This window comes from Rattus norvegicus, chromosome 4 (genome assembly GCF_036323735.1).
Source record: "Rattus norvegicus strain BN/NHsdMcwi chromosome 4, GRCr8, whole genome shotgun sequence".
In the NCBI taxonomy this organism is placed as follows: Eukaryota; Metazoa; Chordata; class Mammalia; order Rodentia; family Muridae; genus Rattus; species Rattus norvegicus.
Genome location: NC_086022.1, coordinates 120,381,099 through 120,449,069, shown reverse-complemented (window position 1 = coordinate 120,449,069; position 67,971 = coordinate 120,381,099). Strand labels below are relative to the sequence as shown.

General features: G+C 42.7%; 3 protein-coding genes and 1 non-coding gene across 31 annotated transcripts in view; 1 reads left to right on the top strand and 3 right to left on the bottom strand.

The window, feature by feature from the left end:
• Positions 1 to 4,038, bottom strand: part of C4h2orf42 (similar to human chromosome 2 open reading frame 42) — a 29,196-nt gene extending 25,158 nt beyond the window's left edge. For 2 of the 10 annotated variants that reach the window (XR_005503222.2, XM_039107616.2), the window contains exon 1: positions 3,450 to 3,545. The gene's annotated coding sequence lies outside the window, so the exon portion shown is untranslated. Of the gene's footprint in view, positions 1 to 207; positions 3,333 to 3,449; positions 3,561 to 3,937 lie in introns of those variants that run through there. The other 8 variants (XM_063286073.1, XM_008763074.4, NM_001107872.3 and 5 more) reach the window with 8 other exon arrangements.
• Positions 4,039 to 8,393: 4,355 nt separating this feature from the next.
• Positions 8,394 to 38,890, bottom strand: Tia1 (TIA1 cytotoxic granule-associated RNA binding protein). Of its 19 annotated transcripts, XR_005503216.2 has the most exons (14): positions 38,591 to 38,890; positions 28,822 to 28,918; positions 25,783 to 25,884; positions 22,900 to 22,954; positions 22,701 to 22,733; positions 21,420 to 21,507; positions 17,558 to 17,633; positions 16,931 to 17,039; positions 16,461 to 16,556; positions 16,262 to 16,346; positions 15,392 to 15,515; positions 14,455 to 14,600; positions 9,935 to 11,649; positions 8,394 to 8,571 (listed from the first exon to the last, which is right to left on the bottom strand). XR_005503216.2 is itself a non-coding variant. In XM_006236828.4 (13 exons), the coding sequence occupies exons 1-13, from the start codon at positions 38,614 to 38,616 to the stop codon at positions 11,523 to 11,525; spliced, it is 1,164 nt and encodes a 387-aa protein (XP_006236890.1). In that variant the 5' UTR covers positions 38,617 to 38,890; the 3' UTR covers positions 8,394 to 11,522. The 19 variants fall into 19 exon arrangements, 13 of the variants coding, with proteins under 13 accessions (XP_006236890.1, XP_006236891.1, XP_006236892.1 ...); XM_006236828.4 differs by having other exon boundaries at positions 8,394 to 11,649; XM_006236829.5 differs by having other exon boundaries at positions 8,394 to 11,649; positions 25,783 to 25,881; positions 38,591 to 38,875.
• Positions 38,891 to 39,150: 260 nt separating this feature from the next.
• Trnag-ccc4 (transfer RNA glycine (anticodon CCC) 4) lies at positions 39,151 to 39,221 on the bottom strand. Its single transcript has one exon. It is a non-coding gene; the product is annotated as a tRNA-Gly (tRNA).
• Positions 39,222 to 48,687: 9,466 nt separating this feature from the next.
• On the top strand, positions 48,688 to 59,525 carry Pcyox1 (prenylcysteine oxidase 1). Its single transcript, NM_145085.2, has 6 exons — positions 48,688 to 48,839; positions 49,688 to 49,894; positions 51,204 to 51,378; positions 54,892 to 55,103; positions 55,370 to 55,519; positions 58,189 to 59,525. The coding sequence occupies exons 1-6, from the start codon at positions 48,728 to 48,730 to the stop codon at positions 58,845 to 58,847; spliced, it is 1,515 nt and encodes a 504-aa protein (NP_659553.1). The 5' UTR covers positions 48,688 to 48,727; the 3' UTR covers positions 58,848 to 59,525.
• Positions 59,526 to 67,971: the final 8,446 nt, after the last annotated feature.

Below are 67,971 nucleotides of genomic sequence, written 5' to 3'. Positions count from 1 at the left end.
TCTCTCAATTTTTTTTTCTTTCTTTTTTGTGGAGCTGAGGACCAAACCCAGGGCCTTGTGCTTGCTAGGCAAGCGCTCTACCACTGAGCCAAATCCCCAACCCCATTTTTTTGAGATAGAATCTTGCTACCCAGCCCTGGCTGGCACATACGTCTACACTTGGCTCTTTTGTAGGGATCCTTAAGCACTTGGATCACAGGTTCTCACCTCTCTACCTGAGGACCAGACCTCATGCTCGTAAGGCAGGAACTTCACCTCAAGAACCATCTTCTCAGGCTGGATGGCTCAGTGATTAAGAGCACTGACTGCTCTTCCAGAAGCCCAGAGTCCAAATCTCAGCAACCACATGGTGGCTCATGACCATCTGTAATGAGATCTGATGCCCTCTTCTGGTGTGTCTGAAGACAGCTATAGTGTACTTATATATAATAAATAAATCTTAAAAAAAACAAAAACAAAAACAAAAACCATCTTCTCTGTCTCTCAATGCTTTTTCACTAAAATGGGATAAGGCAATCTGCTTGTAATTCTTGAAAAAATATTTTAGGTGCAAATTAGACTATATAATACACTGCTGATTATGCACAAAAATAATGGAGAAACATATTTCTAAATACACATATACATGAATATATGTACTAGCTTGTACATAGTAATTTGGTTTTGTTTCTGGGACAAGGTCTCACCAAGAATCCCTGACTAGCCTGAAATTCACTCTGGAAACCAGACTGGCCTGGACCTAATGAATGCCTCCTGAGTGCTGGGATCAACTTCATTATTAAAGGAATAAGCCTCTATACCCAGTTATGTAAAATGTGATCAAAGATTTACTTTTAGTTGTGTATCTGTCTGATATGCAGATGCCTATGGAGGTCAGAGGGTATATGATCCTCTGGAGTTGAAGTCATGGGTACTTGAAAAGCTGCCTGATAATGACATCCCAGAGTGCTGGGAATGGGACTCTGAAGAGAAGCAGGCACTTTTAACTGCTGGGTCATTTCCCTAATCCCTGTAAAATCTTTTTTTAAATGCAGTATTTCAATGTATAGGTAAGTTGTATTTTGTTTGTCCAGGTATTAGTCACAGATGCTTGGCTTAGTCCCAAGTTTTTGGCTATGATGCATAGTGCTGAGATCACTGGGACCAGTATTTGTATAGACAAATGTCTTCCCATAAACTTACATGGGGGGCAGTGGCTGGAGAGATGGCTCAGTGGTTAAGAGCACTGACTGCTCTTCCAGAGGTCCTGAGTTCAATTCCCAGCAACCACATGGTGGTTCACAACCATCTATAATAAAATCTGGTGCCCTCTTCTGGTGTGTGTGAAGATCGCTACAGTGTACTCATATATAATAAATGAGTCTTTTTAAAAAATTAAAAAAATAAACTTACATGGGGTTGAAGGTAGTACAGCTGAGTTGTAGAACACTGGCTCAGCATGTATAAGACCCTTGATTTGATCCCCAGTAAGCCCCCCACCATGTATATATTTATTGAATACCATATACTATTTGTTTTATTTTTAAGATAAGGTTTTACTTTGTGACTTGGAACTTATTATGTATGAGGCAGGCCTTGAACTCTTGATAACCCTTTTGTCCTCCTAAGTGACAGGGCTACATGTATGGTCCACAGTGCTGGACCATATATTTCAATAAATGTAAACATCATAGTAAACATGGCTATTTCCTCTGTACATTTAACATTTTCAGAGCCTGGAAACTGTTCCCAAAGGGGCTGAAACCTATCCTATGTCGGGCTATGTACATATGAGTGTGGGCAGTCATAGTAGGCAGACGTACCGCATCCGTCTGGATCTGTAGTTCCAGGTGCTTGTGAGCTACTAGGCATGGGTGCTAGGAACTCAACTCAGATCCTCTGCAAGAGCAGTTTCTCTTAACCCCTGGGCCATCTTTCCAGCTCCCACCTCTTCTCTGAAAATAGGGTCTTACTATGTACATCTGGCTGCACTCAATACGTGGACTGGGCTGGCATCCAAATCACAGAGATGCCCCTGTGATATTTCTTAGTTGCAGATTAGGAAAAGGACTTCCACTAAAGAACTAAGTACAGTGTATTGAATAACATGCCATTGTAAAGCCACTAAAAACAATTGAAGTCTGTGTACCAGTAAGAAGTAAGTCTCAACATACACTGTGGAGTGAACAAAGCTTAGTGCTTTGTGTATGCTAAACTTAGTTTTGAAAAGAAAGTGAGGAGGCAAATAGGGCTGGAGAGATGGTTCAGTGGCTAAGACTGTGTATTGCTCTTCTAGAGGACACAAGTTTGGTTCCAAGAATCAACATCAGGGCTCATCTGCCTATAACTCTTAGTTCTGGGAAATCCAACTTCTTTGACACACTGGGAACACACAACACACTTACACACAAATCTTTAAAAAAAAAAAACTTTAAGGACTAAGTATAGATGTCTATTCCCTCAGCAGTGATTTGAGACCTGAAATTTCATTTCATTTTTTTACTATCTGAATTTGAAAACATGTACTACTACAAATTATTAGAGTTTTCTTCTTATTTTCCTTTTTTTGGGGGGGGGTGCAGCAGGAGGTGGAGAGCAGGATTTCTTTGTATAGACCTGGCTGTCCTGGGATGGAGCTGCTAACCTCGAACTAAGAGACTCGCCAGTCTCTGTCCCCAGAGTTCTGAAATTAAAGGAGCTCCCCATCATTCCCGGTTTGTTCTTTTCTTTTTGATAGAGGGTCTGTTATATAACCTAGCTGTCCTGGAATTTGAAATCTTGCCTTCGCCTCCCAAGTGCTGGGATGACAGGCTGCGCCACCACGCCCGGCTTGCAGACTCTGTCTTAAAAAAGGATACACAAGGTACAGGACTTGTGAAGGAGCTCTGTTGGAAACCTGAAGGGTCTCCCGATGGTAGTCTCTTCTCAGCAAGAGAATGACCAGCGCCTGGAGCTGGCAGAGGGACCCCGGGACGCGATGGGTTGCCCCCTGGTTCCATCCGGCTGAGCTGGTCGGTGTGGGGATGCTGCCTTAGGCATGTGAACATCGCCCCAAGTGAGAAAGAACCACTCGAGTACACACATTCACTCAAGGGATCCTGTGGAGGCGCCATTTACCCATTTTAGGAATAAAACTGTCGGGTTGGATCGAAACGTCACAGCCCGCAGACCTTTATTGATTGCAGAATCAGCCAGGTTGCTGTCAAATAACAGAGTCCGGGCCACAACCCCTGTGTTGTTTAGGGTAACGCGCCTAAGCGCAGCTTCCGGGAACGGCCGGTTGCTAAACGCACTTCCCATGCGACCTGCTTCCCGGCATCCTTCGCTAGACGCTCACTTCCGGTGCCAAGTGAGGGCCCAGCAGAAATGTCATCAATCCGACACACAGTTCCCCGAACGTTTTCCGCCTCTATTTTTCGCCCTAAGCCGTGCCCGGCTTGTGCTTGGCCTCTCACACCTAGCCCCCTTACCTGCCTCGCAACTCTAGGGACCTCTGGTTGGTGACCACCCTCGCCGCGTCTCTCTTTGCTTGCCGCGGCCTTTTACAAACACGTCCAAACTGTCCGCTGTAACGACAGTCGTTATTGGTCAGATACGCCCACGTGGCCAAGGGCCCGCCTACCTCCGCTGAAGTGGCATGATGGGATTTGTAGTATTTTTTTAGGGTGCTCTCTTTTTGGCCCATATAACGGTGAAAACTAAGGAGAAGGCTCGGGGCGCTGTCTCTTCGTAGCTTTAGCTAAAGGTACAGAAAACACCTGTAGGGCTTCCCGGTGGTCCCGAGTACTTCGAGACGGAACAACTTTGTGCTGAAAACAGTTCTACTGGGAAACGGAAGCAAAGCTCTCCTGAAGCTTGTATGGTTATTTTTCTCCCTTGGCACTTGCACATTATTTAAATGCCCCCCCCCCTTGGAAAAAGCCGAAATAGACTTTATATTTGTTCTTTAGAATCATACCTCCCATCACCCCACTCTGGGTTTCTTGGAACTCTTTCTCTAGACCAGGCTGGTCTCAAACACAGATCCGCTGGCCTCTTCCCTCCCACGTGCTGGGACTAAAATCATGTGACACCTACGCCCTGCGGATTTTCAGAATTACTCAGTTATCTCCAGAAAGCAATGGTGCTTTAGGTGAGGCCTGCGTGTTGGAAACTTCTCTAGCTCGGACACCTACTGGTGGTGGTGCTGTACGCACAATTGCTTTACTGTGGCCAAATTTTACTTTTCTCAGTTGAAGTGGCCTTTTTCTGGGGTCAGATTTTCTAATATTGTTTTAGAAACTGAAGGAATTAAAGAAGAGCTGTTCCCCCTCTCCACAATTCTCATTTGCTGTTAAGTTAAAAAACATTTATATTTATACTTGAATCATCTGGATGATCACCTTCCAACAAAAACATGGCTTTTCCATGGCTAGTTCCTAGCAATTGGCTCAAGCGGTGACCAGAGAGCCCCACCCTCATTTGGGAAGTGTTTCTCCTTTGTTCTATAGTCCATTGTCAGGTCTCCAATAGAGAGACATGGAGATGACTTCTTTCAGGGTGCTGTTTCTTTCGAATTCAGTGCACAGTGGTTCATGAAAGACCTTGTGATGCTCACCTCCCTGTCCTCAGAACCAGCCAGCTGCATCCTCACACCAAGCTTTCCTGTGTGATTATTACTTAGAATCACTGGCTCTGCCAGTCTGCAACTTTCAACTGACATAAAATACAGGACATTGAGTTAAGTCATTCATTGCATTGTCTGCCCCAGTGGTATCAGGCAATGCCTGCTGCCTCCTTACTTCGTGGACTGCTTCTCCCCCTCAGGTGTTTCCTCACAGGCCTGCATACTCCTGTTCTTCCAGGACCTGGTCTCCTAAGTATCAGGCGTTCAGCTGTGATTGCAAGTTTGTTTTCTTTCCCCTTTTTCCTTTTCTCCCTGCTCTGTCTACACATAAGTAGTTGCTTTCTGTGCACTGGATTTCTTTTACTGACGACCTACTAGTCATTGGCCAATGTTTACTTTGTTCTAACTCTTATTAGTTAACACATCTTTTGTCATTTCCCTTAAAATTAAACAATTTTCCAAAATGTTTATAGGTATTATGCCTGCATGTGCATACCTGGTGCTCGTGGAGGGCAGAGTGCATCAGATCCTCTGGAACTGGAATTACAGATGGAGTGAGCTACTACTTGGGTGCTTGGAAGCAAGTTCTTTAACAGCTGAGCTATCTCTCCAGCCCCAGTATTTCCCTTTGATCTCTGTCTCCACCCTGATAATAAACTGTTCATTCAGAAGCAAGTCAGTGAGGCATGGAAGGGTTTGCAGAAGACTGGAGATGGGATTCTAAGATACTGGATAGAACCTGCACTGTGACAGACACTGTTTGGCTTGTTGTCGTTTCAGTTATCTCCTATGTGCCATTGGAAAAAGTGAAATGTAGCCCAAACCTATACGTGAGGGCCAGAAGAGCAGAGGAGGTGGTGTGATGTCAGTCCCAGGGGTCCAGACACACATTTTGAGGAAGCAAATTGGAAGGCAGGAGTTGGATCCCTTTGTGAGGCAGATGTGGGAACAAAGGGAGCGCAGGACTTGAACAGAACTTTCCAAGCAGGTGTAGTCCTGTGAGGACCCAGGGTTAATCCCCTACACTATACTGCTAGGGAGTCAACTCAGTCCCTTTTGTTTCATATGAGTGTTGGTCTGCATGTACTAGTACACGTGCTTGCAGGGCCTGTATAGGCCACCAGAGCCCCTAGAACAGGAGAGAACAGGTTTGCTGTATACTGCTATGTGGGTGTTGGGAACCAAATTCAAGTCCTCTCCAAAACTAGCCAATGCTCTTAATTGCTGAGCCACCTCTCCATCTCTCTCATCCTCACCCAGCTTCTTTAAGACTTCATTCATGAAAGCCTGGGGTGGTGGTACACTCCTTTAATTCTAACACTTGGCAAAGTAGAGACTGATCCTTGAGTTTGAGGCCAGCCTGCAGAGTAAGTCTACAGAGTAAGTTCCAGGATAGCTAGGACCACAGAGAGACCCTGCCTCAAAAACTCAAAACAGAAGAAAGCAAGAATTCATTATTATACCCTAAAAGAAAGGAACCATGAAATCTAGAGAAGGCCCCTTCTTTGAAGGGAGTGGAGGAAGCCCTGAATGGGTGAGCTGCTGACATGATAAAGTCAAGGGCCCCAGGCAGAGACCCATGGAAAAATGACAAAGCTGTCTTCCTAATCCAGGTGAGGCTCAAGGATGGCGAAGCTTTCTTCAGGGATTCGAGTGCAAATGGTGCATAGAAAATCTACCCCACAGCTATTCCCCCTGACATTGAACTGTTCCCCTATAGAAATTACTCCTACTAATCTGAGCTAAACCTGTCTCCTTGACACCCTGTAGCCCATAAACCATGCCTTTCTGGTCACCTGCATATTACAAACACCCTGAGCTTCTGGAGAGCTGAGGTTAATTCATAAGTCTGGTCCATGGGACAACCAGCATTTCTGTGCACGTGTGTTTATCTTTTCTTCATTCCCTTGCAACCCCAGTAAGCTTTAATCCCCAGAGCTATGGCAGCACCTCCCCTTCATACTCCTGTTAGTACTTGGTCAAGTGAAGTCAGATTCCAAGAGGAGTAACAGATGGCAATGAAGGGCACTTGTACAGTTCCACTAGTAGCTGTGGCATCACAGCGAACCCGCCTTAGAGGGTCCCTGGAGAAAAGGCCAACGAATGTATCCATCAGGGCTGGGATGCAGCTCAGTTAGTGCAGTTCTTGTTTAGCATGCACAGGGTGCTTTTGCTCCTCAGGACTCCATAGGTCAGGACATGGAGATTTATGTGAGGGCTGAAGGACACTTCCCTGCCTTTTGAGAAGCCTACGGAAAGATGCTTTTCTACTAACAGTATAGCGGGAAGGAAGTATACTGCAAATATAACAACGTTGTTATACCTTCTGAGACACAATCATTTTTAAAAAAATCTGCAGAGACTCAATCAAATGTTCTGATTGTCCTGCCTCAGCTTCTTCAGTGCTGGCATTACAAGTGAATACCACCTTGCCTAGCTTCGAATACCCATTTCTTCTTCCCTCACCCACAAATTTTAGGTGTATGGGTTTTTTCCCCCTGCATGTATGTCTACATACCACATGCATGCTCTGCAGAGTTCAAAAAGGTGTTGATTCCCTGAAACAGGAGTTATAAATGGTAGTGAGTTACCATATGGATGCTAGGAATTGAACCAAGGTCCCTTGGAAGAACAGCCAGTACTCTTGACCACCGAGCCATCTCTTCAGCCCCTAAATGAAATTTATCAACCCCACAAGCACATAATGAAAACCTAACAACAAAGAAAGAAACAAAAGTCTAATTATGTATATGTCTATGAGGTTATGTATAAGTATGCAAAGGTGCCCATGGAGGCCAGAACTAGAGCTCATGGCCATCCTCCTGCCTCAAGTTCCTGACTACTATGATTACATGAAGTTACTATTATGCCTGGCTAAAAAGCAGACATCCTTTACCATAGTGAATAAGGGCCTAAGTAAGAGGAAAAAACCCTACTCAGCTGCAACACCTACATTTAATTAAGAGTGAATACTCAGGGTTTTGGAAAATGCTTATGAAACCTTAAAAATTCTAGTCAGACTACAGTGAACGGCTCTTTGCACCAGTCTGAAGGAGACTGGCCCCCACAGGTGCACACCCAACAGGTGCACACCCCACAGGTGCACACGTCTGGCTGTTTGGTTTTGTTGTTGGACTGTTTAAGAAGATATAGGTGGGGGTTGGGGATTTGACTCAGTGGTAGAGCGCTTGCCTAGCAAGCGCAAGGCCCTGGGTTCAGTCCCCAGCTCCGGGGGGGTGGGGGGGGAAGAAAAGGAAAAAAAAAGAAGATACAGGTGTGACTCTGGGGGGTGGGCTTTGATGTTCAAAAGCCCACGCTAGGCCCTCTCCCTCTCTGGTACTGCTCCAGCAACACGTCCAATTGCCACCACACTGTTTGCCATGATAATGAACTTAATTAACCCTCTGTAAGCAAGCTCCAATAAAATGTTTTCTGTGGTAAGTTGCCTTGGCCATGGTGTCTCCTCACAGCGGTAGAACAGTGACTAAGACAAGCCTTTGATCCCAGCACTCAGAAGCCGAGGCAGGGAGCCCTCTGAGTTCCAAGCAAGCCAGAACTATATAGTGAGACCCTGTCTCAAAACAAAAGAAACGAAAAACAAAAGGGAAGTCAGAAAGAAGGCTCAGTGGTTAAGAGCATATACTGATTTTGGATAGCTCAGTTCTTATCCCCAGTATCAAGTAGCTTCCAACCACCTGTAGCCCCAGCTCCAGGAATCCACCGCCCTCTCCTCTCTCTGGCATCCACAGGAACCTGCACCCACAAGCACACACACATATATAATGCATATCTTTAAAAAAAAAAGAACTTTAAGAAACAACAGTTTTAAAGATTTATTTATATATGTGGCCGTGGTAGGGTGCACACATGTGGAGGGAAGAGGATAGTTTGTTGAGAGAGTTAATTCTCTACTTCCACCGAGTGTGTTCAACTCAGGTCATCAGGCTTGGTTGATGGCAGTCACCTTTACCTGATAAACCAGGTCACTACACCAATAAAAAATAATTTTTAGAAATCACCGCTCATTTAAAAGTCTTGCTTTTTCAATTTTCCTATGAATATATTTTGTTGATCTAAGTAGACTATAATCTCAGTAGCATGGATAGCCCTTAGGAGTCTGTCTACTCCTTCTGTGGAGTATTCGAGTCCTCTGAAAATGAAATGGAACTCTAGCACGAATCTAAAAGGAAGATGAGCACAGGGGTAAAACAAGAGAAGGATAAGCTAGACAGTGAGTCTCGTTTTCACCAGGAAGACCAAACTCTGGCTTCACAGTTAGCTAAGGCTGCAGAGTGCAGAGCCTCTGGAACCTATGCAGACCATGGCTTCTGGGATAAGGTGAACCTGAGAGTTAGTAATATGAACACTTGGGTGGGGGATCTCACACACAATAATCACTGCAAGAAGACCCCACTGGTCATATAAAACATAGAGGAATTTTAACATCCAAACAGTCAGGATAAAGAATACTGGCTCCATGACCCACCAAGAGCCACTCAGGTTCTTCACAGTACCAGAGAGTAAAACCTGAATGCATATTGCAGGGAAGTTGACTTTAAAAACCTTCATTTCCTTGCCTGATTCTTATACCAGGATGAAGTTTTTCAGGTTGAGAAATGATTTAAATGATTCATTTAAACTAACAACAGCCATGTTCCTGAAATGTCAGTCCTTCATCAGGAACACAGCACCACTACCCTCCCAACAGCAAATCAACGTGACTGTAGGATATGCAATAAGAATATGCTACTAAGGGGCTGGGGATTTAGCTCAGTGGTAGAGTGCTTACCTAGGAAGCGCAAGGCCCTGGGTTCAGTCCCCAGCTCCGAAAAAAAAGAACCAAAAAAAAAAAAAAAAAAAAGAATATGCTACTAATAAACGTCCTTAGTCCTCGACAGAGTCAAAAGAAGAAACTACACTTTTGCACAAAATAAACTACTTATGCCCAAAAGATCCTGCAGCCTAAACTTACAAAAGAAGAAAAAGTCTTAAACAGAGATACTGAGGATGCTAAAATAAGAGACAAATCCAGAAAAAACTAAAAATAGCTTCCTCATGCGTGAGTTTTTAATCTTTTTGCTTTTAGTATTTTATTTAAGCTGCTTTTATTGCCTGTCCTAATCTGAAGAAGTTTACAAAGAAATAAAATTTCCAAGTATTTAAAAAATTTATTCATCTTCCATAAAGCAAATTTCAATGTTTTAGTACTTAAAAATACACAGTGACTTAATGAAACATTAGCACAACTGCATAGAACTGAGCTCCAGAGAAGCACACATTGGGACTGTCTTCCTGGGCTGTTGGACAAGGGGACTGGCTTAGACACAGGTTAGAGTTGTGTGCTCCTACCTGAAAGATACAGGCCAGGAAATGCTTCCAGTTCCACAGGCCTGAGTAAAATGCTGGGAGCTCTCCGCAGGTCTCAAAACCCACAATGCACAGGGGCTCCTTCCTCTCTCCTGTCAAGGAGAAGGTTGTGGTCATCACTGAAACCACACCAAACCAAGAGACTCTGAAATATATTAGAAACCCTAAGGCTAGATCAATGCCAACAGAGAGCAAACCTCAAAAATAGTAATGTGAGAGCTCCAGGGGACCTGGTACTGAAGGACCAAAGCCACACAGTGCTCAGGAGCATTTCCTTGAAGGCTGTTTAAGGAGGTAGGACTTAAGGGTTTATTTGTTTGTTCTATTTTGGCCTGTGAATATTTAAAACTGTCTTGCCTGGCTGGCCCTTCAGGCTAGTTTAGAGGTCTTAATGAACCCCAAGCCTGATAGAGGGACAGCCACAGTTTCACAGCTACCATCTGTACATATCAAAGTGGATTCACTTCTTAAGTAAATCTAACTAAAATATCTAATTAATATATTCTGATACATACAACTTTGTGTCTCAAAATTCTTGAAAAACAAGAGCAGATGAGTTTGTATCAAAGACTATCAAAGTATGTATGTGATATTCACATGCAAGTGTAAAATCTGTCGTACATCACCGCTTCATGACACCTGTAGGAAGGAAATGACAGACAAAGTCTGCTAACTGCAAACTGTGGCTTGCTGAAGTATCTTAGAAACATACATGTAAACACAGACGTTGACACACGAAGCTCATGTGGGTGAGGACTTATCACTGCAGATTCTCTTTAGTAACAAGTTCCTTGTTTTCCTAGTTCCTGGTATATGGCAAAGGTTATCACAGAAGATAAAAAGTCCTTTTAAACAAGTCCAACAGGGAATCCTTGAGGCACCTTCTCATATAAAAACAAGATGAATGTAATTATCAGTCCATCTGAGAAAAGTTTTCAATCTAAGTGAACATCATTTTTTTCATTTAAGAGTATTTTACAGATTTTTTCATAAGGCCGGACAATTTGTGAAAAAACTGTGGATACAAAATGATATAAACTAATAATTTACATTTAAAAATTCCAAAGGGATAATAGTGGAGATGGTATAGCTCACATAATGCCTACCCTTTAACCTAAGACAACTGTGCACGCGCTGAAAGTCACAAAGAACTTCTAGACCTTGCACAAGTTTGACTTTTTTTTTACATCTATATTACATGTTTTATATCATATCAGGAATGCAAACTTAAACTGCACACTATTTCAGTGGAAAAAATTCACCATTGTGCAATTCTCTGCCTCTTATTTTAACAAAGTGGCAGCAAGCCCTGCATTTGTCTGAGAAACAAGGATCTGAGAGACTTTATCAAAAAGATAATGAAGCAAAAATTGGCAGACATCCACCATCTTGTTCCTTTTTAAAACAATGTGGATGAAAAGTAATGTCATGATTTTAAAAATGAATCTTTTAAATAAATACATTGTATCTGGCATTTGTACTGACTGATTTGATAAATCTTGAAGTAAACATCGGCTTTCCTACCCTCCCTGTGGCTTCAAGCCACTGGCTTCCATTCTGTCGTCTGTTTTTACTGGGTTTCATACCCTGCCACTCGATACCCAGCAGGCTGATTAGGCAGCATGCCGCCGTTCTGCCCTTGAGGTGGCGGCACACTGTAATTGGGTCCCATCCATGGTGCAGAAGACTGGGTCTGACTGTTAGAGAAAGTAAGAGAAGCAGGGGGGAGGAGAATCCATTGTTAAGATAATGCAAGGCCAGGAGTGGGCAACACATACATAAGGACATACCTTACTTAACCCAAATATGAGGAAAACTGTTAGGCTAGAGAAAACAAACACAAAAGTATTTTCCCTTAAAAATAAGGATCCTCAGTCAGGAGTGTTGGCATATGTCTTTAACAACAGCACTTGGGAGGCACAGGTAGGCAGGTTTCTGAGTTCAGGCTGGGAGGCCAGCCTGGTATACAGAGCTGGAGTCAGGAATACATGAGTGTGAAAAAAAATCACTATACATTGTTGGGTAGTTCTTCTAGAATTTTTTTTCTATAAATTACAGCTAAGAAAATACTTTTAATCTATAAACATTCATCCCTTTGAACTCAGAAAAACCATTCCTCTACTGAGACTGGATGCACACTGAACAAGCCACTCCCCTTGTTTGTAGCACTGGGAAAGCAGAGGCAAGCTGATCTCTGTGAATTTGAGGGCAATGAATTCCAGGCACTCAGAGCTATTTCATTGAGACGCTGTCTCAAAACAAAAGACATACACACAAAAACTTAGATCATCAGGTATACTGAGAGCTAACATCTCTAATACCCAAGGAAAATTAGAAAGTAGTTTAAAAAAGAGTATTTCTTTCTTTTGTTTAGGTTTCTTTATTTTATGTATGTGAGTACACTGTAGCTGTCTTCAGACTCACCAGAAGAGGGCATCGGATCCCATTACAGAAGGTGGTGGGCCACCATGTGGTTGCTGGGAATTGAACTCAGGACCTCTGGAAGAGCAGTCAGTGCTCTTAATCACTCCAGCCCAAAAGAATATTTCTTAAGGGTTTATTTTTACTGTTTTTATTTATGATTTATTTTTATGTGTTTTGAGTTTGCCTGCATGTATGTAAGTATGTGCACTGCATGCCTGGTGCCTGGTGAGGGCAGAAAAGGTTGTTGGATCTCCTGGAGTTTCAGATGGCTGTGAGACATCATGTGGGTGCTGAGAACCAAAGCCTGGTGCCCTGCAGAAACAGCAAGGGATTTTAACTACTTAGCCATCCTCTCAGCTCCTTTACAAAATACCTTTAATCCAACACGTACACAATGTTTTTCTTTCTTTTCTACTCATCTTTTTTTTTTTTTTAAAGAAAAGGTCTATGGGGGGCTGGGGATTTAGCTCAGTGGTAGAGCGCTTACCTAGGAAGCACAAGGCCCTGGGTTCGGTCCCCAGCTCCGAAAAAAAGAACCAAAAAAAAAAAAAAAAAAAAGAACCAAAAAAAAAAAAAAAAAAAAAAAAAAAGAAAAGGTCTATGTACTCTGAGCTAGCTTGAAATGTAGATCAGGTTGGTCTCCAAATTATAGAGATGCACTGGTCTCTGCCTTCCAAGTACTGGATTAGAGGTATGTGGCACCTTGATTGTCCTACAGAGTGTGTGTGTGTGTGTGTGTGTGTATGACACAATGAATGCATCCAAATACTTGTACTGCTCCTTCATTTCATCTGCTCACAAGGAAGACCAGGGCAAGAAGAATGGGCGGGGCTGCACTGGCAAACCCCAGAAACACAGGAGGGAGAAGCTGGAGTTCTACATTATCACACGATCAATTTTGACAAATGTCACTGGTGATCTTGGGAATGAGGACCCAAACTTGCTGCCCAAATGCCCTTCATAAACTGGAACCTGGTCAGTGGGCACACAAGTAACACTGCACATAGATGAAGGCTATGCAACAATGACATGGCACAAGTGAGGGACCACAGGTTTGGAGGAGGAAAGCTCCTTGGGCAGCCTTCATCTCAGAGGTCAAATTCTTCGGCAGAGGAGGACACAGAGAGAAAGGGGCATCTTTAGACAGCTACAACCCACATGGAGGGAGAGTCTTTCTCCATGGGTGAACAATGTATATTCAGGGGCTACAAGAACTGGTTCAGGGGTTAAGGGTACTTGTTGCTCTAGAAGACCACATTCAATTCTCAGTAACCACATGGTGGCTCACAACCATCTCTAACTCCAGATCCAAGGGATTTGATGTCCCCTCCTGACCACTGCAAGGCACCAGGGTGATAAACATATATGTAGGCAAGAAACTCACAGACAAAAAAACACATCTTTTAAACACTTGTGTATTCAAGATAAGCAGCTGTGGTCATGTGAAAAGAAACTATAAGTACCCTTCACTAGAAAGTTGATTTAAGTTTGATGTGGTATTGAATCCCTATAATTGGGACGTAGAAACAGGAGGATTAAGGGTTCAAGGTAAAAAAAAAAAAAGAGTTCGAGGTCATCTTCAGTTTTATATCAAGTTCAAGGCCAGCATGGGCTTCATCTGGCTCAGAAAACAAAAATAGGGACTGGGTAAGAAGGTTCACTGGGTCAAGGTTGCCACTAAGCCCAACAACCTAAGCTTGATCCTCAGAACTCACAAGACGAAGGAAAGAACCCCCATAAGTTTTTCCCTTGCCATTATGAATATGCAATGGTGTGCATGTGCCACACAGAAAATTAAATGTAATTTTAAAAAATTTAATTTATTATTAAACACTTACCAAAATCTGTACTGTTGTGGTTACATTTCAAGGCAAAATACCTTATTTTGTTTGCATGTGTGTGTGTCAGGGGAGATGTACAAGCACAGCAGAAGATGTGGAGGCCAGAGGTAAACCTTAGGGAAAGTTCTTCATGGCTATCATTATGCTTAACGCTGGGCTACGTGATTCATTCAATACTCACAAGTTTCTTTCTAATGTTTTCCAAGGTTAAGAAAGGCAAAGAGCAAATGTGCTTACTTGAATCCCTGCTGGCTCCATGGCTGGCCATACATTCCATAGGCAGGTACTTGCCAACCATTAGGTACATACTGGCCAATCTGTTGTGCATTTCCATACCACTGGCCCCACTGGCCATATGCTGGTGGATATCCAATTTGATTTTGCTATCAATTAAAATTACAACAGATAATTTAGTATTATTTGAAGTTCTTTGTATATACAGTCTTAATATACCACACAGCCAAAGCACAGGGCCATTACCACAACTGAAATAGTAGACTGGTCTGGGAAACATAGCTCAATGGTAGAAAGAGTGCCCAGCATCACACAGAGAAGGACCACTGAGAAAAGTGCCATCATGCTACTGTAACTATGTGGTGCAGTCTGAAAGGCTCAGGCAAAACTCATGATAAAGACTGGACTTGCTGCTCATAACTGTTTATGATTGTTTCCTTTACACTAGAAATATGAGAACTCTACATGTGTGGTGGGTTTCTTACTGGCACCTCTCTGCTCCATTTACAACACCCTCATAGAAGTCTCTGTGGGGTTGAGTTTGGACCATTAAAGTTGCCTAGAGAAAAGAAGCAACAATACTAAAGCCTACAAATATTTATAGCTATTTTTTGTTCAGCTGGGTCAAGCATGCTTGTGAGTTTTCCAATCAATGTGAAGATATCTATGAAGTATTAAGAAAAGACTTAATACCCTGTTAGGTTTGGTGGAGCATTTTAAATCCACTATGTGAGCATGGGTCAACTGAGGCGGTTACCTCATCATGTCACCTCTGCAAGCCATGACACAGCACTCCTGAACTATAACACATGCAGGAAGAGCCCTTACAGACTAGGGAGTGAGCTAGAAACTTGTTAACAAGGATTAGCAATAAGCTTCATTTCGAAGCGACCTCATTACTGGCCCAGTAATTCCGTCCCACGGTCACGGAGCCTCTCACCTGCTGCACGGGGTTTATCATGTCAAGAGTCTCTTTGCCCCAGTAACATTTCACCACATGCCCTTCAATGGTAGTACCGTTAACAGAAACAATTGCATGTGCCGCACTTTCATGGGAACTGAACCTATTAGAGACAATATTAAGAGTTATCAATATAAATTCTCTTTTAAGTATTTGTGAACACAATTTTTAGAATCAAGAAAAATGAAGTGGACCATTTTGGGAGAAAAAAAGCAAAGCAAACATGGAAGAAATGAGGATTCTAAAACAATTCCAGTCTACCTACCAAAAAAGTGGCATATTTCCCTTGCTAAATTTTTTTAAAGACCTTACAGCTGTGGAGATTGGAGATTTTTCTTTCTTCCTTTTTTATAAAAAGACAGGGTTTCCTGTAGTCCAAGCTAACCTTGAACTCTCGAATGAAGCCAAGGATGATCACGAACTTCTGATCATCAGTCTCTCAAGTACTGCGATTACAGATCTGTACCCCCAGGCCTGGCATAGGACATGTGTCTTAATGGTGGGTATGTTTTGTTGGTATTGTGCTGGAAAGAGGGAGTTATAAAAATGTACCAGTAAGTAGCTTTTAAACACAGCACTTGGAAGGCAGAGGCAGGTAGAGCTTTGTGAGTTCCAAGGCCAGCCTGGGTAGCATAAGGTCCTGTCAATAAAACGTGAATAGTAAGGATGAGTACACGGCTGTCTGCTAAAGACATTTCTCTCTCTCAGGTTTTAGTATTTTCCAGGTGTATACTCCTAAGCTAGTTCTCAAGCTGGTGATCAAGACAAATCCTTTAAAACACCCCACTATATTAAATGTTCAAAATTATTTCAGAAGAAATAAAAAAGCTTTGAAAGAGACTACCTTACCGAATGAATGAGTACCCTTTATCTGGAAAGACTCGGATTTCCATTATTTGTCCAAATGGAGAAAAAGTCTGACGCATTAGTTGTTCTGTTAGAAAACAAAGAGCATAAAAAAGACTTCACACTATTAAAACCTACAAACATGAAGCTTTTCAGTTTAAGCGAGTTCTAAGGTGCCACACTGACTGGCAAACTGGCGTACCTGTCAGTCCTGACGTCACTCCTCCACAGTACACGGTACAGTTGCCGGGACTAGACTGACTCACAACCTCATCGTATGACAGCTGTTTGGTGTTTGCTGGGGAAAGAGAACGTTTTCTTTCTTCAAATCATTACTCATATTTGGAAAGATTAGCTCATTAGCTACACTACTATAATGGCAGTTTTCCTCAGTCAAAATACCTATAAAGCACATTACAGTTTACTTTAGGATTAAGCCCCCACCCCCAAATGCATAAACATTACCCCAGATGCTCTATATAACAGGAGACTTGACATTAAAGATAATTATTTAAAATCACAAAAATGAAAACTAAGTACATTTTCAAGAGTGGTCTTGATCTGCTTCTCATCTATTTCTGCAATAAGTCTCCGGGAACAGCTCTAACATTTAAAATCTAGTGTATTTTCTCTCCACATTCCACATTTGCGTCTCGTCTCCAATGCACCTACACTCATATGTACTCTTTGGAGCTGGAGGCTTTCGGGTTGCCCAGTTAGTTCTGATTTGTCTTCCACCAAGCCACTGGCCACCCATCTGCTGAATGGCATTTTCTGCATCCTGTTCCACATATCAGAGACAACAGAGAAGCTCCAATTAGCTGATATTACAAACAACTTACATAAAGAAAACAAGATGCTTTTTGAGGATGTTAAAAACTGAAAAAGTCCTTACGAAACACAATATCTAATAGCTTTCCAAAGCTGCAACATTGCTTTTAAATCTCATTTCCTGGATACTAGGTTTGGGGAACGCTAAAAAGGGGTAAAGATACACAGGCGCTGCAGGAGACCTCTCTCACAGTTTGGGGCATAACTGAGCAATTACAAATTGTCAAGTATCTTGACAAAACAGCTTGGGCTTTTTTTTTTTTTTTTTTTGGTGATAAGCATTTTTACTTTGCCCAGTTTGAAACACAGTATCAATATTTTGCAAGTGTTGGTGCTAAATGACTAAAGAACCAGCCAGAATAAAAGAAACTGATTTCTCCTGATTAGTGAACTAAACACTAGTAATAACGACCTGAGGGCTTTCATCCTCCTCCAAGGCCCTGGACATGCACTTCTGATTGTGCTCACCCATTTGTTGAAAAAGGAGACAAAGCCATATCCCTTAGACTTCCCGGTAGCCATGTCTTTTACCACACGGGCATCTCTGAAATAGAAGCCACCAGAAACTGAGTTTTGTAAACTGTCCTCTGGGCATAAATACAATTCATTTTTATATTTCACCTTCACTAACAGTAAACCGTTAATAAAAATTCACCTTTTATTCTATTAAACGTATTTATTGGCTAATGAGGGTTAATTTTATAGACATGCAGATCAATGTCTTAAATATAAATCTATATTCTAACGAGTTTTCCATTTTAAACTGTCTTATGAACGTCTATAGATTAAGCATGGTGAAAGCAGATTTCCTATGAAGCACTTAGTAACTACAGAGGTCTTAGGTACTTTGGCTTTCTTTAACCATGCAGGTTATCATTTGCTATTTGGCACCATATGCTATATAATCATTCAAAAAATTAAAATATAAAACTGAAAACTAAAGCATTAAAAAGCTGTATATTCCCTAAGCTAATTACTTCATTTTCTCAGATGAATATATACCCCCATTCTGGGCTAGGGTAAGTTTTGAGAATTTGACATTTTTAGAAATGCTAAATCATTGAAGGATACACAAACACATTTTACTTTTAAACTATGTAAGAAAAATTTTATACTGAATTTCATAATAGCATTCATATTAAGATTGATTGGAAACTATAAGATATGAAACAAAGTTTTAAAAAGTCAGAAAGTAAAAAAGCACGCCAACATTTATCCACTGTGAACCGTAGCTTGGAGTTAGCCAGGGCAATTCTGTCCATTCTTCAGAGACACTCTGCAAAATAACCAGAGCCCTATTATTTGAGATTGAGTAAAAACCCAGCCACGATAGCTCAAACTCCATACGTCAAAAAAACTGGACTCAAATTGTGTTTCACAGGCAATCTACTTTAAATTAGCCTAGTATATGTCACAATGCTTGTTTTCCCAAGACACATGAACAAAACAGGCATGTTTACAACAAGAACCCAAGTCAGAGAGCCATGCAATGTAATTGTAAGTATACACAAGCACATTTTAGATCAGTTTAGAAGTGATTTATTAAGTGTAATAAAAGATTCTGATGATTAGGTAAAGCTATAAGTCACTTCTCAGTAACTTTTACATACATGGCACACATGCATTTAATTTGGTAGTTGATTTATTTCTATATCAAAATTTGCTATATGACCCTAAACTCAAGCAACAGAAAGGGTTTACGCTATATCGATTAGGGAAAATATTTTTATTTTCATATTAAATATTTAATAAACCACCATTTACCCTATACCTTCTATAAATCAAGCATAGTGTAAACTACCTATAAAGATATCTATTGTAGAAACCCTTCAACATTGCTATCAGCCTGTCTCCTTAAGACGAGAAACAACCACACAAACAAAAGTAGAAACATGTTATGTGCTACCAATTGCCAAATAGTTCTGTTAAATTTAGGAAATCTAACTGCCTGTATAAGCTAACATAGATTAACTCAACGAAAAGGCCTTATCAAGAAAAAAATTAATACACTAACAATTGTGAACCCATAAGAAAACCTAAATGCTGGGGCTAGGGAAAGGCTCAGCAGATAACGTGCTATCATGCAAAGTCAAAGGACCCAGGCTCAGCTCTCCAGCACCCACATAAATGTCAATATGCTTGGGAAGCAAAGGCAGCTGTACTCAGGGTAAGCTGGCTAGACTAGTAGAACTGGTAAGCCCTAGGTTCTAGTGCAAAACTCTGCCTCAATGTATTAGGTATGCAGTAATGGATGAAAATGCTTGATATCAACCTCTTGTCTAACACATACATTCACACATACATAAAAACACAAACACATATATGTACAAAAAAAAAACCAAAAAACCTAGGCTAACAATGTGATGTAGTCATAGTAACAAAATGACTAGTTTAAAACTAAAAAGTCATGAAATTGCTCAGTCTGAATGTCATTTAACTTCACCTATTTCTTTTTACCTCTTGGCATTAAAGGCGTGAGCTTCCACCCCTGTGAACTTTCTGAAGATCTGTTGTTCTAATCTTACTGATGGAGGCTCTTTCTAAAAGTATTGCTAAGGAATTATATTCTTTTATTTTATTTTTTTTTTTAATTTTTTTGAAACAGGATTTCTTCTGTGGAGCCCTGGCTACCCTGGAACTCATTCTGTATAGGCTGTATGTAGGCTGGCCTCAAACTCAAGAGAACCACCAAAATTATGGGATTAAAGATGTGTGCTACCACCTCTGGATTTTTTTTTCAAACATTGTGTGTGTGTGTGTGTGTGTGTGTGTGTGCGCGCGCGCGTAGGTCAGAGGACAATTTTCAGGAGTCAATTCTCTCCTACCCATGCAGTTTGGGGGTTGAACTCAGGTCATCAGGTTTGGTAGCAACACCTTTATCTGCTGAACCACATTATTAGCCCTTCAATAATTATTAAACAATCTTTACCTAAATCTTAAACTAAAATTCTCATTAGAAAAGGTTAATTCAATAAAACCTAAAAATCCACCAAAATAGCTACTTTATTTGTTCACAATATTAGAAAAGTTGTTTTCTTTTTAATGCCTCAGAAGTGTCAGCCCTGGGGGCTGGGGATTTAGCTCAGTGGTAGAGCGCTTACCTAGGAAGCGCAAGGCCCTGGGTTCGGTCCCCAGCTCCGAAAAAAAGAACCAAAAAAAAAAAAAAAAAGAAGTGTCAGCCCTGAAGTATTATCGTTGATGCTTACTTCCTTCTAAAATGACTCGCATAGAAAGCAACAGCACAGATCAGAAAAGAACTCTTAAGTCTTCTATCTTCCTGTGACTGCTCTGAGGACAGGGGGAAACTGACCAAGATTCTCCATACCAAACTGAAAACACACAAGATTCTTCAGAGCGGAACTCTCACAGCTTGAGAGGCAAAGTTAGTCAGACCTGCCTAGTCTAGACACTGGAAAGCAACCAACCACTACTGAAATCCTAACACAGATTATAAAAAACAATTGAGAAATTAAAGCCTCACTATTTCCTTAACCAGTTCTCACAAAGAAAACTGTCATGTAACAGAAGAGTCCACTGGTAAGCTGTCCTACCCTCAAGGCGACTCTCTCACCAGCCAACTACAACTCTCAATTGAAAACTCACCACAGCCCTATAGGTCTCTACACTTCAATCTCCTCACCTTTCTGTGCTGCTTTGTTCAAACCAGCTATAGCTAGAATTCTTCTTTATTTTTGTTCTAGTGACACAATAACAAAGGAATTAGGAACCCTACAAAACTTTCCCTAAACTCGGCAACTGATTCTGAGTAAGAACTGAAATTGCTGGTTATTCTTAGGGCAGGCTTTTCAGACCTTTAAAGTTCTTCTATGATAAATGCTACCCTGAATAAATCCTGACAAAGGCCTAAAACAAACGGCTACTATCAAATTTAACAAAGAGAGTATTTCACAAAATGGTCCAAAACACTATCGTTAAGTTTTTAAAAGGGAAGAGGGATTAAATGCCAAGGAAGTGGTATTTAACATCTGTTTTTTCAACCAAAACTGTTCAGATTTTGTGCTGCTAAATTACCATAAAATGCATGGAATCATCCAAGCAAGTGCCTAGATAAGTCCTTCAACCACAGCCCAGCCTCTAGGAGGCTGCAATGTGTATGACAGCGGTCTGACTGACCACTGCAGGGTCACTGAAGACCATCGCTCATTAGTGGGCTACACTTGCTTTCAGACTCTTGGATGATCTTTGAACAATGGAATATGCTATATTTAAAGTATTAGAATTAAGGTTCACGGTCATAACAAAGTTATAGTTATTATTACATTAGAAAAAGCACTGCTAATTAAGTGTTATATTTATTTTTGTTACTTACGAAATTCTTCCAAATGGTGCAAAAGCTGCTTTGATGTCTTCAGTTGTGATTTCTGGACTGAGGTCACCAACAAACACATGGAAATGATCTTACAAAGGAAGGAGGGGAGTGAAAAGAAAAATACAACTTCAGAACTGAGATACTACAACTGACCTAATAAAGTATTCTTAAAATAATGCACAGACTTTATAATCAAGTATAAATAAAATACTATCCTTGCTATAAAATCCTACCAACATTAAACATAACAAATCAAAGTTAACAACACAGTGGTCTTCTAAAAGGACTGAGAGCTAGCAGAAGCTGGCTGTCACTGTCTATTTACAGCCACTGCAATCATTGCAAGGGGCTAGCAAACAAACTAGGAACATAAAAACTTTCAGTTCTGCAAAAAAAAATTGTTTAAGACTTAGTTATCATTCTAATAGTAATTATTTAATGTTACTCATTTTATTACTACCTCTAACTAGTAATTTATTACTAGTTAATAAATTATAATTAACTAGTGGTACTGACAGTTATGAAAACTAGATTTGCCTTACGTAAGGCAACTTACTGAACTAGCTACATGAATACTTGGTTTAGCCATTATTTGTGAAGAACAATCAAAGAAATACCTTGCATTGCAACAGTTTGATGTTAAAGTATTTGACAGTTTTCTCAAAAGCCAACAGTTTTGGTTGCCCAGACATTACACCATTCAGTTTATGAGAATCCATGTGCAAGTGAACTAAGACTGAAGGCAACAGAAGGAAAACAGTAATCCCTTCACTTTATATCAGCACCATTAAAAAGCACCATCCCATACGTGAAGCTTTGCAAAACCAAACTTGCTGAGGAACACTTTACAATGGACACATACATCAACTTTGACAAAGTAGAGTTGGAAAGAGAAGTTACCCCTATTTGCAGGCCTTAAGCAACACACTGGGTTGCTCTTCCGGAAACACTGTTTCAGGAGCAACTTGAGCACTGGAAGATCTGGGTATGAAGCCCAGGTGACCTCAGGGAAGTAGGGTATCTTGCCCTTTAGGTGGTGAAAGTATTTCTAAGGCATCAGCTGCTACCAAGGGGGACAGAGAGCTTGAACTAGCAACAAAGTCGTGGACAAGCCACACTTGGTCAACATTGGGAAGAAGGAAAAAATATTGCCAGAAACAAATAAAAATACTATATATTTCCGCCCCACTCCCCCCAACCAATATCAAATTAAAAAACTTGAGGTGGTTAGTGAATACCCTTTCAAGAGAGTTCATTTTATGTTTAAGAAGATACAATTACCTTGTGAACGCTGTGTGCTGACAACGGTACTACCTGATGACAAAGATTAGATTTGTTCTTAAGTTTATTAACACAAACACATTAAATCATATCAGGATAACGATCAAAATATTACTGCAAACATGTATGTGTTATATGCTTTACAATAGAACTATGGGGTATGAGACAACAAACGCCCACAGGCATCACATGTACTTACTGCTTGTATCTTTCTTTTGACTGCTAGGGGTTGTTGCCCAATTCACTTTCACTTCCTAAAAAAAAATAATTCCATAAAGATAAAGTTCAAAATCAACCCTGTGATACAGCAAAGAGAGCCAGTGCAGGGGCGGACACCTGTGCACATTGCGGTCTCAGCACTCTTCTTCTGGCTTAGTTTGACAAATTCTAACTGGTAAATACAGGTCTTTCGGCTCCTTTTTAAATTTTATTTATGTTCAGGTGTTTTACCTTATTCTATGTCTATGCACATTTGTACTGACTACCAGATGTATACACACTGTAGAGAAGCCACAAGGGCAGTGGGTCAGCAGGAACTGGCGTTTTAGATGATTGTGAGCTACCATGTGGTACTGGGAATGGAATCTAGATTCTCTGGGAAAGCACCAAGTGTGTATGTTCTTAATCACTGAGCTTTCGATATAACCACCATGTTTTTCACTTTTTCTTTTTTGGGGGGGAGCGGGCTAGTCTGGGGATGAACCCTAAAGTCTCACAAATGGTAACAAGTAATCAATGTACCACTGAGCAGCACTCAGCTCTGTTCCTCTCTGCACATTATTCTAAGATGAGTAGCCATGTCAGCAGGCTAAGCTCTATAGCCTAGGCAAGCCCTGAGCTAGCAATTCTCTTGCCTAAGTATGTAGGGCAGCTAATTTAGGTGTATTTGACAAATCCTAACCTTTGCACATTTCTGCTAATATACAAATAAGTTTTTCTCACCTTTTTGGTTCTGATTGGTCTTTCATTTTTTTGAGACCTGGCCTCATTATGCAGTTCTTACTGTTGTGAAACTCACTTTGTAGACCATACTGGCTTCTAACTCACTGAGATCCACCTGCCTCTGCCTCCCGAATCTTCCATTAAAGGTGTGTGCCACAGGGCTGGAGAGATGGCTCAGTGGTTAAGAGCACCGACTGCTATTCCTGAGGTCCTGAGTTCAATTCCCAGCAACCACATGGTGGCTTACAACCATCTGTAATGAGATCTGATACCCTCTTCTGATGTGTCTGAAGACAGCTACAGTGTACTCATATATAATAAAATAAAATCTTAAAAAAGGTGTGCACCACTGTGCTCATCTTTCACTTTTTCTGTTTGGTTTCAATTTTTGTTGTTTTGAGACAGAGTTTTCCTATGTAGCCCTAGCTATCCTAGAACTTGCTCTGTAGACCTGGCTGGCCTGGAACTCAGAGATCCACCTGCCTCTGCTTCCCTAGTGCTGAATTAAAGCCCCAATTTAACATTATCCATTCATTTCCCCTGGTTGCCTCTCTATTAGTATTCCATATTACTATTATGTTTCTTCCAAATTTGGGTAGTTCCATAACTATCTAGTATTTAGCATGTGCATAGATAGATAGCACTGTGGAGAAAAGGAGTTAACATAGGTTTCTGGTTTCTAGAGGCTTTAACCTAGTTTGTTTGTTTGTTTGATGCTAAACTACATAGTATTGGATGGCCTTGAACTCATGGAAATCTGCCTTCTTCTGCTTCCTCACAGATGTGATTAAAAGGCTGGGCCCCTGGGGCTGGGGATTTAGCTCAGTGGTAGAGTGCTTACCTAGGAAGCGCAAAGCCCTGGGTTCAGTCCCCAGCTCCGAAAAAAAAGAACCAAAAAAAAAAAAAAAAGGCTGGGCCCCATACCTCACCTAGTCATGGAAGGCAAGCTGGCCCTGAGAGCCAGCCCTGAGCACGTAAGAGCAGGGAGCCAGTCCTGACTCTTAGCCACAAGCGAGAGAGCTGTCCCTGCCCCTCATTTACGCCAAGCTGAAGAGCTGGCCCTGGTGGCCCTGGTGGCCCTGGTGAAGGAGAGCCAGCAGGCTGAACAACAAAGCTACTACCAGGCTCAGATAAGCGCCACTCCCAACATCTATGCCATCTATGAACTACTGGAGGACATGAAGGGGCTGGTTCTGTAAAACCAAAGCTGCAGGATCTTCAACCACAGGATATCCAAGAGGAGTCCCAGTGAGGCTCCAGTGTTGATGGTGTAGCAGAAGCCAGAGTCCTGGAACCACACCAATGACTCATTGTGATGAATGTTTGCAAGTAAAGCTGTTTGGGTAGAAGAGTATACTGTGTGGCACACTATAGCTTTCATAGCAAGTTTCTTCTTTTTGTTTTGTTTTGAGGTTTTGTTTTCTTTGGGAGGAAGGTTGTATGAAGGGATGAGGTGGTAAGTGGATTGGGGTGCATGATATGAAATTCACAAAGAATCAAAACCAACGAATGTGCCACTATGCTGAGATCCATTTTTTTTTTCTTCTTTTTCCGGAGCTGGGGACCGAACCCAGGGCTTGCTTGTGCTTGTGCTTGCTAGGCAAGCGCTCTACCACTGAGCTAAATCCCCAACTCTGAGATCCATTTTTTTAATTTAAATTTTTATTTATTTATGTATGGGTGTTTTGCCTACATGTACATTTGTACATCATGTGTGCAGTATCCTCAAAGGCAAGAAGAAAACATTAGATCCCATATGACTGATGTTACAGGTAATTGTGAGCTACCATGCAGGTGCAAGGTTCAAACCCAGGTCCTCTGGAATAGCCAATGTTCTTAATGCCAAACCATTTCTCCAGCCCCATTTTACCTTTTTAATACAAAGACAAACAGCTGACCCTTTGCCACAAAGAGCATATAATGATTCTAAAACAGAAACAAGGTAAAATCCAATTTAAAACTTTCTATTCCAAGACCTGGGTATGTAGCTCTGTTGTAGAGTGCTGTTTCACCCCACACACTGCATAAAATTGGGTGTGGTAGCATACACTTGTAGTCCAACCAGGGAGGCAGAAGCGGGAAGATGAGAGGGAAAATGTTTTTCCAGTGTGAGTCACCTTCTAGAATTCTGACAGCTTACCTTACCCATTATCTTCCGCCCATTCATAGCAGCCAGGGCTGCAGCTGCGTGGCGATGCTCATGGAACTCCACGAAACAGTACGGGTCATTTCCTGCCGTCTGCTGGAGAAGAAATTCCAAAGTCAATTTTGACCTTTATTCTTCCATTTAAAATAGTTTTTCAGGGTTGGGGATTTAGCTCAGTGGTAGAGCGCTTGCCTAGCAAGCGCAAGGCCCTGGGTTCGGTCCCCAGCTCCGAGAAAAAGAAAAGAAAAAAAATTAGTTTTTCCCTGAACCATATAAATTTCTATAGTTAGCAAAGCATAGAGAAGGGCTTGCTCATTCCATAAGTACATTTTCAGATTAAAAAAGTAAATGCCTGGGCTGGAGAGATGGCTCAGTGGTTAAGAGCACTGACTTCTCTTCCCAAGGTCCTGAGTTCAATTCCCAGCAACCACATGGTGGCTCCCAACCATCTGTAAAAGGATCCGATGCCCTCTTCTGGTATGCCTGAAGACAGGGACAGTGTATTCACATAAAATAAATAAATCTTTAAAAAAAAAGTAAATGCCAGAGTCAGGTGATGGTAGCACAGGCCTTTGATCCCAGCACTCAGGAGGCAGAGGCAGACAGATCTCCAAGTTTGAGGTCAGCCTGGTCTACAGAGTGAGTTTCATGATAGCCAAGGCTACAAAGAAAAAACCTGTCTTGAAAAACAAACAAAAAGCCAAAAACTAAAAACAGGATATACCAAGTATGATTAATCCATAGCTTCCTTTTTGTTTCCTCTTGCAGTGCTCTGGATCAGACCCCGAGGCTCAGAGCCACTACATAATGCTGTACCATAAGGCGCTCACCCACCCCGTATATTACTTTTTATTGCTACAAACTTTGACATCTTACTGCTTCTAATTTGAGGAACAGAGGGCTGGAGAGATGGCTCAGTGGTTAAGAGCACTGATTGCTCTTCCAGAGGTCCTGAGTTCAATTCCCAGCAACCACATGGTGGCTCACAACCATCCGTGATGGGATTCAATGCCCTCTTCTGGTGTGTCTGACAGTGTACTCACATACATAAAATAAATTAAAAAAAAATTTGGGGAACAATAGAAAATCTTAACTAATCTTTTCCAAACAGCATAAAGCTTTTTAAAGATTTATTATTCTATTTATGTGAGTACAATGTAGCTGTCCTCAGACACACCAGAAGAGGGCATCAGATCTCACTACAGATGGTTGTGAGCCACCATGTGGTTGCTGGGATTTGAACTCAGGACCTCAGGAATAGCAGTCAGTGCTCTTAACCACTGAGCCATCTTTCCGGCCCCAGACAGTTCTTAAACTAGGCTCTGGACACTAACAGATTCTGATAATATTTACAATAGGTTTTGGAATGTGAACTTATGGTACAATTCTTTGCCTATTGAGAAACATTTTAAAATGTCTTCCTTGGGAGCTAGAGAGTTGGCTCAGAGGTGAAGTCTACTTGTTGCTCTTGTAGAGGACCAATGTTTGCTCCCCAGCACTTACACAGTGGCTCAGAAGCATCCATAAATTCTAATTTAAGGGGATCTGACACCACAAAGGCATGCAAAATACTCATGAAATAAAAAAATTTAAATGTGGGGTTGGGGATTTAGCTCATTGGTAGAGCGTTTGCCTAGCAAGCGCAAGGCCCTGGGTTTGGTCCCCAGCTCTGGAAAAAAAAAAAAATTTAAATGTAAGAAAAAACAACAAAAAAACCTCTATCTGTAATCCCAGTACCAGAAATGCTGACATCTTGGTTAAGTCTAAAGCCTGGAGTAAGACTCTTCTCAAAAGACAAAAAACACCCTTCTTTTCTGCTGGTGATTGAGATACAATAAACAAAAAGTGGATTTTTCTCCCCTAGTATTGGAGCCCACAATGCAGGCCCTGTGTATGCTAAGGAAGCGCCCAATCACTGAGGAAACCTTTAGCTTAAAGCAAGATGTTTGTTTATGTATTCATTGACAGTTTTCTATGGGGCCTTAGCTGATCTAGAACTTACTATGTAGATTAGAGCGGCCTCCAACAGTGATCCCGTTCCCTGCTACTGAGTTCTGAGATGACAGGCATATACTATGACACCTGGCTTCAAGATATTTTATGAAAAATTAAAGCAGAAAACAATCTAATAATCTGGACTTACTAGTACAGAACAAAAATGACTTTATAATTCTTGTAATTCATTCTAAGGCTTTTTAAGAATTATTAAAGGAAACTAATTCACAATTTCAGAGCGTAGAGATAAGCATGACATTCAGTCAACACTCTCTTATTCTAGAATAACTGAGATTCTGTGGGGCGATAGCACATCTATCATTCTATCACTCAAGCGGAAGAACATTTCAAGTTTCAGGACAGTCTGAATTAAATTCATAGACCACATCTCAAAAATAAATAAATTGCCAGGCTGTGGTGGCCTATTGCAATATTAGCACTGAGAAGCTAAGTCAGGAAGACCACAGCTTATACAGCATTCCTAGTCATCCTGGATTACAGTATAAAACCCTGTCTACTACGTATACATAAGGAACCACCAATGTTGACGTCTGGCCTCCACATACCTGCTAACATACAATCAACTTTGTTCTAAAAACTAGATATTATTCGCAGTTAACATCAGCCATATGATTAAGTTTTCTAAACGTTAAGGTCTGACAGACATCCAAGAAAACCTTTAAAAATGAAGCTAAAAATATTGTTTGTTATATATTTTTTCATTGTAAGTCTACCACAATTCCCAATCTAATAACTGAACTTATAGGTCATTCAGCTGATTAACACTACATGTAAAACAATTCTGATACCTCAATAGAACTTACACACACACACACACACACACACACACACACACACACACACACACACACACACGCCATTCACTTAGCAAAAGAAACTTGGTTGTCTACTAAACAGGTTAATTACAAATTCACTCCGACCCCTATGAATAGACATTAATGAAGAAGTTCTGCAGTTACAACACCTTTATTAGTATGTTAAGGAAGGAAGAACAGTGACTGAGTGAAATACCCTTACATCCATAATCATTTTGCAGTTTTTACAAGGTCCGATCTGGCTAAAGAGCTGGAGGATGAGAGCTTCTGTCACATCTCGAGAAAGGTTACCGACGTATCTGGAACAGAGGGAAACATTTACCATTTTAGATTTATTTTTTGCTAAGCATGGTGCATCACACCTGTAATCCCAACTGCACAGGTTCAAGGCCAGTCTAGTCCACATGCTGAGCTCTAGGCCAGTTAGGGTTATAGAGGGAGCTCCTGTCTCAAGGGTGAAAATTCTTTTGTTGAATTCTGCTTATTGAAAGAAAAATTTTGGGAGCAGCTATAGATATATCTTTGACTCAAAATAAAACAAGTACCTCTACATGCTTACAAAACGTAAACATGGTTTCTTTTCGTTCTAGTGTTCAGGACAGAGCCACTGAGACCATGAGGATGCTGGAGGAAGAGAGCAAGGGAGAAGCACTGAGAAGCAACACTAAGGAGTGTGTAGAAAAGGTGGACTTGGAAGGAGACATAGCTAACGGCAATTTTGTCATCCTGGGGCCAACTACCCCAAAGTGAGACCTACAAGGGGAAAGCGCTTCACTATTGAGCAGGAGTTCAGAACAGTTGAGGTAACAAGCCTCAGGGACTGAGGGGCCACTCTTTGCCAAAAGATCTGCAATTCCTTGTCTATACAATCTGAGGTCAGTCTGCGATACACAAGATCTTGCTTCAGAGAGGAGGACGAGAGGAAGAGAGAGAAAGGGAGAGGGAGGAGGCAGGCAGCCAGATGCATTGGCACATGCCTGTACTCTCAGCCCCTGTGAGGCTGGGGTGTTCAAAGCCAGTCTGGAACACATAAAGAAACACTGTCTCAAATATGGGGACAAGGAGAGCAATGAAATCAAACAGCAAATCTTCCTCATGCAAACGGCTTGAGGACTGAACCAATTATCTCCATAAGTTAGTTGCTAAAGTTGCCCTCAAATTTTTATAAACAATGCTGTTTGCTGTTTCAAGTCTATTAGCTGAATACATACTAGCTCTCAACAGAAAGTACGAACAAATGTAAAATCTGCAGATTCTTCCAGTGCTGGAGTGAAGCAGTAAGAAGCTCTTTGTACTTTAAAATGTTTGTTTTTTTTTTTTTAAAGATAGGGTTATGGTAATGTGGACCACAGTGTTCTCAAGCTGCCATTAATTCTCCTGCTTCAGCCTTCTGTGTGTTAACTTACAGGCATGCCCTACCATCCTGGCCTTTAATAAAATTTACAGCTTATATCTTTTCTTATTTTTACTTAACAAATGTTTCCTTAAGTCAGTGTAACAGCACAGATCTGCAATCCTAGCACTAATGAGGCTGAGGCAGGAGAACAGTGAGAAAAGGTCAGGCTGGGCTACTTAGTGAGACCCTGAACCGAGAAAGAAACTAGGCCCGAAGAAAGCATACCTGGTGGCAAGTAACAATGGGAAGCCTATAGCAACCACAGGAGCAGGGCTGAGGTACCTGACCCCAGCGGAAGATATGATGGCAGTATCCTTCCAGAGATGGGATGAGGCAGACTATCATTTGATTCTGAATGTTGGCTAAAAGTTGTCTCTTTCCAAAATATTTCCTAAGCAAAGTTCCACACTCTTCCTGCAGAAGGCTGTATATGCGTATATATGTATATTTATTTTTACTATGTGTGTGTTAGACAGGGTCTCTCTACATAGCCCTAGCTGTCCTGGTACTCGAGCTGGCCTCAAACTCATATGAGATCCATTTGTCTCTGCTTCCAAGTGGTGGGATTAAAAGGGGGGTGGCCTTACACCTGATTTCAATACACCTTTAGATAAATTTCTCATATGATTACACTATTCAAGTTTTGTTTTCCTTGTGACTTGTACTTAGTATCCTGACAAAACTTTGTACTGGAGCAGTTACAAGCCAAGATTCCTTGTCATATATCTATGAGAACTGAACCTAGGGCCTTCCATCTCCAGCCTTTTAAAACCATTTTCACTAATATGTGAGATGGGGTCTTGTTAAGTTGTAGAGGCAGGCCTTGAATTTGCAAACCCCACTTTCCAGAGTAGCCAAGAGCACAGACTGTACCACCAGGCCTGGCTCCACACCCTCCAAATACCATATTGGCATTTACTGTAACCCTTTTGGAAGCATACACCAATCTTGAACGGAATTGTAAAGTCAAGTCGGGTGTAGAAAAAGTTAAATACTCATGTCAGTGAGATGAAAATGGTTATCTTTGGTCTGTTCTGCTGTTGTAACAAAATACGTGAGATTGGGTAACACTCACAGGTTGGTTTGGCCTATGATGGCTGGAAAGTTCAAACATGACACTGGCATTTTTGAGACTCCTTAGCTGCGTCACATGTTGGACCTGGGTTGGTTTTGCTGGTAACAACTAAGTCTACTAATCTTTTCCCAAGATAGTGTTCCTATGACTTAAGAGCCTTTAACTAGGACTTACTTCTTTTGATGTTTTGAAAAGGTTTTGCTATAGTTCAGACTAGTCTGGAATTCCTAATCTTCCTACTTCCACCTCTGAAATGCTGGAGTTACACACACATATGTAGGACTCATTTCATAAAGGTCAATAATCTAACACAATCATACAAGGGTCCAAGCTTCTGGGGCATGAACTTTTGTGGGGGAACCCTACCAACCATCCACCTACCTACCTACCAACCACCCACCCACCTACACACACACACACACACACACACACACACACACACACACACACACACACACACACAGAGTATTCTTTGGAAGTTTGGTTTAAAAAAAAAAACAAGGGGTTGGGGATTTAGCTCAGCGCAAGGCCCTGGGTTCGGTCCCCAGCTCTGAAAAAGAGAAAAGAAAAGAAAAAAAAAAAAAAAACAAAAAAAAAACCAAAAACCCACTATATTAGGTAACATTGTATCTGTAGCTGAAGATATAACCAAGCTGGAAAAGTAGGCACTAGTGGAAACTCTGCTTTTGAGTGTCGCCAATATATACTACATGCATATGCACACACATTCATTATGCATGAATGTAACCTCAAGGTGAAAGCATATTATGGTTACCTAAGAGAATGTTCTTGTTCTTATACAGTATTTGAGACTTAAGTGTCACCAGTTTAACTAACACAAACATAACACAAAGACTTTTGTTAAAAAGGAAAGGAAGGAAAGATGGAAGGAGAGAGAGGGAGGGAGAGAGGGAGGGAGAGAGGGAGAGAGGGAGAGAGAGAGAGAAGGAGAGAGGGGGAGAAAAGAGAAGAGAAGAGAAGAGAAGAGAAGAGAAGAGAAGAGAAGAGAAGAGAAGAACATGGTTGGCTGACTATGGCAGCAAATGCCCATAATTCTAGAACTTCAAACCCAGCCTGAGCCATACAAAGAACTATCTCAAAAAACAAACCTGAGCCGGCAAGATAGCTCAGTGAGTTATGGCCCTTGACATGAAGTCTGACCACCCGAGTTTGATTCCTGGGACCCACAGGATGAACAGACCCAACTCAGTGTGCTTTCAAACCTGCCCCAACACATAGCAAGTGATGCACACAAATATATAAATGAATGCAATCTAAAAATGTAAAAGCCAACCAACCTAACAAAAACCCATGTGGAAACACAAATAGTGCACAGCTGGCTAAATGGGAATTGACTGGTAATTCACAGGAAAGACAGCTAGTTTTCAGTGCACCTTTCTTGTAATTTTTCTGTAGCTTTTCTAAATGACTATCACTTAACATGCTAGATGTGACTGAAGGGCACCAATACTACTAGTGACAGCATGACAGCTCTGTCAGGACAGAGCTCATTCAACTCAATGTGCCACAACTGAAGCTAGGATGTGTGAGGCAAGCAACTTTATCCTGAGCAATATGGAGTTTTGAAGTGGAAAGCTAAGCTTTCAGATAGTTGTAAAAATCAGTATGGTGTAGAATACTTCTGTAATCCCATCATTTGGGAGGCAGAGGCAGAAAGATCAGAGTTCAAGGACAACGTTCAGCTACACCACAGTTAAAATTGAAGTTATAAAAATGGAATCCAAAACTCTTGAAATATTCATTTTTATTTATACAGCTCTAGATAGTTAATTGACAAAAGAATTCACAAAGAAGAAAGTTAAACTGGACTTGTCTTTTGCTACATTATATTAAAATGTGTTATTTAATAATGAAAAAACTGAAATTCTGAGGGAAAAACATAAGTAAACTTTAATGATAAATTCTTTATAAGCAGAGATTTTGAAAAATGGATTGGGTAACTACTGTCTAGAAAACTGGTTCTCAACCTGTGGTCATGACCCTTTGGTGATTGAACAATACTTTCACAGAGGTCCAATACCAAATATCCTGAACATCAGATATTTACATTACAATTCATAACAGTAACAAAATTAGTTATGAAGTAGCAATAAAAATAATTTTATGGTTGGGGGTCCCCTTAACATGAGGATCTCATTTAAAGGGTAGCAGCTTTCAGAAGGTTGAGAACCAGTGGTCTAGAAGAACCCTGACTGGAATATATCAAGCCTTAATGAAGGGCTCAGAAGTTAAAAAGCACTTGTTGCTCTTACAGAGGACATAGGTTCAATTCTCAGCACCTACATGGTAGCTCATAACTCTTTGTAGCTCTAGATCTCGGGGATCCAATGTCCTCTTGAACTCTGCAGACCCCAGGCCTGCTTTTGTCTTAAGACAAAGTCTTTTGTAGCCAAGGCAGGCCTTGAACCCTCCACCTTTCCAAGTCTGAGTATATTACCATGTTTGGTTATTTATGCAGGACTGAGGAAGAAAAACAGGGTCTGATACTTTTAATCCTTAGAATGAGGCTTGAACATTTGCAGTTTGCTAGAGAATTTTTTATTTTGCCTAATTACTAAACTTTGAGACAAAATTTTTAGTTTTCTTTTCTTTAAAAACTAAAGAACTAGGCTGGAGAAATGGCTCAGTGGCTAATAGCACTAATTGTTCAATCCCCCAAAACCACATGGTGACTTACAACCAATTGTAATGGGATCCAATGCTCTCTTCTGTTGTGTCTTGAAGTATACTATGAGAGTGTACAAATATAAATAAAAATTTAAAATTATATTGAGTACACTCACATATGAAAAAAATCTTAAAAACAAAACAAAACAAAACAAAAAAACAACTAGAGAGCTAGGCATGGTGGCACAAGCCTTTAATCCCAGCATTTGGAGGCAGAGGCAGCTGGAGGTCAACTTGGTAAACAAAATGAGTCCAGGGATAGCCCTGTCTTGAAAACCCAAAAAAGAAAAGAAAAAGAAACCAGAGTGGCACATGCCTTTAATCTGGGAGGCAGAGACAGGAGAGGCTGGACTGGTCTACATAGGGAGTTTTAGGACAGCAAGGGCTACAGAATAAGATACTGTCTTAAAAAACAAACGACAACAACAACCCCCCCCCAAAAAAAAAAAAACAAAACAAAAACCCAAAACAAAACCTGGGGGCCAGGGCTGGCAAGATGGCTCAGTAAATAAGGGTACTTGCTGCTGCCAAACCCAGCATCTGAGTTCAATCACTGGAACTCATGTAAAAAAGGAGAGAACTTGCTCCACAAAGATGTCCTCTGACTTCCATCTCCCACCCCAAATAAGATGTCTCTCTAGTCCCAACATGTGGGAGGTCAGGCAAGACCATCACAAGTTTTGAGGCAGCCTTTCAAACAAAAGTGAGATTTTGTCTCAAAAGAAAAGAAACTGTAAATACTATAGACTTGAATGTAAGGTTGTTTTGGATTGGTTTGGTTTTTCCAAGACAGAATTTCTCTGTGTAGCCTGGCTCTCGGAACTCACTCTATAGGCTAGGCTGTCCTCAAACTCAATGATCCTGTGGGCTTTGCCTCTCCAGTGCTGGGAAAAGGTATAAGCTACTTTGTCTGGTGTCAATCTAATTTTAATTAAGAATAAACAAGCACAAGGCCAAGCTAGGCTATATAGTAAGCCACAATCTCAAAAAAAAAAAAAAAAAAAAAAAAAAAAAGAGGAAGAGGAAGAGGAGGAGGAGAAAGAGGAGGAAGAGGAAGAACAAAGAAAGAAATGGGAAAAGACAAGCAAATACAAAAAGAGATGCTATTTCATAGAAATTATGAGGTCAAACTGTCTGGAGAGAAGTGAGGGGCCAGAAATCACAAATACACAGGGTAGTAGAAAGAGAAAGTCCAGATCAGCACTCAGCAATTAAGCTGCAGGCTGTTAGTGATGCTATAAAATTCATAGACTACAATCCTAACAGCTGTAAAGGTCACACACAGCTGTCTCAAAAGAGTACCCATTTCCATTTGACGGTAAATCACACAAAAGATGCTATAGTGGATCTGAGGAAATCCATCAGCTAACACTAACACTATGTTTTCTAGCTTAGTGTATAGATTTTAGTTTACAAATTCAAAGTTTTAAATTAACCAAAGCCAATTCAGACTTACCACACATATTTTTTATTTTTTTTATTATGGACAAATTCAAACTTACACATGGGAAGAATAATGTGTGTATATAACCCACCCACTCACTACAAATCTCTAAACTATACCTTATATTATTAAAATTACCTTGCTGAATAAACATGATTTTTCTTACAATGTATTTTCAAAGTATTGCTGACAATCTCTAACTTAACAAGGTGTGGTTGCTGAAAACTAAGCAAATGAAGAAGCTTCCTGAGTCACTGGGAACACAGGTGAGAGCAAAACAGGCTACTTTCAAAGTAAAATCTTGACTTCTAGAACTGTACTAGATTTTTAAAACAAGTGTGAGTACTTACCACGGACCAGGCTAGGCTAAGAATATACATCAAAATAGGAAACCCTGGGGCTGGAGAGATGGCTCAGTGGTTAAGAGCACTGACTGCTCTTCCAGAGGTCCTGAGTTCAATTCCCAGCAACCACATGGTGGCTCACAACCATCTGTAATGGGATCTGATGCCCTCTTCTGGTGTGTCTGAAGACAGCTATGGTGTACATATAAATAAATAAATCTAAAAAAGAAAAAAAAAAAAAAAAGAAAACCCTGACTTCCAGAGTCACTAAGGTAAGCATTTAAAACTTAAAAACACTATTGGGAACATTTTTAGGGTTAGTACCTACCAATATTTAATCAATACTGATTGCGTGGAAGAATGGAAGTTTTAACTGAAGGGGGTGGGGGCAGCAGGGTAAGGAATAATAGGGAATTTTAAACCATGGACTACTTTCAGAAGAAAACTCTTTTGAATAGGATGCTTTACTGTAGGATACAAAGAAAACATAGTCACTGCTGTAACAGTTAACAAAATTGCAAGGTTAGTTTTTTTTGTTTTTTGTTTTTTGTTTTTCCTCTTCAAGACAGATCTCTTTATGTAGCCCTGGCTGTCCTGGAACTCACTCTGTACCAGAGACTGGCCTCTCCGCCTCACTAGTTGCTGAAATTAAAGACAAGCGAGACTATGCCTGGCAAGGACTTTTGTTAAAGTATATGATTTTGAGTAAGCTGTTGGAACATTAAGCTTATATTTCTTTTGATTATAAAATGTCTTCCTTCTTAGATATAAAGACTAAATGAGCATGTTAAGCATCTGACACAAACTAAGGATTTATCCAACTTTCTGTGAATGAATTGACTCCAATCAATACTTCCTGTGTCTCAATATAGTGCTATTTAAATGCCTGCTTTAGAAATGATAACATCTCCTTATTGGATATTTCCACATATTGTACTTAAAAGGTTATGTTGCCATCCATATATTTCTGCAAATTTTTAAAATAAAAAAATATAAGATTTTTATAAAGCATGGCTGGAGAGATGGCTCAGCAGTTAATGCTCTTGTTCTTGAAGAGGGCCTTGGTTTGGTTCCCAGCACCCACATGGTGGCTCACAAGCACCAGTTCCAGGACATCCTATGCCTTCTTCTGACTTCTGAAGGTGCATACACACATGCAGGCAAAATACCCTTACTACGGAAATGAAGCTTTAAAAAGTTTTCAAGTATCTTATAAAGACATCAAAAAGCATAGCAGGGCGAATTCCAAAATGCTAAGATGGAAAAGGGAAACTTCCTACAAATATGTGTTTAATAGATTTTAGGGAGTATTCATTCACTTATAGCTGCAATCTTTCCAAAACCCAATGGTCATGCCCTAAGTACTGCATCCTTACTAAAAAGCTACTTCAAGGTCCCATAAACAAGAAAGATATTTAGTAGATCAGGAGAAGTGTAAACGTGGTGTGGTGGTGCAAGCCTGTAATCTCAGCACTTGGGAGGCAGAGACAAGAGGACCTTCTCAAGTTTGGAAGCCAGCCTGGTACACAAAGGAAGTTCCAGGACAGCTGGGATAGGAGGGAGGGAGGGAGGAAGGAAGGAAGAAACAAAAATGTAAATTGGGTATGGAAGATTTGAATCCTAGTACTTGGGACTGAGACAGAAAGAACTAACAGTTCTGAGCCAATATAGGTTTAGTTCAAGGATAACAGGGCTATCCTGTTTCATATATATATATATATATGATATATATATATCATATATATATATCACATATACATTAAAAAATAGCAACTTGAAATTTAAATTGGGACAAAGTGTATAGTACAGACTTTAATCACTGTTAAGAAGGCAGAGGCAGGCCAACCTGGTCTGTAATAGTGAGTCTGGGACATAGTGACACCCTGTCTCAATAAAACAAAACAAACAAAAGAAAAAAAAAGAAAACAGGGGAGGGGAAAAATAATAATCTGTACTTCAGAACAATTTTAATATCTAGAGATTTTCAAAAAGATCCCTAAATGTACATAGCAGGATTCTAATAACAAAAAGCTATGTCAGGAACTAGGTGGAAAGTTAAGCTCTATGACATGATACATGTTAATTCTACTTCATTTATATGACCCATGTGCACGATGCATCAAATTGCAATCTTCAAATATACCGGGAAAACACAAAAACAAAACCCAGAACCAACCCACAATTCCTTGAGCTTTTCCTTTTTGCTCTGAGAAATGCAACAAAGGCAGGACCACCTCTTCCAGTGCGTTGGAAAACAAAGAATGCAAGGGGAAGTTACATGACAAAGACAATATCCTAAACTCGAGTTACTAAATACTCACTAAAGATGCTTAGACTTGACTGAATACAGTTGTTCCATTAATAAAAATGCCAACCACTAGTAGCAAATGGTGGTAAATGTTTTAATTAGACCCACTTTCCCTCAGTAGATGCATCCCTCCGAGTGAGATTTCCATTTTTTAAGAACGGTTTCAACATCCTTGGGTGTCCAGTTAGGTTTTTGGTCGAGGGTCTGGGGAGTTGCTACAGAGGGAAAGCCGAAGACCTTCGAGAAAAATGTCCGGCTTTTTTTTTTTTCCAGTTCTTAACTGCAAGAATAAAGTTTTTACCTCAGTCTCAAGAATTAAAAATGAAAAATCCTACCAAAGAAAAGAGAAAGGAAGTTCCAGATGGAAATCTGGAAACGATCGAAAAGAGGGGGCGGGGAAAAAAAAAAAAAGGACACAAGCATGGGACTACAGCAGGATGTGCCGAGTCCTGAGGAGAGCTTTGAATGAAAAGTCCTTCCTCCAGGTCTGGGGGCCGCGGGTGCGGCCAGCCGAGGGGTGACAGGGGCCGAGCCCCTCTCCCGCTATCGTCCTCTCGGCCCGTCTCGGCTCTAAGCATCCTGGCGTGCGCACGGGAGGGAGGAACCACCACAGCGCGGCGTCCACGGAGAACAATAAGCTGCAGAGAGGCGCAGGGCCGCGGCCTCCCTACGGGGCGACCACCATCCCGCCTCCCTCAACGCTGCTCCAGACTCACAGAGTCTTGGGCATCTCGTCCTCCATGGCTGCTGCAGTCGCGGCGGCACCTCAGGGTCCAGCTCCCTGCCCTTCGCTACCTCCCAAATCGTTGAGGTGGCTATGGCTGCGGAAGAGCCGGCCTCCTCGCTTGACTGGAGGCTACTTCGCTTTCTTCTTTGGCAGCGATTACACAAAAATGCCCGTCCCACCGCGAACAATGAAACCCCGATCCAAGATGGCGGCGAGCCGGACGCTTAGGAGCCGACAGCCGAGTGACCCGCGCCGCGCATGCGCACAGCCAGCTAGCATGGTCACCCTCCTAGTAGGAGGGCTAGGCTGTAAACCCGGGGTTCACTTGTTGCGCAGCCGCGCTTCCACCAGGCAAAGGATGGCTCAGACTGCGCAGGCGCAATACCAATAGTTAAGAATTTCTGTGGTTCCAGAGCGGAGTGTTTCGTTTGTGAATTATATAGTGAAATAAAAATGTTTGGGGAGGTTAAAGAAATAAAATAACATGAGTCTTTTGAGCAGGAGGAGAAACTTCTTTTTGCAAACTATTTTAAGATAGTACAAAAGACATGCGCCGCCCGGGAATCGAACCCGGGTCGCAAGAATGGGAATCTTGCATGATACCACTACACCAGCGGCGCTGTTGGGATTCTGAGCTTCCAGAAACCCATAGGAGATATGTAGGTATCTCTGAGTACTGGATTCTTGTTTTAAGTAAGTGAAAATAAAAACGAATTAATACTTTTGCCGAATTCGTTGCTTTATAAAGCAATTCATTCTTTCTCATCCCAGTGCAGTTGAGTGGGTGTTTGGAAAAAATCTCGATTTTTATCCTTGTTTACTATTTAGAAGTTAAGAGTTGCGGTAAGAAAATTAAGTCTACTTAACAATAAACAATACTTTGCGAGCAGGTACCGTATTTATGTCTGGATTTCTTTTGTATACTCAATGAAATTGAAAAGCTTGTAAGAAAACAGTTACTGTTGCAAATTGGTGAGAAGAATCTCAACAGTTAGCCCTCGTTTAGGGTTCAGAATTATGGCTCTGAAATGTGGTTCCCGTACTCCTTCTCCTTTCTTAATTTACACATTGTGTTGAAGCATTTATTAAAGACGTGAGAGTTTATGTATCCAATGTCGTTCATTTACAGCAGTTGTTTTCAACCTTCCTAATGTTGCGACCTTTTAATACCGCTCCTCTTAGTGTAGTAATCCTAACCATAACATTTTTGTTGCTACTTCATAACTGTAATTTTGTCACTGTTATGAATTGTAATGCAAATACTTTCGGCGAAAGAAGGGGGTGTCAAAGGGGTCGCGACCCACAGGTTGAGAACAATTTATTTACTCTGCCTCATTTGTTATTCCCTCCCTCCCGTTTTTCCTTTCTCCCTACCTCCCTTTCTTTCTTCCTCTTCCTCCTTCCTTTTCCCCCTCCTCCTTTCTCTCCTTCTTTTCCTTCCTCTTTTCTGTTTTTCAAAACAGGAGTTCTCTGTGCAGAACTGGCTGACCTGGAATTAGCTTTGTAGACTAAGCTAGCTTCAAACTCAGAAGATCCTCTTGCCTCTGCCTCCCTAATACTGGGATTAAAAGCATGAGCCACCACAGTGCCACGTTTGAGGTTTTTATTTCTGTAATTATCTCTAGAGTATGTGATATTTTCAGATTATATAGAGTAATTATACTCAGATAACAAATATTACCCACATTTCAGAATACAAGTAGGTAGGAAATTCAAGGATTCAAAGTCAGTCAGTGCTGTTTAGGGACAATGTCCTCCCTACAAATAACAAATACACAAATAGTATGGCAAAAGTTTAAATGTTTAAAGTTTTTTTAACACTTTTGGGGAGGCAGGAATCTATTTAAAATGGCTTTTAGTTTATCAACAAAGGTCAACTATAACACGCTTTACCCATTACCAGCCCAGTGATCTTTCAGACTCTACGATTTTGCTTTCTGAGTGTTTCATACAAACAGAATCATACGGTATGTGTCTTCTTGAAACACTTGTCTTCTCTTTTTGGAAACAAGGCCTTACTGTGTAGCCCTGGCTATCCTAGAGCTTGCTCTGTAGACCAGGCTGGCGTCAAACCAACAGCAATGTGCCTGCCGCTGCTTCCAGAGTGCGGATATTAAAGGCATGTATCACTGTCTGGCAACTTTTTAAAAATTACATCTAGTGTCAACTTTTCAGTACAGATATTCTTATACATTGGCATATATTTTTTGAGACACCTGAACACGTAGACTAGGTTTTCCTTGAAGTCTAATCTTCCTGCTTCAGCCTCCTAAATTTTGGGATTGCATGTATCAACCATCACACCAGACCAAAGTTAGTTTTTCTTTCTTGTTTCCTTTTATTTCACCTTAGTTCTGTAGGATAGATGGCTAAACATAGGATTACTGAATCACATATATGTATAAAAATCATAGTAGGCAAAAACTTTGTCCTTTGTGGGGACTTACACATGTGATCCCAGCATTCCAAAGACTGAGGCGGGAGGGTTATTTTGAGTTCATAGCCAGCCTGGGCTATAGCGTAAGATCTTACCTCAAAAATAAACAAACACATAAATAAATAATACAAAACACAAAACAAACCAACCAATCCATAGCGAAACAAGCAAAAGTTGTGGTCCTTATTCACATCCCTCTAAGAGAGGTTCAAAGTCAGGTCCTAAGCTTCCCTCCTCTGCTCCCTCCACTTTGCCTTATACTGAGACAGTGTTCGTTTTAAAGATTTATTTATTTTTATTTCTATGAGTACACTGTAGCTGTCTTCAGACACATCAGAAGAGGGCATCGGATCCCATTACAGATGATTGTGAGCCACCATGTGATTGCTGGGAATTGAACTTAGGTCCTGACCTTGGAAAGAGCAGTCAGTGCTCTTAACCTCTGAGCCATCTCTCCAGCCCCATACTGAGATATTATTAATTTTATTTGTTTTTGCTATATAACACATGAAAAATGCTCTCTCTCTCTCTCTCTCTCTCTCTCTCTCTCTCTCTCTCTCTCTTTCCACCCCACCCCCACCCCATATACTCTCTGTCTTCCTCACCCTCCTTGGCCCCATTTTGAAACAGTGTCTCACCCGTAGCTTGGCTAGCATGGGGCTTCCTATGTATACCAGGCTAGCCTCGAAATCACAGAGATCCACCTGCCTCTGTCCCTGCCACCAAAGTTGCTGGGATTTGTAATGCAGGCACATACTTCATTCTTGTCTGCATTTACTTATGTATTCTTCCCCAGGATAACCTAAATGTCTTAACTTTAGCTATTTCACTTCAACAAAATTAAATTTTTTTTTTTTTTTGGTTCTTTTTTTCGGAGCTGGGGACCGAACCCAGGGCCTTGCGCTTCCTAGGTAAGCGCTCTACCACTGAGCTAAATCCCCAGCCCCCAAAATTAAAATTTTGATGAAAAAGATGAGTTTCAAATATTCCATAGCTGCTGTCATTTAGCCCACCTCCTTTGATGTTTAAACATGCCCAGTGTTGGGGGATGAGGCTCTGGAAGGGTTTCTGCTCTTTGCCAAAAGCCCTTGAAAGTGGTGTCTCTCTAATAAAAAGCAGCCTCCAGATGGCGCCCAATCTACACTCTAGCGAAGTGTGCTACCAAGGCCCTAGTTCTTCAGAGCCAGGTTTGAGGATACAGAGTGCCACCAGGCTTTGACAGTTCTAAACTTCGGAGGTTTTCTCAGCCTTTCTCAGTCTTGCCATTTCTGTTTGGCCCCTAGGCCACAGACCTTCTCCCACAAACACTCATCTCAAAAACATATGTCTTACTGAGAAAAATCTTTTTTTTTTCTTTTTTTCTTTTTTTTTCGGAGCTGGGGACCGAACCCAGGGCCTTGCGCATGCTAGGCAAGCACTCTACCACTGAGCCAAATCCCCAACCCCGTGAGAAAAATCTTAAGAAAAAAATGCACAAAGGAAACTGTTCAATCACATGCTGAAGAAGCTTCTATGTCAAGTTCCAGAGGACTCTGACTTCCAAAATTTAGGGTGGGCTTCTTTTTTTTCAGAGGGATACATGTACCGGCTGGTTTGGTGTGTCAACTTGACACAAGCTGAAGTTATTACAGAGAAAGGAGCCTCAGTTGAGGAAATGCCTCCATGAGGCCCAGCTGTAAGACATTTTCTAAATTAGTGATCAAGTGGGGAGGACCCAGCCCATTGTGAGTGGTGCCATCCCCAGGGCTGGTGGTCTTGGGTTCTATAAGAGAGCAAGCTGAGCAAGCCAGGGAAGCAAGCCAGTAAGTAATGTCCCTCCATGGCCTCTGCATCAGCTCCTGCTTCCTGACCTGCTTGAGTTCCAGTCCTGACTTCCTTTGGTGAGAAACAGCAATGTGGAAGTGTGAGCTGAATAAACCCTTTCCTCCCTGACTTGCTTCATGGTCATGATGTTTGTGCAGGAATAAACCCTGACTAAGACAATACATTGTCTGCAAGGCTGGGCTTTGCAACACCTGCACAGTGTTGCTCACGTTGCAGCAGCCGACTTGCTATTGCAGCTACAAATGCTTGGACAAAAATTTGCAAAAGCTGAAAGATGAAGCGATTTACCACTTTCTGCCAATCGATGGGGCTCTTTTGCATTTTGGGTAGAATAACGACAATCCTAATGATTGTCGTAGTATAAAAAAATATTTATTTGTGCCTAATTATTAATGTCTTTGGTTTTAAAATTCTACTCTTGGCTGTGTATGGTGCTAAATCCCAGCATTCCAGAGGCAGAGGCAGAAGGATCTCTGTGATCGGTGGCAGAATTTTTGTTCTCTGTGTTTTCAAAGACAAACATGGCAGTACCCAAACTAATAGAGAGAGACTTTAATCAGTAAGATACTGATTAGATTTTCCCTGTAGGAAAATTCCAGCAACTTGAATGTAATTTGTATAGAGATGATGAACTATTTTAGGGCAAGAATGAGTAACAGGGAAGGAACTGAGCAGGGGTTCAGTAGGGCAAAGGTATTCAAAATTCAGAAAGCAGGAAATCAGACCATGTGCAACCTGTCTGTGGAGTAAACTGACCTAAAGTAACCCTTCCCAGCCTCTATAGGTTCTTTTTTTTTTTTTTTTTTTTTTTTTTTTTTGGTTCTTTTTTTTGGAGCTGGGGACCAAACCCAGGGCCTTGCGCTTCCTAGGTAAGCGCTCTACCACTGAGCTAAATCCCCAACCCCGGTTCTTTTTTTTTTTTTTTTTTAAATCTTTATTATTTTATTTTATAAGTGCCTGGTCCCTGAGGAGGCCAAAAGCATGTCAGATCTCCCGGAACTGGAGTTACAGATCATTGCAATGTGGGTGCTGGGAATCAAACCCTGACCTCTGAAAAAGCAACCAGTGCTCCTAACCACTGGGCCATCTCTCCAGGGAATCCTTGGTTGTCCTGATTTTTCTGAAAGAGACTGTGTTTTCAGACAACATTCCTTTGAGGAGATGGGTGCTATATTACCTTTCAATTACACTTCATAGGCCGGGAATGCTGGTACATACTAATAACCCCAGCCCTTTCTGGGTTCATTCAGGAGGATTCAAAGTTTGAGGCCTGCCTGCCTGCCTGGGTTGCAATGGGAGACCCTATCCCCAGAACAAACAAAAAGGATAATTTATGTATGTGGTAATATTTTCTCTGTCAGTTTTGCTTTATCATTACTGTGTTTTGTTCTGTTGTTATTTTTAAAAACAGGTTCTTGTGTAAAACTGGCTCAATTGAACTCTTGACCTTCCAAGTCCTATGATTATGGAGGTGGTCACCTGCCTTTCTCTCTGTCTCTCTGTCTCTCTGTCTCTCTGTCTCTCTCTCTGTCTCTTTGTCTCTCTCTGTCTCTCTCTCTCTCTGTCTCTCTCTGTGTCTCTGTGTGTGTGTGTGTGTGTGTGTGTGTTGTAATGTAAGTACACTGTAGCTGTCTTCAGACACACCAGAAAAGGGCATCAGATCCCATTACAGATGGTTGGGAGCTACCATGTGGTTGCTGGGATTTGAACTCAGGACCTCTGAACCTTCCTCTGTGTCTTGTTTTGTTTTGTTTTGTTTCTCCAGTCTATCATCTGGATTGTTCTTCTGAAAGGACCAGGGTGCAGCATGGAAATGCCTTGGCTCCCACTTTGCTGAGAACCTCAGTGCCTCCCACGGAACTTCCTCTATATTCTTTCACGTGGCTTTGGTAGTGGACATCAGTTTCCAAATATGACACTAGGCTCAAGGTCAGTAACAGGACTGATTCTAATCAAACAGCAAATATTTACCAAAGGCTTATTTGCATTAATGCACTGAACTCCTGTGGCATAATGTGCTTTGGAAAATGAAGTAAAAGCCATAGCTTTTAGCTCTGTTTTCTTGGCAGTGTGTAGACCGTTTGAGTTCTGTGCTCCTCAGTGCAGATCTTGCATTTTGGTCCCTAAAGTACTTCCATCCCCACATTCTGGAACTGATCCACCAACCTGTCAAATATGCCACATATTCTTTCTCTTTGTCCCCCCCCCAATACCTACACAGGCCTGTTCCCTCACTTCCTGTCAGCTTTTGCCCAAATACTACAGACTTAATGAGGCCTATCCTGATGCAGGCCACAGTGCACATGTGGAAGTGGTTGGTTCTCTCTCGCCTTTATGTGGGTTCAGGATATGGAACTCTGGTCACCAGGGTTGGACCACAAGCACCCCCTTACTGGCTGAACTATCTTACTAGCCCCAAGTGCAACCTTACTTTGTATCCAACTCAGTTTCCATCCATTAATACTGTTCTTTATGCTCATATACTGTTTCCTTTGTGTTTGTTTGGGGGGGAAACAAGAGAAAATGGGATCAAAAACCTATAGCTTTTCTCACAGAAGTCAACATTGACTATCTTCCTCAAATGCATCTTCAATTTATCTGTCTGTCATCTATCTATCTATCTATCTATCTATCTATCTATCTATCTATCTATCATCTATCTCTATTTATCATCTGTCTGTCCAAGGCTTCTCCATGTAGCACTAGATGTCCTGGAACAACTCATTCTGTAGACCAGTGTCACGGATCTAGACGTCGTAGAACCTGGGAGACTGGAACTGAAAAACAAGGCAGACTAAAGTCTCATGCAATAGCCGACTTTATTTGGATCATCAACAATTTATTTGAAGACTAAGAAAAAAAAAATCACAGGGGTTGGGGATTTAGCTCAGCGGTAGAGTGCTTGCCTAGCAAGCGCAAGGCCCTGGGTTCGGTCCCCAGTGCCAAAAAAAAAAAAAAAAAAAAAAAAAAAAAAAAAGAAAAGAAAAGAAAAGAAAAAAAATCACAGGAGTAAAGTTCTCACAAATCCAAACTGTATATAATAAGCACAAGGAAAAGCAACGTGTGGCAAAAACTTTTTTCCATAGAGTCAAAGAAAGGCTAGTTTAAACATTTAATTCAATAACAACAATAACAAGCAATACTGAGTAATTGACACAAGCTCAATCCTATCTGCAACATCTGGGAAGAGCATGAACACACACTCTAAGAACAATTCCATGTTTTGAAGAAACTGAAGTCACAAGAAACTGTTTTCTTGGAGTGTTCTCTCTCATCTGCACTCAGAATTCTCCTCACACAAGACTCTATTCCTGGACTGTGTTCCAACAGACCAGGTTAGCTTCAAACTCAGATCTGCTTGTCTCTGTCTCTCAAGTGCTGGGACTAAAGGCATGAGCCACCATTGCCCTGACTAGCCAGCTTTTACCTTAGCTTTTGAGACAGGGTCTCCCACTAAACTGGGAGCTTGCCAATTAGGTTAGATTGCCTGGGCAGCAAGTCCTAGGGATCATCTTGACTCCTGGCATTGGGATCATGGTCACGTGCTTCCAAATCCAGATTTTTGTATGGGCTCTGAATCAGGTTCTCATGCTTGCAAACCTAGCATTTTACAGAGTGCACCATTTCCTCAGTACCCATTCTGTATACACACACGTGTGTGTGTGTGTGTGAATGTATGTGTTTGTGTATGTGTGTGAATGTATGTGTGTGTGGTGTGTGTGTGTAAATGTGTGTGTGAATGTATGTGTGTGTGTGAGTATGTGTGTGTGAATGTGTGTGTGAATGTATGTGTTTGTATGTGTGTGAGTGTGTGTGTGTGAATGTATGTGTGTGTTTTGTGTATTTGTTTGTGTGTGTGAATGTGTTTGTGTGTGTGAATGTATGTGTTTGTGTGTGTGAGAATGTATGTGTGTGTATATGTGTGTATGTGTTTGTGTGTGTGTGTGAATGTATGTTTCTGTGTGTGTTATAGTTTGGCATCAGTTTAGGGGAGAGGAAAAATAATTTTTCTTCATTTTTTTATATTCCTTATTCAGGACAGACCCCTGTAACAAAACCACATCAACAAGAGAAAAATAACCCAAATACTGGCATAGCCCTTTAATCTCAGTACCCAGGAGATGAGAGGCAGACAGATCTCTTTGAGTTCAAGCCCAGTCAAGGCTACATAGTGAGACCCTGTCTCATTAAATAGGAGAAAACAAACAGAAAATTGAAAGATGCTCCCAGGAAATGAGTGACTGTCCAGATGCTGGCCTGGGATCTAGGATGTCTTCCAAGAATGGTCAGCTTTAGAGAAAGGGTACGGCATACGATGGTGAGGAAGAGTTTGAGTTCCTAGGGCTGGAAACCATCAGAAGGCAGATACACGGCAGGAGAGAGGCTCCAGGGTCAAGCTTGCTATGCGAATTTCTGGCTGATGAAAGTTTATCAAATCCCAGCACACAGGAGGTAGAAGGGATTACTTGAGATTCTGTTTTAAAAACAAAATCTGTTGAAAAACCAGGTCTCAGTTGGCTAGAAGTGGGAACACCTTGTTCTATAACATAGCGAAGCTCTTCCCATATCTGGAGGAGAAGCCTGGCTCTCTAGACTGCACAGGGCAGAGGAAAACAGGAGCTGGGAACAAAGAGATGACTGGTTTCTAAGTTACTTTCTTTGGGAAGGTTGAAGCATAAGGACATTGGTATCTGATCTGCTAAGGGAGGCATTGGCTCTTGTATCACCACCAGCTCCCTTTCCTATGAAGGTCAACCAGAAAATTTAGTTTCACCTCAGTAGCAAGTGACTTCTGATGCAGATTCCCCTTTGATTTGACAAACATTTCATCCATCCAGTTCAGGAGCTCAGGCCAAACCAATGACTTCCTAGGAATTTTACTTAAGATGTCTAAAATTGCCTTTGGTGATAAACCCACATTTCTCCAGGTAGAGAAGGGAAGAAAGAGCTCTTTGTCTTTGTGTGTAAGCTGATTTTAATTTATGTGTTTGTGTGTGTTCTGGTGCTCTGGAAGGTTAAAAGAGGGTGACCATTTCCCTGGCACTGTTGGGACAGGCAGTTGTAAGTCACAGAAACAGAACTCAGTAGCACTCTTAGCCACTGAGTCATCTCTCTAGTGTTTAAAATTTTTATTATGCTTACAAGTGTGCCAGAAGAAGGTCCCGTGGAATAAATAGCAGGAAGTGTTTTTAACCCCACTGAGCCACATCTCCAGCCCCACCCCCATCCCCATCCACACCTAGTGTTTGTTTTTAGGTAATTGGAGGTAGGTGGACAGCATTTCTTGTATTTGTGTCTTTTCAATTGTCTTCAACTTGGAAACAGACCTTATGTGAGAGGTCCCTTTGGGTGTTCTAATTTTATTCGTACGAACATGGGTCCCGGATTCTGCTCCCCTTACTTCACAATACCCCATCTTTCTTCTTTTTCTTATCACGCAGCTGAGTCCCTGGAACAAAGTCCTCATTTTAGAAATGTTTGCGGGCCCGTTTGCCTGGTTTAGACTGAGACTGGCCACGTGCATTCTCTGCAAGCACCCGATTTGGGGGACTGGAGAGGGCATTTGTGAAGAAGGGTGCATCTTCAGGAGAGGCGGGAAAGGAAAGCTGAGGTGAGCCTCAACCTGCGCCTTGGATGATGGCTTCTGGGACCAGAGTGGACCTCGTGGGATGGGGTGTGGGGTGGACACAGAGCGGCTCAGGGTTAGGTACACAAGGTCGGTGAGCCTGGAGAGCAAAGACACTGGGTGGGGCGGGTGGGCGTGCCCGTGAGCCCTGGGCGGGGCCTGGGCGGGGCAAACGCGCGCAGACGCATAGAGCAGGGTCTGCTGGCGGACCCGCGGTCAGTTTGCAGCTGCGGGAGGCCATGGGGCGCTTCGCCGCTACGCTGGTGGGCTCGCTGTTCGGTCTGGGGCTGCTGCTGTGTGGTCTAGGCAGGCTGGCGAGCGCCGAGCCCCGGGCCCCTCCGGAAAAGATCGGTAAGTGCGGGGGATGCAGAGGCGCGGAGATGCCTAGGTCGGTCTTCCCGCGACATGGTGGAGATGGGGTCCTGAGGACCCGGCCGTGTGTGCTCCCAAATATGGAGCAGTGCCGTGGGAGGCGTGTGCTAGTCAGGGACTCGGTATCCGTACAGCTCCAGCCTGGGAGGCCCTCGGCTCTAGGAGCTAGACGCCCTCGGGAGCCTGCTTCTAGCTGTCCCTGGAGCTGAGTCTGTCTGTCCGTAAGATTGACGCACGCAAACACTGCACAGGGACCAGTCTATCTCCCCCACCCCTAGGTCCCCTCCCCCGAGAAGTGCTGGGACCGCCTCTCGGCACCTGCGCTCTGCTTACAAGGCTGCAACTGCTGCAGCTAACCAGAGAACCGGGTCTCTTCGTGGCTTTGGTTGCCTCTGGTTTTCATTCCTGGTGTCTGTCCCCATCTGAAGCTGTGTCTTTCAGGATCGTTCACGGTGTTGGGGCCATAGACAAAGAACAAAGCTGAGCGAAGATGGCGGCTACTTTATTTAAAATGCGTGCAGGGGGGGCCCATTCATACTTCCCCAGGAATTGGGCACAGGAAGGTGGGTCTGTGGGTCCTCCACAAAGACCTGTGAAGATCTTTGGGCATCTTTTGACCTACTGTCAGTTTGTAACTTCATCTATAGCGCCTGCCTACATTCAGGGAGTGTGTCTTTAGAGAGAACCCTGCCCTCAGGTTCCCCCAAGTTGTTAGTTTTAGTCTTGAATAATGTCTATTACTGGTTAATGGCATTTCAAAAACAAAAGTCACACTGTGGCGAGAGGGGAAACAAATGGTTCCTCTTTTCCTCTTTCCCCTACTATAGCAATAGTTGGTGCTGGAATCGGTGGTACTTCCTCGGCCTATTATCTTCGGAAGAAATTTGGGAAGGACGTGAAGATTGATGTGTTTGAAAGAGAAGAAATCGGGGGCCGTTTGGCTACTTTGAAGGTGCAAGGTCATGACTACGAAGCAGGGGGTTCAGTCATTCACCCTCTAAATTTGCACATGAAGCGATTTGTCAAAGAGCTGGGTATGTGATTTCATAGCGCTAAGCAGCTTTTTGTGTGACTGGCCGTAGGTGTTTTCCTAACACAGAGAATTGATGTGTTTCTGCCATGTCTTCTACAGAGAAGTTGATGAAACGGTTTCTCTTGCTGTGGGGTTTAGCAGTTGGTCCCTGCTTACCTTTGAGCTACTCTCCTGTAATGAGACTCTAGCTATCTGTGTGGCATCAGCTCTCTGGAATTACAGCCATGGGGTGGAGTGAGGGTGGCTGTCGCTGTCAATTCTTTAAAAAAAATTTTTTTTTAATTTTAAAAAGTTATATTTTAAGCTGTTTATTTTGTATAACTGTGGGGTGGGGGTGTTGGTCTGAGTGCCACAGGGTGTATATGGAGGTCAGAGGGCAACTGATGCAGTCAGTTCTTCCCTTCCATCGTGTGGGTCTCAGGAATTGAACTCAGGTGGTCAGGCGTGGCAGCAATGCCATCTGGGGCTGAGCCATCTTGCTGGCTCCCTGTTGTTAGCTCTTAAAGCCTGGACTTTAGGTTAAGGAATCAGAGTGTTTTGAGCTAGCAGAGACCTTAACTTGTTCTGCTGCTGAAACTATGAGACCCGTGGGCTTCCAACACTTGGCTTGAAGTCATTCAAACAGGTTACAGAGACATGTACTCACAGGGACACATGACCCCGCCAGCAGAAAAGCGGGGCATGTTCTGGGGAAGTCTGGCAGGCCTCTGCAAGCCTTCTCTTAGGGAATATTGTGTAACTCTGGCCTTTTTCCATTTACCTGAGTTTCCCAGTTTTGCAAAGTAAGGTTTGAGTAGGAATGGGATGCATCTTACTTCTCAGTTGCCCTTCTCAACCCTAGCAGATGCTTCCTTCTCCGTGACTAAGACTAGTGGGTTTAATTTGGTCCGTGTACGTGATCTTCTGACCCGTCTCCTACAGTGTCAGATTGTAGGCTGAGCAGTCAGTACTGTGTCCACACTGTCCTAAAAATAGAACTCTAATGTGTCTCCTGAGACCTGGGAATGGGCCCTAAGTCCCTCAGTCCAGAAAGTCCTTGACAGGTCTCCCAAATTCCCTTTTCACTGGGCCAATGTATAAATCACTGGCATACTTGCCCTCTAGTTTTGTCTTGGTTTGTATCATTTTAAGATTTATTTTTTAAGTTATGTATCTATGGGGGGCAGGGAGAGGTATGCCCCTGCAAGAGTTACAGGTGGTCATGAGCTGCCTGACATGGGTGCTTGGAACTGAACCCAGGTCCTCTGCAAGAGCAGCAAGGGCTCTTAACTGCTGGGCCTTCTCTCAAGCCCCTTCCTCTGTTTTGGCAGGTCTCTCCAGTGTGCCCGCTTCAGGTGGCCTGGTGGGAGTGTACAATGGGAAGTCTCTGGTGTTTGAGGAGAGCAGCTGGTTTATAATCAACGTGATTAAGCTGGTGTGGCGCTATGGATTTCAGTCCCTGAGAATGCACATGTGGGTAGAAGACCTGCTCGACAAGTTCATGAGGTAACTCTCCAGCTTCTGTTGGGCCTGAGATCTGTCTGTCTGGGGAATGTTAGAATGTTGGTTTCTACCTAATCACCACCCGGTAAAGCAAAATGTTTCCGCAGAAAACATACAGAGATCATCACTCCATTCGGGAGCTGAACATGTTGTCTGTGTTTGCCTCTCCATTGTACTTTGCAAGGGCTGAGATGTGGCTCCATGGTAGAACGCTTGCCTGCCATGCCTGACCGCCTCATTTAAGGCGTTGACTTTGTCTAGAACCTAATAGTGTCTGGCCACACTAAAGAAACATTGGCAAAGCATGATCCGGAAGTTGAGTTTGAACCACCACAAAAAAGCGTGAGTTCTCATGGCAGTAGGCTCCCGAGCCAGTGCTGTGGCTGCTTTCTACACAAGTGGAAGATGGAGAGGTCCAGGTTTTAAGTGTGGAAGGCCACCCACCTAGAAAATGCTAAAGCTGGAGTTCCCACCCAGGCTGACTGGAGCCTCACTCTCATTGCCTGTCTCATGCTGGTGGACGAGATCCTGAGCACAAAAGCTTAGAGGAAATGTAAGCTGAGGTGAAGCTTGCCTTGGGGTTTTGGTGTGCATGCATTTCTCTGTATATGGATACACACATTTCCCTCTGTGTATATGTGTGCACACAGGAGTCAACATGCAATGTTTTCCTCTATCACTTCTCTACCTTCTGTGTGTGAGTGTGTGTGTCTGTGTGTGTGTGTGTCTCTCTCTCTGTGTGTGTGTGTGTGTGTGTGTGTGTGTGTGTATGCACACACACAAGGGATTGAACTTAGGTTCCCAGTCTTGCATAGCCAATACTGTTAGCCACTGAGCCATCTCCTAGAGTGAGGCCTTTTTGTAAAATTAAAGATTTTTTTTTAATTTATGTGTATGTGTGTGAGCCCAGGTGTGTATATTTGCACAAGTATGTACAGGAGCCCCCAGAAGCCAGAAGAGATCATCAGATCACCTAGAACAGAAATTGTAGGCCTTGTGAATCTCAGGCTGGCCAGCCTCCTGAATGCTGGAGTTAAAGGCATGGGCTACCTGGTATAGCCAGTTTTGGTTTTTCTTTATAATTTTGAGAGATTTATTTATTTTGTGTGTATGAGTGGTTTGCCTGCATGTATGTATGTATGTATGTATGTATGTATGTATGTGTATATATATACACACATCATGTGCATGACACCTTAGAGTTCAGAAGAGGGGGTGTGATCTTGTGGAGCTGGAGTTATGAATGGTTGTGAACCACCATGTAGGTACTGGGAACCAAACCCTGGTTCTCCGCAAGAGCAGCAAGTGCTCTAACCACTGAGCCATCTCTCCAGAGTTTTCGTTGTTGTTATTTAAATTTTGTTTACTTATTTTTTTTTTTTTGGCCAGTTTTCTTTATCTGCAATTAGAACAAAGGTTTATCTCTGAATTTGAAGCTATCCTTGTGTATGTAGTGAGTTCCAGGCCAGCAAGGGCTACATAGTGAGACTTTAATAAAAAGAAGTCATTTCTCATGCTGGGTCTGGTAGCACTGGCCTGTAATCCTGGATACTAAGGATGCCATTGTAAAGTGATGTGGGCAGCATTGAGGCCAAGGTCAGCGTGGACAGCTAGAAACAGGCTGGGGAGTCAGGTGTGGCTAATGCCTGTAACCACAGGGCTTGGGCATGGAGGGAGGAGCATCATGAGTTCAAGGCTAGCCTCAGCTCACAGTGAGCTTGAGGTCTCTGTTAGCTGCTTGAGACTTTTTCAACACTCCCGATGAACCCCGTGTCAGGAGTTGAGGAGCTTGTCACGCTAGAGACACAACTGATCCCCAGTGCAACAAAAGTACTTTTTTGGGCTAGAGAGATGGCTCAGTGGTTAGGAGCACTGACTGGTCTTCCAGAGGTCCTGAGTTCAATTCCCATCAACCACATGGTGGCTCACAACCGTCTGTAATGAGATCTGATGCCCTCTTCTGGTGTGTCTGAAGACAGCTACAGTGTATATAATAAATCTTTTTTAAAAAGTACTTTTTCTTTTTTAACTTTTATTTTAGTATTATTGTTTGTTGTATTTGATGGGAATGTGGGTACACTTGTGCCCAGCATTCATGTGGAGACCAGAGGGCAGCTTTGGCGAGTCTGTTCTCGTTCCACAGTGGGCTTTGGGCCTTAAACTCATGCCATCAAGTTGTGAAGCAGAGCGCTTTTCACTTGCTGAGCATCTTGCCATCCCTGTTTCTTTCATGTCAGATTAAGTATTCTAGACTTGGGAGAAATACTGTTTTTGGTATTGATATTATAAGTAGAAAAAAAACCCAAAGATGAACTTTTTAGGGCTTGGGGGTAGTAAATAATTTTTATTTTAAAGAAATAAAACAGAGGCAGGTGGGTCAGTTATTCGTTCACTAGTCTGGGTGTGAACCCTGTCCTCTATAATGGAGCTGAGAATGGCCTGAGGAGGGACTTTAGGAAGATCTGCAAGCTTTCCTGCTGGTGGGAGAAGGCAGCTTTGTCACAGTTAACATGGAGGGTGATGTTTGGTAGTGGTAGGGATAGACGGAGAAGATTGAACCTGGTGCTGATGGAGTTCAAGAATGAAGAGTAAGAACTAGGCATATTCCTTGCATTAGCCCAGGCTGACCTTGAGCTTTCTGTGTAGCCGAGGGTGACCATAAACTTCTGACTGTCCTATGTGCACGTCCTCCGAGTGCTGGGATTACTGGTGTGCACTGCCGTGACCAGTTTTATGTAATGCTGGTCGGGGGAGGGAGGGTCAGTCCCAGGACTTTGTGTGAACTAGGTGGGTGCTCTGCCAGCTGAGCTATGTTCCCAAGACAAGCACGTCTCTTTGAAAATGTCCCACTGAGCATGCGTAAGAGCACAGATGTCTTGAGGTGGAAGGCAGGGAAGAGAGCAGAGGGCTGAGAATGATGAGATCGAGCTGTGCCTCACCTGACTGGTAGGAGCTCATCAGAAGGAAACATGGAAGTCAGTTCATGATTTAAAAACAATTGCGTGTGCTTAGTCTGTATGTAAATCCACGACCGCATGCATGCCTAGTGTCTGAAGAGGTCAGAAGGGGGGAAAAAGTTAGATGATTGTGAGCTGCCATGTGGGTGCTGGGAACAGAACCTAGTCCTAAATCAGGTGGTTGGTGGCGCAAACCTTTAATCCTAGCACTTGGGAGGCAGAGGCAGGAAGATCTAGTGTGAGGCTAGTGTAGTCTACAGATGTTCTAGAACATCCAGGGCTATACAGAGAAACTCTGTCTCCAAATGGAACAAAACCAGAACCCAAGCCCTCTGCAAGAGCAGTAAGTGCCATTCTTACTAAGTCCGAGCCGTATTTCTAGCCCTATAATAATGATAATGATAATAATAAATATTAATATTATAAGATAGAATTTCACTATGTATCCCAGGGAGGGTGTCCTACAATTTGCAAAGCCTGGTATCTGTTTCATTCTTCTGCTCTGTTTGCAGCTCCATGTCCTGAGTGCATTTAATGGCCCTTTCTCTTTTTTTGCAAGGATCTATCGTTACCAGTCCCATGACTATGCCTTCAGTAGCGTAGAAAAGTTGATGTACGCCATTGGAGGGGATGACTATGTCAGACTGCTCAACCAAACTCTCCGTGAAAACCTGAAGAAAGCAGGCTTCTCTGAGACGTTCCTCAATGAGATGATCGCTCCTGTCATGAAGGTCAATTTTGGCCAAAGCACTGACCTCAATGCTTTTGTGGGTAAGCCAGAATCGGAAGGAATCAGGGGTAACCATAGATAGCTAAGGGACCTAGTCACTGGTGGGGAGTCTATCTGTGAGTTGTTAGCAGTAGAGGGTCCTGTGCTTCTGTTAGTTTCAGTGGCTTTCACGAGAGCAAGACCTTTTTCCCTGAGGGTCAACTGACAGTGTCTGGCAGCATTTGGGGCAGAATATCTAAGTGGTCAGGAGAGGGCGCCTTACCTGACCAAGGCAGAATTAAAGCATGTTTTTGCTCTCTCCTAACAGGTGCAGTATCAATGACTGCTGCTGATTCCAACCTTTGGGCAGTGGAAGGTGGTAATAAAGTTGTTTGCTCAGGGCTCCTTCAGGCCTCTAACAGCAATCTTATATCTGGCTCTGTAATGTCAATAGAGAAGACAAGGACCAAGCAGACAGGTGAGGCTGTCTTTGATTCTTCCATTATTCCTGCAAAGAAAATAATAGCTCAAAGAGGAAATATCACACGCAAACACACATGCTTTTTCCAAGACTTATTTCATGTGTATGGGTGTGTTTTATTATATGTATGTGTATACAATATATGTAAAGGCATGTAGTACCCCCAGAGGACAGAAGAGGGCATCAGATGCTTTGGAACTGAAGTTATAATGGTTATGAACCACCATATAGATGCTGGAAATCAAACTTAGGACCTCTGCTAGAACATCCAGTGCTCTTAACCACTGAGCCATCTCTCCACTCCCCACACCCCCACCTTACCCCCACCTTTTCTTTCTTTCTTTCTTTCTTTCTTTCTTTCTTTCTTTCTTTCTTCTTTCCTTCCTTCCTTTCTTTTTTTTTTTTTTTTTTTTTTTCGGAGCTGGGGATCGAACCCAGGGCCTTGTGCTCCTTCCTTCCTTTCTTAAAGATTTATTTATTTCATGTATATGAGTACACAGTAGCTGTCTTCAGACACACCAGAAGAGGGCATCAGATCTCATTACAGATGGTTGTGAGCCACCATGTGGTTGCTGGGAATTGAACTCAGGACCCTGGAAGAGCAGTCAGTGCTCTTAACTGTTGAGCCATCTCTCCAGCACCCCCCCCCCTTTTTTTTCTTAAAGATAGGGCTTTTATATCTAAAGTAGCTCTGGCTGTCCTGGAATTCACTATGTAGACCAGGTTGTCCTTGAACTCACAGAAATCCACCTGCCTCTGCTTCCCAAATGCTGGGATTAAAGTTGTTACCACCAAAATCAAACCAAACCCCAAAAACCTAGCTTTTTGCATGGATAATGGGGATTTGAACTCAAGTCCCACAATTCTATAACTTCTAATAGCTTCTATTCAGTAAGAACAAAACATGGGACATTACTTTGAGGATGAGGTTTTTTCCATATCCCATGAGCCATGGTCATGGCCGTTAGCACAGCTGGGAATATTTCTGCATGAGCAGTGTGGAGTTCCACTGTTCTGGAACTTTGTGAAAGATGCCAGGAGAAAAAGATTTTCTGGCTCAGTTCGTAAGAGCACTTGCTGCACAAACAAGAGGACCTGGGTTCAAATCTTTAGTACGTATGCTTAAAAAAGGGCTAGATGTCTCTTGGGTATGCCTGTAATCCCGGTACTGTAAAGAGTGTGGACAAATAATGCTGGGGCTTGCTGCTAACTACAGATTAATGAGAGACCCTGTCTCAAGGGAATAAGGCAAAAAGCAATAGAACAGGACATCCATGTGTTCCTCTAGCCTTTGTGTGCATACCCAGATGTATACACATACATACATAGGTGTGCTCAACACACACACACACACACACACACACACACACACACACACACACACACACATCATAGGCTGGGTGTGTATCTTAGATGGTAGAACACTTTCCTAGCATGCATGAATGCATGAAGCCATGGGTTTGATCTTCAGCACCACAGAAATTAGGTGATGGTACAGACCTTATAATCCCAGTCCTCCAGAAATGTAGGCAGGAGAATCAGAAGTGGAAAGTTATCTTTGGCAATGGAGAGAGTCTGAAGGCAACCTGAGCAACATAAGACAACTGTCTCGGGCTGGAGAGGTGGCTCAGCGGTTAAGAGCACCCGACTGCTCTTCCAGAGGTCATGAGTTCAATTCCCAGCAACCACATGGTGGCTCACAACCATCTGTAAAGAGATCCGATGCCCTCTTCTGGTGTGTCTGAAGACAGCTACAGTGTACTTATATATAATAAATGAATAAATCTTAAAAAAAAAAAATAAGACAACTGTCTCAAAAACACAAGCAGGGTGGGGAAGCTGAGCGCCTTTTCGGTAAAGTGCTCGAAGCGTGGGAACTTGACTTTGGTGCTGACACCCCTGTTTACAAAGCAGGGCATTTTGGCAAGTGCTTGTAATTGCGGTGCTGGGGGGAGTAGAGGCAGGGGAATCCTTGGGGCTCACTGATAACCTTCTTAGCCTAATTAGTAAGCTATAGTCAGTGATAAACAAGATGGGAGGTTGGAGAGATGACTCAGTGGTTAAGAGCACTTGTTGAAAAAACCTAAGTTCAGTTTTCAGGACCCTCCTGGCAGCTCCCAGTGCCCTGTAACTTCAGTTCCAGAGGATCTGACACTCTTCTGGCCTCCACAGGCAACGGGCATATACTTGGTACTACAGAGACATACATGTGGGCAAACATTCCTACACATAAAATAACAACAATAACAACAACAATGATAATAATAATACAAATCCTTATTTATATGAGTACACACTGTAGCTGTCCTCAGACACACCAGAAGAGGGCATCTGATCCCATCACAGATGGTTGTGAGCCACCATGTGGGTGCTGGGAGTTGAACTCAGGACCTCGGGAAGAGCAAACAGCACTCTTAACTGCTGAGCCATCTCTCCAGACCAAATAAATAAATCTTTAAAAAAAAGAAGAGAGAGAGAAAGACAGAACCCAAGATGGACAACTCCTGGGGGCGTTGACACTTGAGGCTAGCCTCTGGCCTCCAAATACAAACACACACTTGTACACGTACACAAAGAAAACCAAAAATGCTACAGAATTATTTGTAGGAGGCCTGAAATTGAGTGTGAGAAGCACTAAGAAACCCCTTCTTTTTCATGCCCTCTAGGAACCCCCCCGAAGATGTATGAAGTGGTTTATAAAACAGGATCTGAGATCCATTCTGACTTCTATGACATTGTCCTTGTGGCTGCCCCATTGAATCGGAAGATGTCCAACATAACCTTCCGAAATTTTGATCCCCCCATCGAGGAATTCAATGACCCATATCAACAGCTCGTGACAACTCTCATCAAAGGAGAGCTCAATTCTACCCTCTTCAGCTCCAGGCACAAGGATCAGTTCGGCCTGTCTGCGATTCTTGTCACTGATGACTCAGATATGTTTATCAACAGCCTGTCCATTGTGGCCTCTGTAAGTCATAAGGAGGGTCCCCCACCGGCAGTGGATGGCATGCATGTGTGGAAGACCTTCTCCAAGGACATTCTCACCAAAGAACAAATCTCAAAGCTCTTCCTGTCCTACGATTATGCTGTGCGGAAGCCGTGGCTGTCCTACCCTTACTACAATCCTCCTCAGAAGTGTCCCTCCATTATCCTCCATGACCGGCTCTATTACCTCAATGGCATCGAGTTTGCTGCCAGCTGCATGGAGATGAGTGCCATCGCTGGCTACAACGCAGCGCTCCTTGCCTACCACCGTTGGAACGGCAATGAGGACATGATCGATCAGGACGACCTGTATGAAAAGCTTAAGACAGAACTGTAATTGAGCACTGCCCCTCCCCAGAGCACCCTGCTCTCCAAGGATTGAGTCAACAAAGTCTTCCCCAGCACCTCTCTTGTGGGTCGTGAAGCGTCCCTGTTCCTCGGAGAACTCGATGTTCTGTCAGAATGTCTTCGCGCTTTGGTTTTGGGGGAGGTGCAGGATTGAACCTGAGGCCCTGTGCATGCTGGGCAAGCGCTCTGCTACTGAGCTGAGCTACACACCTCGCCCTCATCCATGGTTTTGTTTTTGGTTTTTTTTTTTTTCAGACTGGGTCTCACTAAGTTGTCCAGGTGGAATCCTCCCGCCTCAGCCTCCAAAGGGCCTGGAATTACAGGCCCTCCATATTAGGCCTGGTTGTTAACCATTTGAAGAAACATTTGAGTGTTTCCCAGGCTTGTCCAGTTTTAAGAGTCATCTGGAACTTGATAGACTTGTCAGCCTGGGTTTGCTTAGGTTGTAATCTTTCTCTCTCTTCTTCTTCGGGGGCAGTTAACAACTAGGTCTTAGTCTGCACCCTAGGCTGGAACTCATTATTAAGCCCAGGTTGGTCTTTAAATCACAGCAATCCTCCTGTCTCAACCTCCTATGGGCTGGATACAGGTGTTTCCCAGTTCCTGGAAGTTTACACTTTTTTGATGTAAATGTTCTCAAGCCTAAAGTCAGACTTTAAGAATGTGACTTTTTGATTGCTTCTGTCTTGGTTTTATCAGGGATAGACTCAGAGATAGAGACAGAGATATCCTGTGGTTGGGAACCAAATATGAGCTATTAAGTCCAAGAAACTGGCATTGTAATACGAGGCCCTCATAGGAGGAAGTCTGTGTCTTTTCACACTAAACCCAGGACCCTGAGTATATCAGACAAAAGCTCTACCACTGAGCTACATTGCCAGCCCCAGGAGTTCCAGGACCGACATCCAGAGAATGGGATTTCCGAGGTTGAGGATGGTGTCTCGGCTCTATAGCTTTGTCAAATTCAAGTTCCTCAAATGCAGCCAAGGGTGAGCAAGTCCTGGGTGACAGGGTTAAACCATCTCTAGAGAGCTTCGAGTGCCTTAAAAGTGCTAAGCAACACAAATCATGACCACAGCAGACTCGTGCCAGAGGTGACTGACTGGCTGCTCAGTGGTTACTCAGCTGTGGTCTCCATGGGAATGAGCACTAGAACAGAAGCAGCCTGAGTGAGGCCAGAGCAGTAGGCCTTAGAACCAGGTCTTCATGGCCACTTGAGTTCAGAGGGAGTCGTACCAGATGCTGGGCATGTGCAGTGAGGGGCCTTTGCTGCAATCTTAAGACAGTGGCTCTCAGTGGTGCTGCACATTCGAATCAGGTTTCTCATATGTAGACAAGCTCAAGAAAGCTAATGTTTCTTCCACTGTTCAGAGGTCACCAGTGACTGTCATAGCCACTAGTATTAAGAGAAAAAAAGTAATTTTGCCTGCTTTGGTGGTACATGCCTGTTCTCTGTATTTTTGTGACAAAACAAGAAGGTCAAGAGTTCAAGACCAGCCTGGGCTGTGGCAACAGCCTATCTCAAGGAATAAAAACCAACTCTCTTCACCAGATTATAACATTGCTTCAATAAAGTGGTCTTAAAAAACCCCGGTTCTGGGTTGGGGATTTAGCTCAGTGGTAGAGCGCTTGCCTAGCAAGCAAAAGGCCCTGGGTTCAGTCCCCAGCTCCAAAAAAAGGAAAAAAGAAAAAAAAAAAAAAACCCGGTTCTTAAAAATTATTTTTCCCTGCTATAACTGTGGGGATTAATGTGTGGAGAAAGCAGCCATGATATATTTGATATAGTGACAAATTAAATCCATAGTTTAATCAAAAGGTTGGCTTTTTTTCTAGTTCATTCAGAGACATTTGTATTTTTTTTCCTGTAGTGGTGTCAATGAATGTGGTTTGTCAAAAATATAACACTTGTGGATTTGGTACAGTGGCTGTTCATGTGAGGGGTGTATGTTTCATGACCCCCAGTGGGCACCTCGAACTGGGAAGCAGTGAGCCCCACAATGTTCTATTTTCCACGTGTACAATAGACCTGTGATAAAGTCTTAATTTATAAATTTGGCACAGTAAGAGACTAACAACAATAATTATAAAGTAATTATAAAATAGAAGAATTGTAACAAATTGCGATGGGAGTCGATTAAAATTTACAACTTATCTCTGGTCTTTTATTTTGGCGGGGCCTCTCGCTGCATAGCGTTGGCTGGCCTCAAAGTCATAGAGTCAGCCTGCTCGGCCTTCTGTGTTCTGGGATTAAATGTTATGTGTCCTCACACCCACCAGCTCTTCCTGGTATTTTCCACTGAGCACTTTCTGCTCAGCAAAAAGCAGCCACACCTCTGGGAGGGCTGCTCAGATGCAGCAACACACTAGATAACTGAATTTCTAATATTCGTGGACTTGATTTGCAATGGGATATATTTAGGCTTGTAATTGAAAAGTTTGCTGGGGGGGCCTGAGAGTTGTCTCAGGGGTTTAGAGCTGCAGGCAAAGTACACGTTCGTGTAAATTTAAAAAATTAAGAAAACTCTTTAGCCAGGTGTGGTACCTTTAAACCCAGCGCTTGGGAGACAGAGACAGACAAATCTCTTAAATTCAGGTAATTCAGAGTCACGTGGATCTCTGTGAGTACAAGGCTAGCCAGGACAACACACGGAGACCTTGTCTAAAATAATAATAGTAGTAGTAATAATAAATAAATAAGTACTTTAAGTGTGAGCCCCTGTTTCAAAAAATAAAAAATCCTATCTATCTCAGACCAAAAAAAGTAACCTACTGAGCATGCTCATAGTTGAACGAGGAAAGATGGTGAAGATTGACAGCCTCCCTTCCAATAAGCACAGCTTGTGTTGTAAAGACCAGGCTAGGAAAATTCCCAGGGAGGTCTCAGTACAGAGGCTGGGTGGAAGATCGCAGATTGGTGTCATGGTGTCAGCCTGCAGTCGGGAGTATAGGAGTGGGTCGTGAGGGCTCAGAGAGAGACTGATCCCCTTTGGGCTGTTTACTCCAACCTCTACAGTAGCTTGGCAATTGGAGCTCAGGTTTGTAAGTTTGTGGACTTGGGTCCAGCTTGTTCGCTAAGGGACCCTGACTTGCCTGTTCTACCTGGAGCTACCGGGATAAGCCAAAGGTGTGGGAATGAAGGCACTGGCGAGAGGCAGAGAAGAGTTAAAATACACTTCAAGAGGAGGTAGAAATACCGGGGAAATTCACAAGTTAGCCCTCAGGAGGAAGGGGAGTTCTCTTAGAACAGTTTGGTGGTTTTTGTCTTTCTTAAAAATGTTTACTTATTATTTTACGTGTATATGTTTTTGTCTGCTCCATGTGGGTCCTGCTGCCTGCTCCCCACAGAGGTGGGAAAAGGGCATCCGGTCACCTGGAACTTGAGTTATACGTGATTGTGAGCCACCATCGTCATGCTGGGAACCAAACCTGAATCCTCTGGAGGAGCAGCCATGCTCTTTACCACTGAGCCATCTCTCCAAGCTCTTTTTATCTTTTTCACCACACCTTACCTTCAGTATTGGGGTTCAGGAATCACCACTCAGCCAAACAAACGCTGATCTCAGGTAAGCAAGAAGAGCTTACTGAACACACACCATAATACTGGACATCCAGGAGCACAGAAAGGACTGCAGGGGGCCTAATTACAGTAAAGTCTGTCTCAGGGCAGGCTTTTTATAGGAAAAACCAGGTTCAGAAGTTTAAAGGGCAAGGGGAGAAGCAGCTGACTTACAGTATTATCAGCTAAACTTTAAGCTGATTGGTTCTGAGTAAGGTAAGGGGGTTGGTGGATGGGTGGGGAACAGGGAACTTCAGAACATTGAGATAACAGCATGAGTATTACAGTCATAATTTTGAGGCTTATTAAGAGCATTCTTCAATGTCAGCCACGAACACCACAGTGAGCTCACACATAGTAGGTGCAGGGAGGGCTCTGACTCTAGCCATTTTAGACATAACAGTTCCTACTGACCTTTGATTTGGTGGGTCCTATGTAAAGCTCTGTGGAATTTCTTAAGATTAGCAAACCTCGGGGCTGGGGATTTAGCTCAGTGGTAGAGCGCTTACCTAGGAAGCGCAAGGCCCTGGGTTCGGTCCCCAGCTCCGAAAAAAGAAAAAAAAAAAAAAAAAAAAAAAAAGATTAGCAAACCTCATACAGAACACTGAGAACATACAGAACAAAACAGGTATGTGGTCAGCATGTCCTTGAGCCGTCACTTCTCTGTGTCAGTGACTGACAGGCATGTTACAGCAGCAATATGAAATAACTGACAGGCGTGGAACAAAATGGCTACAGATATTTTAGGGGGGTCAGCCCATAACAAGCCCATATCAGGTCTTTTTTTGAGCTTGTCCATGTAGGGAACTTGGCACAGACAGAGCAGTCTTCTGCCAGAACCAAGCAGGAGCCTCTTGTAACTCTGTAAGTATGTCTAAGACATGGTGTTTTTGAAGCACCATTGAGGCAGAAGGAGCCTGATCCTGAAGGGCCTAACCTTTCCCAGTGGTTCTCAACCTTTCCCAGTACGTGACATTTCAATACAGTTCTTTATGTTGTGGCGACCCCCAACTATAAAATTATTTTTGTTGCTACTTTATAATGTAATTTTGCTACTGTTATAAATCACGATGTAAATATCTGATAAGTAGGATATCTGGTATGACCCCTGTGAAAGGGACATTTGATTACCAGAGGGGTTGTGACCCACAGGTTGAGAACCACTAGCCTAAAGGGTCATTGAGATACGGTCTAGTTCCATGGCTAATTTGACTGAAAAGTTATGGCAAGCATAGGAAAAAAACCTGTGTCCACTCGTCAATTGTCTTAAGATTTCAGTAGAGTTGGAGAGAATGCTCAGGAGTTAAGAGACTGGCGGCTTTCCCAGGAGACCCAGGCTTGATTTCTAGCAACCCATGATGGCTCACGACAATCTGTACAGGTTTCAGGGGATCCAGTGTAGGCCTAGGCATGCATGTAGTACACATATGTACACGCAGGCAAAAATACCTATATACATAAAAAACGCATTACATAAAAAGACAAGGCATGGTGCATATGCTTTTAATCCCAGCACTCAGGAAGCAGAGGCAGGTGGATCTCTTTGAGTTCTAGGCTGGGTACAGTCACATAATGAATCCTGTCTCAAAAACAAACAAAGCAAAACAACATAAAACAGAAATGACCTCACATCCAGCATCTGATGTATTTTCTCCAGCATAACATTTTTACTAATTATTTGGGAATTTCACACCATGTACCCATCACACTCACTTCCCTGTCCTCCCAGGTCTACCCTACCCTAACCCTGTGACCTCCCCTCAAAAATAAAGGAGGAGAAGGAGGCAGAGATGAAGAGGAGGAGGAGGAAGGACACTACCACCACCATTAAAGACCATGATCACATTCCCAGCCCCTTAAAAGAAAACTGAGTCCTTCCCCACCTGCACCCCCACCAGAAGCCATCAATTATGAAGTTACACTTTAGCATCTTTATCACAATTTTTTTTGTAAAATTATTTATTTCATGTCTATGAGTAGCTGAAGAGAGCATCAGATCTCATTACAATGGTTGTGAGCCACCATGTGGTTGCTGGGATTTGAACTCAGGACCTCTGCCCTCATTCTTTACAGGTGCATCAAATGCCTCCGTGTATATGTTCCACATTTTCTCTGTCCATACACCCATTGATGGACACCTGGCCAATTCCATGACTTTGCTGTTATGGACTGTCGGCGCCTGCACCGATACGGTACCGAGAATAGGGGGGAAAGCCTGTGGGATGAAAGAAACACACACACACACACACACACACACACACACACAGGTTATTTGTGTCAAGCCAGAAGAGGAAGAGCCTCTGGTTTCTTTATTGACCAAAGAACACCACTTAGCAGGTATCTGTCAAGCACAGTGGGGAACCCTGACTGAGACTTCGGTAACAAAGGACCGACTATGTGGCCTGAATAAATTAGGGAAATAACCAGGAAGGCCAGCCTAATTCTGACTCAGGTGAGAAGTACTTGGCCTGACTGCCAGTTGGGAACAAAAGGCTTCCACATGTATGGGCAGGGCTCAGCAGGGGTCAAACCTTGCTGGAGACCCAGAAGGGTCTTGTTCCGACTGAAAACATTCCATGAATGCAAACTTCTTGTGCCGTAAATTACAGGGAGAGGCTTTTGATCCTACAATCTAAGACTAAGGCCAAACAGTGACAAGGCAACCAGGCCCAAATCCAATACGGCTTCCACAATGGACGGCACTATAATAAACATGGATGTGTAAGTGTATATCTGTGAATTTTTTTAGTGTCCTTTGGATACATTTCTGGAAATGGCATAGCCGGCGATTGGTTAATTTCTGAGTTGCCAGTCTTCTCGGTTGTTGTTTTTTACATTGTCATTGATGTTATCGTTATTATTATTTAAACAGAGTTTCAGTCTGTAGCCTTGACTGGTCTGGCAGTTGCTATGTAGACCAGGCTGGTCTTAAGTTCACAGAGATATGCTTACTTCTAACTCTGGGGTGTGTCCCCTTATGCTGGTAACTGGACTTTAAAATCCAGGACCACTGGTCTGCTAGATAACTCTAGAGACTCCTCCCACAGAACCAGAGGTTTGGTAGGCAAGGACTTTGCCAAGACAATGGAGGCTAAGCCTGAGCAGCACCAATCCCCTCAGTCCCCAATAGGCTTCCCTGGTACTAAGCAGAGACTCCCCACCCCATCCTTGTAGAAGACTCCCCACCCCATCCTTGTAGAAGCAACTTCCTTGGCACTACAAGCCTTGGCATCACAGAAGAATGATTCCATTATGTTCTTTCCCATCCATCCATCCATCCGTCCGTCCGTCCGTCCGTCCGTCCATCCATCCGTCCGTCCATCTGTCCATCCATCCATCTGTCCATCCATCCATCCATCCATCCGTCCATCCATCCATCCATCCATCCATCCATCCATCCATCCATCCATCCATCCATCCATCCATCCATCCACTATATCTATCTATCTATCTATCTATCTATCTATCTATCTATCTATCTATCTATCTATCTATCTATCTATCTATCTACCTACCTACCTACCTACCTACCTATCTATTGGTTTTCTGAGACAGGGTTTCTCTGTGTAGCTCTGGCTGTCCAGGAACTCGATCTGTAGACCAGGCTGGCCTCAAAAGCATAGAGATCCTCGTGCCTCTGCTTCCTGAGTGCTGGCATTAAAGGCCATGTGTCACCACCATATGGCTCCACTTTTCCCTTTATTTAGCTGCAAGACAACTGCCTCTTCTAACTGGAAGCAAATTTCTTTTTCCTGTTTCTCACCGGCTTTTCTGCCTGTTTTTCCTCTGGTTAAGGCTGCTGAAGAGAGTGCACTGGGATTTCTGGAAATGCTGTCTCAGGAAGCCCAGTGTTAAAACTGGGAAGGCCAGCCCTGAGGTGAGTGCTACACCCACAGAGCTAAGGTGAAGTAAGGAAGGCCTTCCCGCACAGATGTTAAACTATTCCCGGGGGTTCTTTTTTATCCTTGTCCCTCACAGCTTTTTGCCATGATCTGGAGAAGCACAGAAATAACATTTCTTGTGAGTTCACAGCTCTTTAGACCAAAGTCGCCGGTACATCCTCCCTAGCCCTGCTAGGAAACTCTTCTTGCTCTTTTCTCTTTTTCTTTGTTGTCCTGGGACTGGACCAGGTTGAAAGCTGAAACCAGCTCATCTTCTTTCCTTTTTGTTTGAATTCTTTGGGCTTTTTGAGCCTCAGGACATTTTTTAATACAATTTTTAATTATTACTTATGTGTGTGTTGTGGGAATCTTTTTGGAACAAGCACTATGGTACCACTGAGAGTGGAAGAAGAGATTTGTCAATTGTCCAAAGAAAGGCAAGACAGCTGCCCCTAAAAGGCCTCTAGCCCAGATCCAGCTTGTATTCTCATTTATACTCTAAAACCACTAGCTCGGTGAGCAAGCAACTGAGATGTTGCAGAAGTGCACTTTGGCAGTCAGCCTTCTATTTTAAAGGGATATATTATGGTCGACAGTGTAAGCTTATGTGGGCAGATTGTTAAGGGCAATGGTATTAGTCAGGGTTCTCTAGAGACACAGAACTCATGGATTGTCTCTATACAGTGAAGGAAATCATTGGAATGACTTACAGTCTGCAGTCCCAACTAATCCAACAATGGGCAGCTGTGAGGGAAGTCCAACCATCTTAGTCGTTCAGTCCCACAAGACTGGGTGTTTCAGCTGGTTTTCTGTATAAGGTGGAATCCTGAAGAATTAGGTCTGACAGCTGTGCTGGCAAGTAAGTGCAAGCAGGGGAAAAAGGAAGTCTTCCTTCTTCCATTGTCCTTCTGTAGGCCTCCAACAGAAGGTAAGGCCTAGATTAAACGTATATACCACCACTCCTGGACCTAAACTTTTCTTTACTTGGAACTTGCTCTGACCCTGGCAGGCCTTGAACTCAGAGATCGCCTTGCCTCTGTCTCCTGGGATTAAAGGCATGTACTACCTTGCCTGGGCCTAAGCTTTTCACTGCTACTATGCCTCAAGATCTGGATCAAAAGCATGTGTCATCGAGTGTCAAGATCTGGGTCATAGGTGAGGACCTCCATGTCTGGACTTTAGTTATTCTAGGTACAGCTACCAAGTTGACAACTGGTAATAGCATCCCAGTCATTGACCCATTGTTTCAGCGATAACTCCATGTCATTCTGTCCCAGGTAGCAAGTGAAACATGTCTGAGAACAAGAAGTACAAACTGTGTTTAGTAACACTAATAGTCTTCTTTTTACCTAGTTTCACTTCAAGTGTATATGCGTGCATTTATGAGGATGTCCACAGAAGTCAAAAGAGGGAGCTACAGGTCAATATGGTTGTTGGTAGCTGAACTCAGATCATCTCTTGAGTTTGTGAGGTGCCAATCAGGCCTGAACTGAATGATCAACTGATGGACGGCATGCTCACTAGCCTCTCGGGAGGAACTGGCATATAGGGGGTGGCTGTTCTCTTCATAACTACTCCTCACTTGTGTCAGACACAAGCAGCCACACTGTTACTTCCTGGGTGTCACTGTCCTTATACTGGATTCTTACTGTGCATGGTGTGCACGGGGACTTTGC

Coding starts and splice junctions, on each gene's coding strand:
- Tia1 (XM_063286065.1), bottom strand. CDS start 38,616: ATGGAGGACGAGATGCCCAAGACTCT. Junction 25,885..28,821: donor ACTGCAAAATGATTATGGAT/GTAAGGGTATTT, acceptor TTTCTTCTCCAG/CAGACGGCAGGAAATGACCC. Junction 16,347..16,460: donor AGTGACGTCAGGACTGACAG/GTACGCCAGTTT, acceptor GTTTTCTAACAG/AACAACTAATGCGTCAGACT.
- Pcyox1 (NM_145085.2), top strand. CDS start 48,728: ATGGGGCGCTTCGCCGCTACGCTGGTGGGCTCGCTGTTCGGTCTGGGG. Junction 55,104..55,369: donor TGACCTCAATGCTTTTGTGG/GTAAGCCAGAAT, acceptor CTCTCCTAACAG/GTGCAGTATCAATGACTGCT. Junction 55,520..58,188: donor GACAAGGACCAAGCAGACAG/GTGAGGCTGTCT, acceptor CATGCCCTCTAG/GAACCCCCCCGAAGATGTAT.